Raw genomic sequence first — 72,089 nt, 5'->3', positions numbered from 1 at the left:
CTAGGATCTGATATAATTTCACTTCCAGATGGCTGTTTAAATCCTTCAGTCCTGATAATTTTTAGAGCTGAATGTGTCATTTGGGATTAAAATGTGAATGATTATTGTGAATGGTTTGGGAAAAGGAGAAGTAGAGGCATACATGTCTGGCATCCTAGATGATTTAAGTCTGGGGTTCAGAGAGATGGGATAGAAAACAAAAAAATACCCAGGAGATATGGTTAAAAACAATTTGACCAAATTCAAATTGGTCCTAAGTATACTTTGATTGAATTGATGACTTATTTGGACAAATAATATCCGACAATATCAGGCTTCATACTTACCTTTCAGAATTGATTTCCCCTTCCACCTAAAAATTTTATTTCAAAATGAGTTTCCAACTTGTAGTTATCTGAATGTATCTAAAAATAGTATATTATTAGGAAAAACCTAAATGAATAAAACTCTTAAATAAAGTGTTAGCTTTACAAAACAGTACATAAATATGACTGAATTATGGATTTTTTGGATGTGTGGATATGCCCCACCATCCAGCTACCCTAGATGGCTCCAGCACCAACAAAACCAGCTCTCAGGCTAGGTAGGTACAGAAGACCTTCTCGCCAGCTTGGAGCAAGCTCCGCCTCTGGAGAAATCGCGCGTTTTCATCCAGGCGGCAGGGCAGCAGTGGGAAGGCATTATCTGTGGTCCCAGCCTGGGGGCAATGAAGGGGTTCTCCAGGACGGCAATGCTTCAGACTCAGGCTCTCAGGAACGTGGGGTTCAGTGCGGGCCCCTCACTCTCAAGGACTTGATCTCAGGAGGGTCCAAGGAAAGGCCTTCGGGTCCCTCAGCCAGGAAGGTTTCCCGGGGAGACTTTAGGGCGTGAAATGAGCGGTTCTCTAGGAATTTACAGTCCTGTCCGGAGCGACTGGCGGTGCCAAGGGGTCCTGGAGGCTCTTGAAGGAGATGGTGGTGCTGGAAGGTGGTGGTCCGGGTGTTCGCACAGGTACGTGACCTGCCGGCGGCGTCTGTGTCGGGACTCAGATGCGGGAAACCTGCGGGGACCCTGGGTCAGACGGGGACCCGGCGGAGTTTTGTGGCCGAGATCCAGGCGCTCCCTGCTAAGGCCCGTGGCTGCCCTGGAGCCTAAACCTTAACAGTCCCCCGTGCCCACCACCAGAGCTCGCTCCTAGGACCCTGAGGCCCAGGCGGGCTGCTTCACCCAGCTCCTCCCACGGGGAACGCGCGGAGGGAGACCAGGCCCACACGGTGGGTGTTGCTTGATGAGTGCTGAAGGCAAAGGGGCGGCGGCGTGGCCCCAAACTGCTCCTCTTCACCCTGAGACTCTGAGTCTGCACCCTTCAGCTCCAGTGCTAGCATTCCCAGGGACCCAAGCCTGGGCTGCCCTCAGGGCTTAGATGAAAGAGCAGCTGGGCCAGGAAAGGTGGGAATGAGAATCCCTTTGGGTGGAAATTGTGGCACTCGAGTTTCTCCTGGTGTTTGTCAGTGCTGGGGAAAGACACTGGCTTTAGAAGTTGTTAATCAATGGGTCTGCTTTACAATAATATATTTCCATATTGCCAAATTCATTACGTACCAGTGTTCACAGTATACTTCAGGTGACAAATATTTTATACTTAATCAACCAATACACCATTTTATAAACTATTGTCTCATGGGCAGCAGGGCAAAGGAGGCTGGAGATTCAAAGATAAATAGTAGAGAATATTATATCTGGCCTGGAGGGGCTTACAGTTTACTGAAGGCCAAAGAGACCAAAACATTTCAGTTTAGTGAGTTAGCACTGACTTGGAGGCAGCTATGAGAGGCCCTAGAATGAAAAGAGGGATTCCTACCTGTAGCAAATGAAGCTTTCTCATTGAGAGAAGTGGGGGGAGAGAGGGTGTCAGGTAGTCACTTTTTTATGGGATGAGAAAGAGTCAAAACTGCAATTTGATTGGGATTTTTGTACCAAATTAAAATGGACCTTGGCTGTTGAATATTCTGTATTTTTCAAAGCAAAGTGTAAGTTTTACTGTTTATTCTAGTAATTATGTGGTTTAAGATAACTGTGACAATGTCAGTACTAAGAAAGCTCTGTGCTCTTGCATTAACCCATTAAAAAAATGGATCAAATAGCCAGGTATTCTTTTACGTTCAGCTGGCTTAGAAATCAAATGATAGACACAGCATAAAGATTGCACAGTATTCCAGGAGAATTGTTTTTATTTAAAGAAAATCAAATCAAATTCCTGCACTTAACATTATCACACTTTTAAAAATAATACAACCAGTAGTCTAATAATAAATGTAAATGAGGTTAAAGATAAGCAAGTCGGCACCAGGAAAGGGTCTCAGGTATTAGCATTCTCAGACATGGGCAAGTTTCTAAACTGTCCCTGATCCTTGGGGTCCACAGCAAAGGAAAGGCCTGAGAGGGGAAGAGAAGGAACATGAAAGCAAACTACAAATGAGGGTACCATTATTCACATTAACAAAGCTCACTACACCGAGTTCATAATCCAGAAACACCCCTACGTGTCCTAGAGGTCTTTCTACATACTGAGGTAAGAGTGGGGACGAGGTAAAGAGACAGTACTGATTGTTCTCTTTGACACAAAAAAGTAGAAAAATTCCCTCGGAACTAACCAGCATGTCATTGCTCATTGTCCAAGAATCATTACAAAGTCCAATAACCCAGTTCCAACAGTGCCCCACATCCACCTCCCAGTAGTATTTGCCAGATATAAAGGTCTGGGCTCCCCAGGCAAGAAAACTCTTAGATCTTGTTGAATTGTGGTCCACATCGAGATGATCACCGCTAAAGAGCACACGTCTCAGATCTTCAAACACGGGAACATGGCAAGTGACTCTTTCATGGTCCAACGAAATATACACTGCAGAAAGAAAAACAAAAAAAAACAGTTACCAAGTCCTGAAGGACAGGGACTTTACATAGTGTCTTACTTTTGGTGGCATATTTCATTTGGATGATTATGATTGATTACTGTGTAGATACCCCAGTAACACAGTGCTGTGGAATCGATTCCGACTCATAGCGACCCTATAGGACAGAGTAGAACTCCCCCACAGAGTTTCCAAGGAGCGCCTGGCATATTTGAACTGCTGACCCTTTGATTAGCAGCTGTAGCACTTAACCACTACACCACGAGGGTTTCCAGCTTATTAGAACGTATCATATTTGGCTTTTCCTCAGATTTTATTTAGCTTTTTCTAAAATGGAAATTTTGATTCTAAAAGTTTCCTGAAATGGAACCATAGATGCAGTAATGGAGAAAAAGGACCTGGAGGTGCTATTGCACCAAAGGGCTGTCTGTTACCTTGGAAACGAGTGAGCCTGTTTATCAATCCAGTGACGGGCCACGAACTGATCTCTGGGTTCACTGGCTGGGGCACGTGCAGCTGCACCAGCTCGCTCCTGCAAAGAAGAAGACTCAGTTACTGTTACTGGGCCCAGAGTTTTCATCCCAGTGATTATGTCAGTGTTCCACTAAAGATGCTCCCTCAGGATCCTCAAAATTATGTTCCATGAATGGGGGAGATGCTGCAAATGGCAATTTATTTTCTGAAAATAAGATCTAATCCCACTAAAATTGAATCTGCCATTCATTCCTGGTATACAATTACATCTCAGTCATGACTGTGTCTGGTTACTTCCTCCCAACTACAGGGGTTGGGTGTGAAAAATGACTTGATGACCAGGAGGACATACTGCACAAGAATGCTGTGGTTTTTAATCCACACCAGTCACCCCTGACATGTGTTTATACTTGTGAAAATCATAAGCAGCAATGGAGTTGTCATCATACAACTTCTACGTAGACACCTGCAATTAACACCACCACCCCGCTTCTTCTTAGGCTAGACAACCAAGCCTTCTCTACCTTTTGAGAAAGATAAGTAGACTCTGAGATTATATTATTATAATAAATAAATTATGCTCCCGCTCAGTATAATCACTGTCACAATTCTTACAACTAAAATATAGGTGCAAGCTTACCTTTTCATCAGGTCTGTGAAATGCTGCAAAAGAATAAAGAAAGTTTTAGTATTTATTTAACAAGATTCATAGTGTTCTCACATAAAACCCTAATCCAAAGGATAGGGTAACCCAAACATGATGGCAGTGTTTATCAAAGACATGGAAACAGAATAAGAAAATATATTGTATAGATTCCCAAATTTGTTTATATTGTCAAATCAAGATACAAATGTCAATATATTAAAATAAGGCTCTCCGTTGTAGTTTTTCAGTCATTGAATGCATATTAGGAGAATTTTTAGAAGAGCACTTTCTCTGGGGTGGTAATGCCTACTTTTTTTACAAAGCTTCACTGCTCCTGAGTGAGGCAAGATTGACCCTTGATCTGCAGTATTACCTGGATAGACAGTATCCTTATCGTGTCATCAGAGAGCACATTCCAAGCCAATGATGGAAGACAAAGAGAATGCAGACATCATTTCCAAGCAGCGCCTTGACTCCCCTTCCTTTGTCCTTACCTGGAGCAGTTCCATGTCTGGTTTATGGCACATTTCCTTCAGCTCCTCATACATTCCCCGTAGGAGTTTCCCCTTCAGGGCCATAGTGTTTTCACTTTCCTGGAGTTGTTGAAAAATCTCTGTGCTTTCCTTTTCTAGCCTCTCTAAATATTTTTGCTCTTCTTCATAGAGCAATAGATGCACCTTTCGATATTCAGCATGGATCATCTTCCTGTGTAGATTCACATAACCCTGAATTGGTAGTGAATACGTAGAATATTTACTAGATTGTCTTCGTCCATGTCTTCTAAGCTACTGGTTTGTCTTCTGCCGATTTGCTATGTTTATTAAACCAAAAATTTGGGGGTTTCTTTTGCTTTTTTTCTTTTCTTCCACTGAATTATTTTTTTTAATTTCAACAATAGTAATATCTCCAACCACTTCCCTCAAATGTCCACATTTTCTTTTAAAAAAGGAATTTTTGGTTTTATACTTAATTGTCTTATATAATATACTGCTGTTACCATGTGCCATTGAGTCTATTCTGACTCATTGAGACCCTATGAGGCAGAGTAGAACTGCCGATAGTACTTTCAAGGCTGTGATCTTTACAGAAGCAAATTGCCACATCTTTTTCCAGTGGAGCAGCTGGTGAGTGCAAATCTTCATCCTTTTGGTTAGCAGGTCAGAGTTTAACCATTGTGCCTCCAGGGCTCCTATACATGTAACATACTAAAACCTACTTACTACTAAGAGTTTCTAGTCTCCTTTATCCTCACATACTCTGTAGAGTAACTCTTCACTTTCAAGAGTAGCCAATATTACATCATAGGATAAGATGTGACCTTTCTAAAAATTTTACCACCAGGTCCACAAATTGCATACTAACCAGAACCTTGTCTATCTCTATGTGTTCAATTTGCTCTTTTTATCCAAGGTCACACATGCCACTTAGCCAACTTCCATAGGGTCCTTAGAGGCATTGTTCAACAGACAACCCCCTTTCAGTATTAATTCCCTCTGTCTTATGTTCAGTTTGTTTCCTTACTTTCCTCTCAACTTTTCAAATATGCTTTATTTACGCCGATTGTCTTGAAACAAATCAAAACATCTAATATTGACCACATGTGTATATTCAGTGTACTCATTTGTGAAACTCTGGATCTTTCATCAGTTCAATGAAATCTCTCTTCCATTCCCAACACTTTACTGAAACCAGATTTTCATCTCATCAAGATCCTCCTTTGTTGAATCCAAACATTTATTTCCATATTACTAAGGCTTTCCTTACAGTTTACCAACCCTTCCTTGTATAAAACCCATGTAACTAGTCTTCGAACAAATCCTTTGGTGGTTTTCCTCTATCAGTCCACTTTTACCAGTTCCCCTTTCCTAGCCGGACACATCAGCACAGGGAGTCCTCAAGTTATTTTTTTTCTTCCACCTGAAAACTTTTTTCTCTCTAAAAATTCTCATCGTGTGGTATCATCTACTCCAAAACCTAGAATATGCTGATGATAGTGAAATATCCCGGTCCAGACTCAATCATTCTCATCCAATTGCTTACTACATATTTCAACTTGGATAGCTCACAAAATCTTAAAAGCTAACACGTCTCAACCTAAATTTATTATCCCACCAAATCCAAGCCAGCTTCACCTCCTCCATTACTAACCTCAGGTTGCCTCAGTTTCAAAGCCAAATATGTCACTCATTCTTGATTTTACCCTTTTAACATTGTACCTCAAACAAATCACTATTTTCTGGTATTCTCTATCAAGAATCTCTCTTGAATCCTTTCACTTCCCATTGTTGGTGATCAATTTATTTCTGGTCTTTTCTATAAGGATTCTTGCAACTACTTCTACTTGCTTTCTTGGCTTACATTTTGAAATTTTCCAACCCTGTCTCTCTAAACTGCAGACTGAATGAACTTTACAAAAAATAATCATGATCATATTTGTTTATTTAAAATCCTTCAGAGGCTTTCATTTGTACTCGGAATATACTTGAACTTATTAGTATATGCTAGGTGAACATGCAGTATATGGCATGAACTTATCTTTGTCTCTTAATCTGGGACTCGATTGATCCTCTCTCTTTATACACTCCTGTCATATTAAACTTAAGGCTCCCCAATAATCAAGCAGTCTGTCTCCTTTTTTTCTGTCTCCTTGAGTCTGGTTCATTCCACGTGCAATTCCATTCACCTGGCATGCTTATGTTACTATATTTCTCATAAATAAGTCACACTCAAATTTCACATCAGAACTGAGGGCCTTTACAATAGAGAAGGAAAGGCAAGTTTGGGGTAGGAAAATACATTTAGTTTGAGACATGTTCAATTTCATTCTCTCAACCAGATAGGTACCTGCCTCTGTTTCTAACCTCTTAGAAGCCAACAGGTATTATGATTTTAGCTCAATTTCTTACTGTAAAATTACAATGTGTCCCAAGATGGTTCTGAGGGAAAGAGTCCCTTACTTACCTCCCAAGTTCTGATTTTGCTGGTTTCTCTGTTAAGATTTCTCTGATTTTCTTGTGTCTTTTCCCATACAGCCCTCATTTGTTTGAGGAGCTTTTGCTGCAAAAAAAAAACCCATGAAGGTGGGCATTAAAGAAGCTAATATTGAAGATGTTGGATCCACTGATGGAGAGGGGCAGAAATGTGAAGTAAATGAGCACTGAAGAGCTCAGAGGAGCTCCTGCATTTTCACTGTTTAATTGTCAAATCTTGGAAACTTTTTTCTAACAGTAGAATAAAGACCTTATTGTGTTAAGGGTCTTCTACCACTGAGATATCTGGCCCTCAAATTTTATGTCCCCTGACCAATTTTCCTAACTGAATCTTCTTTCAGATTTAGTTGTCTGATGCTAGTTCTTGCTTCCTTCTCTTGTACTTTTTAGCTATAAACCAGTGTTTCTAGATGGATTTCATTAGATTAGGCTGTTGGCAATCATGGTTATAGTTACTAATAACGATAAGTGGAATTTAAGGATTTGTTCACCTCAGTCTTACAATGGATTATCATAATTCCAACCACCACCAACATCATCATCATTATTAACACTAGTTGTAAGATGTTAAATGGTAAGAATATAAGCTATATAAGATTGGTGACAATTTTTCTTTCTTGATTTATCCCTAGTGACTAGCATATAAACCCAAACCAAACCCATTGCCACTGAGTCGATTCCAACTCATAGTGACCGTATAAGACAGAGTGGAACTGCCCCATAGTGTTTCTAAGGAGTGCTTGGTGAATTCCAACTGCCCACCTTTTGGTTAGCAGCCATAGCTCGTAACCACCATGTCACCAGGGTTGGTGACTAGCATATAAAACTCAGTAAATATGTATGTTACATGAATGACTAATAATTCTGTTCACTTTCTTCTTCCTAATCTCTCAGGTATGGGATGCCCCAGGTTCAACCTCCTTTGACATCCATTGCTTACCCGGTATTCCTCAGCAGTCCAATCAATGGAACAGTGTCTGTGAGCCTTGTGCTCCTTAGACTTACAGCAGAGCAAGCAGAGTATGTCTTTGACAACTTCACAGAAGAAGTTCTTTGTTTTCATGTGTATCCCACACATCTGCTGTGCAGAACTTGGTAGGTAGGAGAGTCTTGCTCTTCTGGCGAGGAACACTTGTGTCTTCAAAACTATGTTGGTTTTAAAGTTCATTTCATATGATGACTCCATGCACACGGGGCAGCAAGGAGGATTTGGGGCTTCCTCCCAGCGGATACAGAGACAGGGCCTGCAAAAGCTGTGCCCACAGCCTATGGTGACTGGATCTATGAAATACCTCATGCAGATGGAGCAGAAGAATTCATTCTGGAGGAAGTTTGAATACTTGTTTCTGAGGAGAGAAAAGAAAAGAAAAGACAGAAAATTATTTTCTAATGGTTTTTTAAAGAAATGCATTGTCAAAATTCTCAACAATACTCCTGAGCATGAGATTAGTTTTAATATATTATATAAGGCAGAAAACAGATGCTGGGGAACAGAGATTCTTCATGATCTTCAGCTAAAACTAATTTTTCAACCATGGTCTTTACCACCACGGTTCCAGATCCCTAGTAAAATTCCATTTTTGTTTATTTATGTCGTCTACTCTAAATGGACATGGGAATCGGTAATTCACTTCCAGTTCCCCCCAACAGAGAGTGGGTCCTATTTTATGTAACATAATCTTAACGGTCCTTCTGTCAGTGATTGGTTATAAGGGTCATTTGAGTCTGTTTTCTGCTGTACGATATGGAAGGATGACTCCTAGGAGAATTCTACAAGAGGTTTCCTTGCTTCTAAAAAGAAACTCTGTCCAGAGACAACTGCCTGTGGATGGTGTTTGTATATGATACCTGGAACTGACATTTTGTGACACAATGTTCACAAGCCTAGAGTCAAAAGCAAACACCCTGATGATAACAGAGAATTGAAAGAACCTGGGTCTTTGACAATGTCCTGGAGGCACTAAATAAACCATCTTAGGAGATGACAGTAAATGTAAGATGACTTATGGAAATAGAAAATTATTTTACAACCACCATAATAATCATTTATTGGGGCAAGAATCATCGGTTGCTGTGAAAATCATTGGGTGAAAAAGTATTACCTTCAACAACTCCTTGTTAATAAGTACCTTGCTTTTAAGCACCATCAAGTAATATATTGAATTCATTTTTTTAAATAAAGAAATTCGTGCTTTCCGTTAAAATAATTTATGATTAAAAGTTTTGGTTAATTGCTGGGCTATCGTCATCTGAGAAATTGAATGGGAAGAGCAGCATATTTCCAGGACTGAACACTTATTGTTTGGTCCTTGAAGTAAACAATTGCTTTACTGAATAATCATAAACCCAGATTTAATATACCACTTTAAAAAATGGGTAGCAATGTGGTAACCATAACTGTAGGTATATTTAGAAATTAACATTTGTGAGATAATTTATGAACTTATGCATTGAGAACCATAAAATCTTAAGTGATATCAGATATAAAGCCATTTACATAAAGCTAGGATGCCTGAAATGTGAAAGAAGGTTTGAGGGACATGGGAAAAGTTTAAACTAGCTCTCTGTGGAATAGATAAGGCACTGGCCAAGAAGTCGTTATTAATGTGCTATTATCTATATTGACAACATTGATGATGATAACTTTAAACAGATAGTAGAAGCCGATATTTATTGTTTACTACTTATAGGCATTTCTCTGATCCCTTTTATCTGGGTTACCTATTCTAATCCTCCCAATGATACTATTCATTCGTTTTCTATGCTTACCAACACTTTATAATGAGAAATCTTGACAGGGTGAATGAATTATTTGTCGAACATCATACATCAAATTAAATTACTGATTCAGTATTCAAATGTAGGTCTTATTGAAAGCAAAAAAAAAATTCAAATTGTAGTGTCCAATATTAACATTACATCAATCAACATTTACTGATATCTACATTTTATAGACAGTAATCTCTTGTGCAGATACAATGGTAAATAAGACAATATTCTGGTACTCAGTGGCTCACAGTTTTGTGGGTGATAAAAAATAAGTAAAAAAAAAGTAAAAAGGAATTGTTGGGTGAATTCAGAGAGCCCTCACATATCTATCACTTGTTTACATTCAACATTGTTAGTTTTCTGCAGTCCTCGATAGTTTCCAAACACTTTATAATCCATGTCTGAAAACTAAAATTCATATCTGAAAACTGAAGAGACATCATTTTAAACATTCTTGAAGTTTTCAAAGATTTCATTTTCCTTGAAACCACAAACAACACCCATGGAAGCAGCGGTCAAGAATTCAAACGATGTATTGCATTGGGCAAATCTGCTGCAAAGACCTCTTTAAAGTATAAAGAGCAAAGAAGATGTCATCTTGAGGACTAAGGTGCGCCTCACCCAAGCTACGGTATTTTCACTCACCTCATATGCGTGCTAAAACTGAACATTGAATAAGACAGACCAAAGAATTGATGCATTTGAATTGTGGTGTTGGCAAAGAATGTTGAATATACCATGGACTGCCAGAAGAACAAACAAATCTGTTTTGGGAGAAGTACAGTCAGAATTCTTCTTGGAAGGAAGGATGTAGAGACTTTGTCTGACATACTTTGGACATGTTATCAGTAGAGAATTGTTAATGGAGAAGGATGTCATGCTTGGTAAAGTAGAGGGTCATCAAAAAAGCAGAAGAGGAGGCGGGGCCAAGATGGCAGACTAGGTAGACGCTACCTCGGATCCCTCTTGCAACAAAGTCTCAGAAAAACAAGTGAATCAATCACATACATAACAATCTATGAAACCTGAACAACAAACACAGATTTAGAGACAGAGAATGAACAAATACGGGGAAGCAGCAACTGTTTTCGGAGCCTGGAGCCGGCGTCCCAGTCAGGTTACCTTGGCGTCGGGCTCAGGTCTGGGCCCAGGGGAGCTGAACTTAAAATCTTGTGACGGCGCAAACAAGGGGCGCAGCCCTACCCCCCTGAGCTGACCCCTGGAGGGGGCCCAGCTGGTCCGCGTGGGCGGCGTGGCAAAGCCGCTAGTGGGAGAAGTCCCCGGGAGGCAGTGACTGGTTTTGGAGCCGGGAGTGCAGCGTCCCAGCCGGGGAAACTTGGCGCCGGACCTTTGGCTGGGCGCTGTCACGGCGCAAGCACGGGGCGCAGCCCTACCCCCCTGAACTAACCCCGGGAGGGGGCCCAGCCGGTCTGCGGAGGCGGCGCGGCGAAGCGGCTGGTGGGACAGGAAGTCCCCGGGAGGCAGCGACTGATTTTGGAGCCGGGAGTGCAGTGTCCCAGCAGGGGAACCTTGATGCTGGGCTTTGGATTGGCAATGGAGGATCTGACCGCGGCTTCAGCGGGACAGACCCTCGGGGGCAATCTCCACAAAGCCCGCACACATAGGCGACACGCCCCTCAGGAATCTCTGATAAAATAGTCATTCCAAGCAAGATAAGCAACTTTGGCTATGTTCCGAGGTGCTACTCTCCTATTTCTCTGAACCCTCCCCCACCCTGCCCAGGAGGCTTCATTAACATTGGAATTTCCTGAGCCAGAGGGAGAACGGCTCCGGCTCCGCGGCAGCTTTGCTTTTCCCTTTTTTTTTTTTTTTTTTTGGTCTTTTCCTAACCCATTCTTCCGGCCTTAGAGAAGGAACCACAAAAAACCCAGGGACCAAACATCCATCCCTAATTGGACTACAAACACAGAACCAGCTCCAGCCAAGCATATATGATCCAAATCTTGGACTTTCATCCTTACAGGGAACAAGGTGGTGGTTATAATCCAAAGGCAGTTCTGAAAGGGATCTGACTGCATTTCATTTTTAGCGGATTTTCTGGAAAAACAAGTTTCCCAGGTCTGATATCTCTGCTTATTCAACAGAGCCCTAACTGACCGACAACAGGGAACTGAGGGCTGAAGCTCCCCCCCAGACCACCTAGCCTCTTGCCTTAGGGGTCTAAGGAGGGTGACACCTACCAATTAGTAGAGGTACTTGCATTGGGGCCCTAAGCCTTAGCTGCAGTGCCCTCCCACCAAGGTGCTATAGGAATAGAGACACACCTACCTCACTGACACTTGGGGGAAGCCTGTCAGCATCCTGCCCCCCTTGGAGGGTGAACTCCAGCTGCTAATAGAATCTGGTGCAAACAACTATCACCCCTACTTCTCGAGATGGATAGGTGTTAGGGTGCACCACACACTTGATGACCCCAAATCAGATTCTACTCAAGAATAGTGAATAGACTCAGGCATATATATCTGGCAACAGCCCAAACCAGCTGGCGAAAGGTCATAAGTAAGTCAAGGGCTACAACAAACAAGACAGCACAATCTAGTAGTCCATCCATGTATATTGAAAGAAAACAAAACAAAATAAGACTCAGTGAGCAATTATAGAATAAACCACTTCTATATCTTAGTGATGGCTTGGAGACAGCAGTCGATATCAAACCACATAAAGAAGCAGACCATGACAGCTTCTCCAACCCCCCAAACAAAAGAATCAAAATCTTTCCCAAATGAAGATACAATCCTGGAATTATCAGATACAGAATATAAAAAAGTAATTTACAGAATGCTTCAAGACATCAGGGATGACCTCAGAAACGAAATAAGGCAAACTGCAGAAAAAGCCAAGGAACACACTGATAAAACAGTTGAGGAACTCAAAAAGATTATTCAAGAACATAGTGGAAAAATTAATAAGTTGCAAGAATCCATAGAGAGACAGCATGTAGAAATCCAAAAGATTAACAATAAAATTACAGAATTAGACAACTCAATAGGAAGTCAGAGGAGCAGACTCAAGCAATTAGAATGCAGACTGGGACATCTGGAGGACCAGGGAATTAACACCAACATAGCTGGAAAAAAATCAGATAAAAGAATTAAAAAAAATGAAGAAACCCTAAGAATCATGTGGGACTCTATCAAGAAGGATAACTTGCGTGTGATTGGAGTCCCAGCACAGGGAGGGAGGCCAGAAAACACAGAGAAAATTGTTGAAGATCTGCTGACAGAAAACTTCCCTGACATCATGAAAGACAAAAGAACATCTATCCAAGATGCTCATTGAACCCCACTTAAGATTGATCCAAAAAGAAAAACACCAAGACATATTATCATCAAACTTGCCAAAACCAAAGATAAAGAGAAAATTTTAAAAGCAGCCAGGGATAAAAGAAAGGTCTCCTTCAAGGGAGAATCAATAAGAATAAGTTCAGACTTCTCAGTAGAAACCATGCAGGCAAGAAGGCGATGGGATGACATATACAGAGTACCGAAGGAGAAAAACTGCCAGCCAAGGATCATATATCCAGCAAAACTCTCTCTGAAATATGAAGGTGAAATTAAGAGATTTACAGATAAACACAAGCTTAGAGAATTTGCAAAAACCAAAGCAAAGCTACAAGAAATACTAAAGGAAATTGTTTGGTCAGAAAACCAATAACATCAGATACCAGCACAACACAAGGTCACAAAACAGAACATCCTGATATCAACTCAAATAGGGAAATCACAAAAACAATTTAAGATTAATTAAGAAAAAAATGCTCATAACAGGGAATCATTGAAGTCAATATGTAAAAGATGACAATAATCAAAAACAGGGACTAAATAAAGGTGGCATAGAACTGCCATATGGAGAGGGTTACAAGGCAATATACGACAATACAAGTTAGGTTTTTAGTGAGAAAAATAGGGGTAAATAGTAAGGTAACCACAAAGAGGTATAACAACTCCACAACTGAAGATAAAAGCCAAGAAAAACGTAATGACTCAACAAACATAAAGTCAAACACTACGAAAATGAGGATCTCACAATTTACTAAGAAAAACGTCTCAGCACAAAAAAGTAAGTGGAAAAATGAAATTGTCAACAACACACATAAAAAGGCATCAAAATGACAACACTAAACACTTATTTATCTATAATGACGCTGAATGTAAATGGACTAAATGCACCAATAAAGAGACAGAGAGTCTCAGATTGGATAAAGAAACACGACCCGTCTATATGCTGCCTACAAGAGACACACCTTAGACTTAGAGACACAAACAAACTAAAACTCAAAGGATGGAAAAAAATATATCAAGCAAACAATAAGCAAAAAAGAAGAGGAGTAGCAATATTAATTTCTGACAAAATAGACTTTAGACTTAAATCCACCACAAAGGATAAAGAAGGACACTATGTAATGATAAAAGGGACAATTGATCAGGAAGACATAACCATATTAAATATTTATGCACCCAATGACAGGACTGCAAGATACATAAATCAAATTTTAACAGAACTGAAAAGTGAGATAGACACCTCCACAATTATAGTAGGAGACTTCAACACACCACTTTCGGAGAAGGACAGGACATCCAGTAAGAAGCTCAATAGAGACATGGAAGACCTAATTACAACAATCAACCAACTTGACCTCATTGACTTATACAGAGCTCTCCACCCAACTGCTGCAAAGTATACTTTTTTTTCTAGCGCACATGGAACATTCTCTAGAATAGACCACATATTAGGTCATAAAACAAACCTTTGCAGAGTCCAAAACATCGAAATATTACAAAGCATCTTCTCAGACCACAAGGCAATAAAACTAGAAATCAATCACAGAAAAACTAGGGAAAAGAAATCAAATACTTGGAAATCAAACAATACCCTCCTGAAAAAAGACTGGGTTATAGAAGACATCAAGGAGAGAATAAGGATATTGCTAGAATGAAAATACTTTCTATCAAAAGCTCTGGGACACAGCAAAAGCAGTGCTCAGAGGCCAATTTATATCGATAAATGCACACATACAAAAAGAAGAAAGAGCCAAAGTCAGAGAACTGTCTCTACAACTTGAACAAATAGAAAGTGAGCAACAAAAGAATCCATCAGGCACCAGAAGAAAACAAATACTAAAAATTAGAGCTGAACTAAATGAATTAGAGAACAGAAAAACAATTGAAAGAATTAACAAAGCCAAAAGCTGGTTCTTTGAAAAAATTAACAAAATTGATAAACCATTGGCTAGACTGACTAAAGAAATACAGGAAAGGAAACAAATAACCCAAATAAGAAATGAGAAGGGCCACATCACAACAGACCCAACAGATATTAAAAGAATCATATCAGATTATTACGAAAAATTGTACTCTAACAAATTTGCAAACCTAGAAGAAATGGATGAATTCCTGGAAAAACACTACCTACCTAAACTAACACATTTAGAAGTAGAACAACTAAATAGACCCATAACAAAAAAAGAGATTGAAACGGTAATCAAAAAACTCCCAACAAAAAAAGCCCCAGCCCGGACGGCTTCACTGCAGAGTTCTACCAAACTTTCAGAGAAGAGTTAACACCACTACTACTAAAGGTATTTCAAAGCATAGAAAATGACGGAATACTACCAAACTCATTCTATGAAGCCACCATCTCCCTGATACCAAAACCAGGTAAAGACATTACAAAAAAAGAAAATTACAGACCTATATCCCTCATGAACATAGATGCAAAAATCCTGAACAAAATTCTAGCCAATAGAATTCAACAACATATCAAAAAAATAATTCACCCCGACGAAGTGGAATTTATACCAGGTATGGAAGGCTGGTTTAATATTAGAAAAACCATTAATGTAATCCACCACATAAATAAAACAAAAGACAAAAACCACATGATCTTATCAATTGATGCAGAAAAGGCATTTGACAAAGTCCAACACCCATTTATGATAAAAACTCTCACCAAAATAGGAACTGAAGGAAAATTCCTCAACATAATAAAGGGCATCTATGCAAAGCCAACAGCCAACATCACTCTAAATGGAGAGAACCTGAAAGCATTTCCCTTGAGAGCGGGAACCAGACAAGGATGCCCTTTATCACCGCTCTTATTCAACGTTGTGCTAGAAGTCCTAGCCAGAGCAATTAGGGTAGACAAAGAAATAAAGGGCATCGGGATTGGCAAGGAGGAAGTTAAATTATCTCTATTTGCAGATGACATGATCTTATACACAGAAAACCCTAAGGAATCCTCCAGAAAACTACTGAAACTAATAGAAGAGTTTGGCAGAGTCTCAGGTTACAATAGAAACATACAAAAATCACTTGGATTCCTCTACATCAACAAAAAGAACATCGAAGAGGAAATAACCAAATCAATACCATTCACAGTAGCCCCCAAGAAGATAAAATACTTAGGAATAAGTCTTACCAAGGATGGAAAAGACCTATACAAAGAAAACTACAAAGCTCTACTACAAGAAATTCAAAAGGACATACTTAAGTGGAAAAACATACCTTGCTCATGGATAGGAAGACTTAACATAGTAAAAATGTCTATTCTGCCAAAAGCCATCTATACATACAATGCACTTCCGATCCATATTCCAATGTCATTTTTTAAGGTGATAGAGAAACAAATCACCAACTTCATATGGAAGGGAAAGAAGCCTCGGATAAGCAAAGCATTACTGAAAAAGAAGGAAGTGGGAGGCCTCACTCTATCTGATTTCAGAACCTATTATACAGCCACAGTAGTCAAAACAGCCTGGTATTGGTACAACAACAGGCACATAGACCAGTGGAACAGAATTGAGAACCCAGATATAAATCCATCACATATGAGCAGCTGATATTTGGCAAAGGCCCAGTGTCAGTTAATTGAGGAAAAGATAGTCTTTTTAACAAATGATGCTGGCATAACTGGATATCCATTTGCAAAAAAATGAAACAGGACCCATACCTCACACCAAGCACAAAAACTAACTCCAAGTGGCTCAAAGACCGAAACACAAAGACTAAAACGTTAAAGATCATGGAATAAAAAATAGGGACAACCTTAGAAGCCCTAATACAAGGCATAAATAGAATACAAAACATTACCAAAAATGACAAAGAGAAACCAGATAACTGGGAACTCCTAAACATCAAACACCTATGCTCATCTAAAGACTTCACCAAAAGAGTAAAAAGACCACCTACAGACTGGGAAAGAATTTTCAACTATGACATCTCCGAACAGCGCCGGATCTCTAAAATCTTTATGATTCTGTCAAAACTCAACCACAAAAAGACAAACAACCCAATCAATAAGTGGGCAAAGGATATGAACACACACTTCACTAAGGAAGCTATTCAGGCAGCTAACAGATACATGAGAAAACGCTCTCGATCATTAGCCATTAGAGAAATGCAAATTAAAACCACCATGAGATTCCATCTCACTCCAACAAGGCTGGCATTAATCCAAAAATCACAAAATAATAAATGTTGGAGAGGCTGCGGAGAGATTGGAACTCTTATACACTGCTGGTGGGAATGTAAAATGGCACAACCACTTTGGAAATCTATCTGGTGTTATCTTAAACAGTTAGAAATAGAACTACCATACAACCCAGAAATCCCACTCCTCGGAATATACGCTAGAGAAATAAGAGCCTTCACACAAACAGATATACGCACACCCATGTTTATTGCAGCTCTGTTTACAATAGCAAAAAGCTGGAAGCAACCAAGGCGTCCATCAACGGATGAATGGGTAAATAAATTGTGGTATATTCACACAATGGAATACTACGCACGATAAAGAACAGTCATGAATCTGTGAAACATTTCATAACATGGAGGAACCTGGAAGGCAGTATTCTGAGCGAAATTAGTCAGAGGCCAAAGGACAAATATTGTATAAGACCACTATTATAAGATCTTGAGAAATATTACAAACGGAGAAGAACACATACTTTTGTGGTTACGAGAGGAGGAGGGAGGGAGGGTGGGAGAGGGTTTTTCACTGATTAATTAGTAGATAAGAACTGGTTTAGGTGAAGGGAAGGACAATACTCAATACATGGAAGAGCAGCTCAAATGGACTGGACCAAAAGCAAAGAAGTTTCCGGGATAAACTGAATGCTTCAAAGGTCAACGAAGCAATGGTGGGGGTTTGGGGACCATGGTTTAAGGGGACTTCTAAGTCAATTGGCAAAATAATTCTATTATGAAAACATTCTTCATCCCACTTTGAAATGTGGAGTCTGGGGTCTTAAATGCTAACAAGCGGCCATCTAAGATGCATCAATTAGTCTCAATCCACCTGGATCAAAGGAGAATGAAGGACACCAAGGTCACACGATAACTAAGAGCCCAAGAGACAGAAAGGGCCACATGAACCAGAGACCTACATCATCCTGAGACCAGAAGAACTAGTTGGTGCCCGGCCACAATCGATGACTGCCCTGACAGGGAGCACGACAGAGGACCCCTGAGGGAGCAGGAGATCAGTGGGATGCAGACCCCAAATTCTCATAAAAAGACCATACTTAATGGTCTGACTGAGACTAGAGGAATCCCAGCGGTCATGGTCCCCAAACCTTCTATTGGCACAGGACAGGAACCATCCCCGAAGACAACTCATCAGACATGAAAGGGACTGGACAGTGGGTAGGAGAGAGATGCTGATGAAGAGTGAGCTAATTGTATCAGGTGGACACTTGAGACTGTGTTGGCATCTCCTGTCTGGAGGGGGGATGGGAGGATAGAGAGTTGGAAGCGGGCAAAATTGTCACGAAAGGAGAGACTGCAAGGGCTGACTCATCAGGGGGAGAGCAAGTGGAAGTAGGGAGTAAGATGTATATAAACTTATATGTGACAGTCTGACTTGATTTGTAAACGTTCACTTGAAGCTCAATAAAAGTTAATTAAAAAAAAAAAAGTAGAAGAGCCTCAGTGAGGTGGACTGACACAGTGGCTGCAGCCATAGGCTCACACATAGCAAGGATTGTGAGAATGGTACAAGAGTGTGCAGTGTTTCATTCTGCTGTACACAGGGTTACTATGAGGCGGCCCCAACTCAAAGGCACCTCACAACAACAACAATCTTACAATGAGTATTTCTTAATTCAACACATCACATAGACCAACAATATATACAAACAAATACACAAAGGGCCCTGTTGGTGCTCAGCTGCTAACTGAAAGATTGGGCATTTGATCCCTCCCAGTGGCACCTTGGGAGAAAAGCCTGGTGATCTGCTCCCATAACAATTACAGAGAGGAAAATCCTACAGGGCAGTTCTACTCTTCCTCTAGGGTTGATATGAGTCAAAATTGACTCCACAGCACCAAACAACATCAACAACACAAGGATTTCACCAGCTAAATCATTGCAAGCTACCTGGAGATAATTATCTAGTCACACTCACAATATACACAGACAATCAAGTAATATATAAACTAATAGAGCAAAAATAATTTATCTTATTAATTCATAAAATATATAGGAAGAAGAGACTGCATGTCTTTGGGTAGTACAAATGGTTAACTTGCTCGACTGTTAAACCGCTAACTGAAAGGTTGAAAGTTCAAGTTCATCCAAGCATCCCTCAGAAGAAAGGCTTGGAAATCTGCTTCCCAAAAGTTTCAGCCATTGAAAACCCTATGGGGCACAATTCCACTCTGACACACATAAGATCACCATGGGTAGGAATTGACTTGATGGCAGTTGGTAAGTTTAAAGTAATGAAATCATTTCTAGCTACTAAATTCTTCGATTGGCAGACAGGCAGATGAATTAAAATTCCTATTTTTGAAGAGAAATAGGAGAAGTTGAATTTGTGGAAACTGTTTACTCACCTGTGTGCACTGGTAATGGATTTTCCCATTATCGTTCAATGAATTGTTGCTGTTAGGTGCCGTCAAGTTCAAAAGTCCAGCTAAATTCACTTCAGGGATTAGGTGATCATCTATGGTAGCAGTCCATTTCAGAAGTCTCCACGGCCGAGGCAACTCAAAACACAGTGGATCTGAAGAAGAATGAGTTTGCCTCCTTGGGTGATGTTTTACAGACCCTCTGAAGGCCACACCCATTTTCTCAAACTGATTGCGTTTATGAAGCTTTCAGAAAGGGATTGGTGTAGATGATTAGATTTAGTTTTGCATGATAGAGAAACACTCTGATGCCAATGATTGAATTAACTACTTTTCAATCTGCTTAAACAAAGTGCCACACTCAATGTCTAGTAGGAAGTCATGCCTTGAGTCAACCTATGAAAGTCATGAATTTGTTATTTTTTAAATAAATGAACCCCAAAACATGGACTTGAACTCTCTGAATCTACATCCATTCTTTTCTTGATATTTCTTCAGAAAATTTATACAAATTGGCAGTTGAATGCTTGCATGAGGGTGAACAATGCATCATCCTCCCATCATCATAGATATATTGTTGTGGTACCGGGAGTGGGGTGTTGCTCTAACAGATACCTAAAATGTGGAAGTGGTTTTGCAACTGAATGGTTAGAGGGCTCAGAAGAAAGTGAGGAAAACGGTTTACACTGGAGACAGGGCAGATGGTGAGAAGCAGCATCAAAGAACTGGCCAGCAGCAGAACCAGGAGACCAATGCCAGACAGTTCTGGAGCCAACCCACAGAATGAGAGAGCTGAGAGCCTTTGTAGAGCAGGCTTCCTGGCAAAGGGGGGTGCCTCTGGGCACTGATTGGTGGAGCTAGGCTTGCCAACCCACAGAGCATGAGAGTTGAGTGCCTTCTGGCTGAAGTTTACTGGCAGAGTGGGGTGCCTCCAGGCACTTATCAGTGCAGCTACAGTGTTTTTGTACACTTGCCCCAGTAGGGCAGATGTGAGAGTGAGGCCCGAGGTGGGAGAGGCCAAGGAACCACGCAAACAGGGCACCTGCAGGGGAATCGGAGCAAGATGTTGGACAATGTTGCTGAAGAGAAGGTTTTGAAGCCAGTGGCAGTCTCTACTGCCCCAATTTCTTTCCCCTTCAGTCACATCTCCACCCAGAGGTGGGTGGTGGACCTAAGAGACAGTGTGAGGGCCACCCTGGAGGAGAAATTTTTCTTCAAGACTGTGAAAAGGAGGAAGCTGAAGAGTATGAAGCCCTCAGAAGCCCCCAGGGAATTTATCATCATCTTGATCCAGAATGGACATTGCAGGCAGCAACTGACCCAGCCACCTGGAGCATCCAGAGATGCTGAGGCCTTGGTGGTTGGGGTGGTAATGTCCCAGGCCATGAAGAAGCTCATTGAGGAATCTGAGAAAAGTCTGGAGGAGACAGAGAATGAGGGTGTCAACTCCAGGCTCACTGTCTCCATGATCCAGAAAGAATGCATCCTCAAAGAGAAGGGGCAGATAGTGAGGAGGCAGATTACGAGACAGTGCCTGTGGAGGCCTACGGGCTAGCCATGCTGCGGGGCATGGACCGGAAACCTAGTGAGGCCATCGGCCATCCTTTTAAGCAAGTGGTGAAGCCTTGTGTCAACTCAGAGAGGCCCAAGGCACTAGGCTGGATGACTCAGATGGAGACTGACCTCTGTGACCCATTCCAATCTCCCAGTCTGTTCCCAGTTTTGTACACTATAAAAAACTTGTTTTCAGTAAGATTGGAATATTATTTTTGAATCTACCTCTTGCAAGTGCAGTATTGATATAGGAACAAGGACAAAGATAAATGGGCCAGAAACTATGCTAGAAACAAACCCAAATTCACGAAAATCATTTCAAATTAAAAAAAAATTAACTTTTCAGCAAATGAACTCCCACATACCAGGTTTATAAATTTTTTTTTTTTTTTTTAACTAAGGACTTTTATTTTTAACAGTTTAAAAAGGTAGAAAAGATGAGTCACTAGTTTATGATTCTAGCAAATGTCTTGCAAAATTTGGAAATGGTTTGCGTGAGGTTGGCTTTAGGAACAGTTGTATTTTAGTTATTGATTTTATTTTTTCATTTCAATGCAAGAATTTTATGTAAGGCCAGCTTTGACTACCACTACAGAATGGAGATTTCTTTTGCCCCGCAGACTCCAGATCAAGCCTCCAAGGGCTCAAGAACTAGAGCAGGGCCCGGATTCTCTGTCTGGCACTCCCCTTCCCAACTCAGGAGAAAGAGGAATGAAAGGCTGAGAAGCCCCAACTCAGGGGGACCTCCTGAACAGGGAAGAGAAAGAGTTGCGTTCAGGTAAATTGGATTTTATTTCTACTTGAGAAGGTGATAATGACAGGTTTATGTCTCCAATCCATTTAGTCCACTATCGATGGGGTGAATTGAGATACAACCTTGGACCCTTGAGAAACCCTCCTTCTTTTACTATTGAACCCAGATACCCTTTGTGGTTTCTGGAAAGCCAAGCTGTGGATCTGGAGAAGCAGCTCAGAGCTCTGCACAAGAGTGCTTAAAGCATCTCCTCGTGGACACAGAGATTCTGGGGCCCACAACAGCCTGAGCCAGATGAGAGATGGAGAGAGGGTCTGAGGAGCAGAATTTACTGTCAGGAAGAGAGAGGGAAGGAGGGAGCCCCAGTTTCCCCGATGCCCCTTTCATATGTTCAGGAAGCTCTGTGAGCACCCAGAAGACCACCAACCCTTTGCTTTAGTCCTCTGAAATCTTGGATTTTCCCTGAATTGAGCCTTCCGGGAATAGGACAAAAAGCGAGGTCCAGCTCTGGGGACAGAGGGCAGAAACTCAGCAGGGAGAGTGTATCTGCATTAAGGGGACCAGCTAGGCACATGTCTGGCTGCATAGGGGGTGGGGGTAGGAGGATGGGAAGTGACCTTTTGGGACCTGCAAGCCCCAGGGATCTCCTGATCCTCCAGCACCAGTGGATAGAACCAGACAGATGGGGGAGGGGTGATCTGAGGGAAGTCTGCGAGGAGGGAAATGCATGACTGAAAATCATAGGGAAAAGGGGGCTACTTCTCGAGACCGCTAGACAGAAGAAACTCTCTTTGCTCCAGAAACAAGCAATGGCTCCACCAGTAAGATGAGGTTCCCCTTGCTCTGAGGCACCAGCTCCCTGTACTCTCCTTTGAAATACCTTCCTGTTGCTGTTTTTAGGTGCCCTTGAGTAAGCTCCTACTCACAGGGACCCTATGCACAACAGAACAAAACCCTGCCCAATAATGTGCTGTCCTCATCATTTTTGCTATGTGTGAGCGCATTGTTGCCGCTGCTGTGTCAGCCCATTTTGTTGATGGCCCGCACCTTTAGGCTTTCTCAAATTCCTGTACAATGGAGAAAACTTGTTTATGGTTCTTTAATGATGGGGATTCATCTGATTTCTGATAACTTCATTAAGATATCATTTTTCTTATTTTAAACCTTATCAACGTTCACATTATTTATCGCACTTTCTTTTGTATTGAAGGGATTTTGCCAGGTTGGGAGGGGAGCAGCATAAGCCTCAGAGGCTGGAGACCAAGGAAGCTTGATCCTGCCCAGTCATCCCTCTCTGCAGCTCATAGTCAAGAAGAATCAGTGAGTCTCGATTTGTTTGTTGTTGTTTGCTGTGCCACGGATTGATTTTGTGTGCCCTTTCTTGTCCTGGCTTTGTAACTCCCGCTAAGTGATCCGGGGGGACTGTGCAAATGAGGATCTCAGAACTACCGTGAGAGGACAGCCAGGAGTGGGGCAAGCCCTTTGGACCAGGAACCCCTGTGCTGAGACCCTCCCAGATCCAGGAGACACAGAGAATGCTTTTGCAGTGAAACGGCAAGACAGTGAGAAGCAGCAGCAGAAAAATATCGGCAGTACAGGCAGCAGAACCAAGAGACTGGCAGGAGATCTGCAGGAGAAATTCATATACATATAATATGATATACATATACATATGATATATACTGGGAAATGCTAGTATATGTATAAAAAATATACTCTACATGTAGTATATATATACACACATATATATGTACCTATGCGTGTATATGTATCTATATATACTATATGTAGAGTATATACACTATAAGTATGCTGAAGGTGAGATTCAGTTGCACCTGGAGCAGCAGAAAGTACATGGGATTTCTGCCCAGAATAAATGCAGACATTGCCTGGAAAACTAGTGCCCCAAATTAGAGGGCACTGATTGTGTGGAGAAGCTTATGCAAAAGAAATAAGTAAGTGCTAATTTTTAATTTTTGAATTCAGAAATAAAAATATCTGTGAAAGCTATGAGTTAAATATACAGACATAAATACTGCAGCCCACATGACTCTGACAACTACTAGGATTGGAAATGACCAACTCCTTCCCTCAAGGAGTGGGTAAGAGAGATCCTAGGAGTTGGATAGTCTCCTTCATGGCACCTATCAAATATTTCTCAACCCAATTCCAGTGCAGGAATTCACAGAGCTCAACAGAGAAGGTAAAGGTCCACCTCGGACTATTTCAGCAGCTCCTCAGCCAGGTTCTTATACTGGTCCTTCAGGGTCTGTGGGATGTGCTGCCAGCGTCTACCAATCTCCACCCTGCGCTCTCTCGTGGGCACTTGCTGCAGCTCCCTACTGAACCACAAATCCTGGTAGAACTTGTGGTATCCATCCATGGGGGGTGCTTTTTGTGCTCTCTGTGGAATTTCAACTCCTTCTGAAGTGACCAGTCTCCAGAGAAGACCTCATTTTGTTCACATTTCTCTGAGAATATTTTTGGGTTTGAGTCTGGCAGTTCTTGGGGACATCGGATTTCTTGCAGTTCTGGATGAGATCAGGGCAGTCTTTCTGATATTGAGCCAGTTTTTTTTTCAAATTCCTTTCTCTCCTTCTGGAAATCTTGAATATATTTGAATTTCATCTTCTCTGGGAGCTTTTTAAATTCCTGGGATGGAATCTTGGCCAGCTCCTGGTTGCTCAGCTCAGGGTGCATTTGGGAGTACTGGGAATACTTCTCCTTGGGGGAAGTCCGGATGTTTCTTATATTTTTTTCATTTTGGAGAGGTTTTTAACATGTTCCTCAGCTTCCAGGACTAATTATTTCAAAGTACTAGACTTCCTTAAATTATAAGAAATCTCCAACCCTGTGTTTTTGTACATTTCTCCAGAAAAAACTCTGAAAGCTACCATTTTCCCAGTTCATATGTGACTGAGTTGTTTTGAACTTTTGCTTATCTTTAGGAGGGAGGTTATTCTCCACGCTTTCCGGTAACATTAGGGCATCTTCTTCAGACCGGTGATCTTGGCCTTTAGGCAATGACATTTTTAAGTCTTTGGGCCACTTTTATGATCCTAGATATCCAGAAACCTCAATAGGAGCTCAACCTTCTTCACTTTCAAGATTCAGCAAGTGAATTATTGAAGTCCTACAGTGTTTGTGATACTATTGTTCTGAAGAAAAAGAGAAAAAAAAAATTACTCTCTTCCTGGAATGAATGAGAAAAACTCACCCTACTTGAGATATATTCCTTGTGTGATTTAGTTTAACCTTACCGAAAAAACCGAGTGCCGTCGAGTCGATAATTTAACCTTAGCAATATAAATAAAAATTTGCCCAGTCTCTGAGTTTAAATTTACACTTAGTTTTCAGATGCTACATCTCCACTTATCCTCTTATCCCAGCCGACCTTCTATCCAGTCTCACCAGAACTACCTTAATTAGAAGCAAGAAAAAAAGATTGGCCACTTATTCAAGAGGCTTGGGATAAGGGGAATTTTCAGGGGAAGGAATAAAAACATTCAAATAAGAGAAATAGCTAAAAGGGAAGTGACTTTCAGTCCATAGTGCCCTGAGGGTGGCCAGCTTCTATTTGGAGCCAGGTAGCCCTCCCTCTCCTCCCAGAAAATGCATGCTGTTGTAAAGTTTTTTTATGAGTTGTATATTAAAACCTGAACCTGAATTAAATGACTGATTTATGGATTCTTTTGGACTTTGCGCTTGGGAATAAATGCTTTCTGATGAACCAAACTGATTCTTCCTTCAAATGGAAAGGATTCAATGAGAATTATGTAACATTTAAAATATTTCTCTGGTTAACTGTTACTCATCTTTAAGCCTCAGCCAAAGTTTTACATCCTTTAGAAAACCCCATCAAAATACCTGACAGTTACTGGAGAGTAAACAAATGTCAGATCTGATTCCTCCTATTTTTCCTCATCTCAGTGTATCCAACCAGTTACCAAAATAAAATTGAGAGAGTAGAATAACAATTAAGAGGTTGTAAAAATAGGTGTTCTCAGTCAGGAAAGTGGGAAATACCCTATAAAAAGAGAGTTTAAGAGATTTTAGTGAAGGAGGTCCACACAACGTTGTGTGAAAGGTGAAGGGAACCAACGATGGGATAAAACCCTCGAAGTCTTGCAAGAGGAGCACATTTCAATTTTATTTTTGGTTTACACAAGTATTACATGTAAATCACCAACATTTTGTAAAACACAGAAAAGCAAAAGAATAACATGAACTCACTTTAATCCCATATTTCCTAAAGAACCTGTGTGAATATTTTGGAATGATATTTTATTATTAAATACGTATCTCTTACTTCAGAACAGAAAGGATGGTACTAGGAAAGTTGGTTAAGAAATAAAAAGAAATCCTTTTGGGTGTTTTTAAAAACTGTGGGCCCCCGATGAGTGAGTAGTTGTGCTTTGGAATCTAAGATCACTTTTAAAAGCAGAAGCGTAAAGCCTTACTTGCTGTGTTGTTTAATATTTTCCCCATAGAATCCTTCAGGATTGCAGCTCGAGGCTTGAATTGTTTCTTCATTTTTTTCGGCTTGAGAAATGCTGAGTGTGTTCTTCCCTTTTGGTTTTCTATCTCCAGGTCTTTGCACATGTCATCGTATTTCTTTACTTTGTCTTCTTAAGCCTAACAATAACAACAAAGCCTTACTAGCATCATACTCGAAATATCTGTACATGTATCACGGATGTTTTCAAAAAATCAAACCCTGTTTGCCCTCAAGTTGATTCTGACTCATTGTGGCCCCATAGGACAGAGGAGAATTGCCCCATATTGTTTCCTAAGCTGTATTCTTTATGGGAAATGATCAGCACATCCTTCTCCTGTGTTGTGGCCAAGTGGCTGGTGGGTCCACACTGAAGGCCTTTTGGTTAGGAGCTTAGTACGTAACCACTGACCCACCAGGGCTCCTATGCAAGGTTTAGAGGCCAGGTGGTTCCTTGTCCTTCTAAAATCTCTGCATCCTGAGCGCTAAAATCTTTGGTGAGACGTACATTAGGAGAGGAAAGCATATGGTTTAATTATCAAATTTTAGCAAAATTGGAATATGAGTTATTTATTCTTCAAATATTCTTTCTTTGTCATTTTTTCCATCATTTTGGTTTTGTTATGATTACAGTTATAAACTAAACCATAAAAAGAGAGAAAAGTGATCTTTAAAGATGCTGGCCTGGGAATGGCAATATCATTGGCATAGAGCTGGCATGATTGGCCCTGTGAAAAAACACACCAGGGAGCAAATCCTGCCTGAACAGTGATTTAGGGAGGGAATTCTGGCGTCTGGGCCACCAGGAGGCCCTCTAGGATGCAAGAAGCCCTGTAGACCTCTCTATCTGTGTGGTTGGGCTTAGCTCCACAGAGGGGCAGAGAGAAGAGTTCTACTTCCTTTCTTCCAGAGCACGGGAACTCTTCCCTGGGCAGCCGTTGCTTGCTTCTGAAGCTAACAGGGGAGCATGTTCTGTCCAGCAGTCACAACAGAAAAGCCACCTCCGCCCCTTTGCAACAGCTATACCCCCCCACCCCTTGCAACATCTAATCTTTCACTTTGCAGGAATGTCTTACTCTGGACATCCTTGAGGCTTGCAGGTCCCAAAGGCTACTCCCAACTCTACCCTCCTCACCTGTTTGTTCCCCATGCACCCAGGCATAGGCTCAGCTGTGTGCCTTTCCCATAGGGACACTCTCCTTGCTAAATCCCTACTATCTGACTCCAGAGCCAGAGCTCACCTATTGTCCTATCCCTGGAAGACTGAAACCAGAGAAACTGAAAGAAATCAGAGGAGTCATGCAAAAGGATATTGGCCTCGTCGGTGCCTCCCCAGCTACTCACATGCTGCCTCCTCCTGGCAGTTCCTCCTACTTCTCAGAACCTCCCTCCATCTTTTACCTGGCTTAAACTCATGCCAGGCCCTAGTGTCTCTGCACACAAGGCATTGATCTAGAAACTCTTGGGAGGGCGTCTGAGCTGCTTCTCCAGAACCTATCTCAGGGAACTAGTATCAGTAGAGGAACCCTGGTGCCACAGTGGTTAAGCTCTTGGCTGCTAGGCAAAATGTTGACAGTTCGGCCTGCCAGCAGCTCTGAGGGAGAAACGACCTGGCAATCTGCTCCCCTAATGATTACAGCCTAGGAAACCTTAAGAGACAGTTCTACTCTGTCCTATAGCATGGGTATGAGTCAGAATCCACTTGATGGCACACAACAAAAACAGCATCAGAAGACCCAAATTCTGTGGAAAGATATTTATCTCAAAATTAGCCATGTTACATAAAATCCTCATTTGTTGGTTTCCTTAGGCAAATAATGATACCAAATTTTGTGACTCTACCACTTGCAATTTCCCAGATTTGATAATTACGGAGGGTAAACAGGGAAACATTATGGTCCTTCCACTCGCCCTAAAGTACATCAACCTTTGCCTCTATTCATTCGTTAAGGTATGAAATGTATAAAATTGACTTCTCTGATACTCCTATTCATGATTCTTTTGCAGGAGAAACTGTTCAAGCAAATGAGGTCTTTATGGCAAAAGAGCCAAGAAAATCAGAGAAATCTAAATAAGGAGAGAGAAATAGCCAGAGAGTGGAATGTAAGTATGAGACTGTTTTCTGCAGAACCAGCTGTGACACACTTGCTGGATTTTTGTCCCTTAAGAACTTGAGCTGAAATTGTGGTGTTCCTTGAGATGCTGTGAGTGGTTTATCAGTATGGAAGAGTACGGTAATCTGCCTTTCTAATGTGAGGTAGCATGAATCTTAGCTAAGAAAAATAAACCCTAGTATATCAGCCACTTCTCAAAAACAAAACAAAACAAAATTGAACATGATGAAAAACTAAAGAAAAGGGACAAAGAAAGTGGGTAGGAGAGAGAATGAATAGATAAATATTGGGAAAAATACGCAAAAGAATGAGAATTAATATCCTTAAAATGGCAGGGCAGAATGGAAGCCTGTGGTATTAGATAGGAGGAGAAAATCAAATTGAGAGACAAGAAAGGCAGAAACAAGGGTTAGAGGATAGATACCAGTTTGAAAGCCTGGTTAGGAATTGTAGGAAGATCTCATCTCGTAGCTTCTAATTCTGAAATATGTAACATTTGTGTAAAGAAAGGAACAACTTCCTCACATGCATTCCGTCTCCAGCTGGGCAATATGGAGAAATTTAGGAAGAGGTAACTTTTACTTCTTCCTTCCATTTCAAAATCCTAGATTTGAATTGCCCTTGTTCTGGGGCACATTACCCTTTGGAGATAAGTCCTGGGAAAGACCACTTTGCAGACAGCTGACCGTTGTATCACTACAGTCTGTACTCACGTCCTTCTCTTTATCCATTCACCCTCAGGCTTCTGAATTCATTGAGAATTGTTGATGAATTCAGATTCTATCCACATGTTGTGCTGCGATTATCCTTAGAGAGGAAAGGAAAACTCAATTTACCAAAAAACCATGGTGGTGGGTGGGTGGTACCTTCTGAACTTGCTCAAACCTAAAGACTAGTTTGGCAGAACCACCAGTTTGCAAATAATTCTAAACTTTTCTTTTTATTCTCTTCACAGGATTTGGGAGATATATTGACAGGGTAAATGTGGCCTTCACTACAAATCAGAGCTCCATGAGGGCTGTGAAAGAGACCATGGTGTTTCTAACAATGTGAGAACGTAATATATAGAAGGATTAGATATTTTCTGTGCAGGCACGTTGTGTATGTTTTACTGCTCCATCTGTCACAAATTAGCATTGTTTCTTCCCTGAGACTCAGGGAAGTATGTGTTGCAAGGCTCAGTTCATAAGTGGCTAGAAGACAACTACCTATGGTTTTAGGTTTCAAACACATAAAGTTATTGAAGTGAATGGACTAGTTTATGCCAGGTTGTGGGTGAGAGAGGCAAGTACCTCTGAGGGGCAGGAGAAGGAAGCAGGCAGAGAAGAAAGAAGGATTCTCTAAGAATGGTACAAGCCCATCACAGGATTGTGGAGACACAGCACGGTATAAGCAATGGGTTCTGCTGAAACATTTTCAGTTAATGCTGGCATCTTCTTTTACATACTGTGATGATGCATTTGGCACCTGAAAGATTAACCGATTCTCCCCCTTGCAGGGGTGGTGAGTCCATGCAGCTGCACATGCCCCAGCCTGAGAACCCAGCGCTCAGTGCCAGACCCATCACTGGCCTGATAGACGGGTTCAGCCAGTTCCGAGGTGAGTGTCAGCCCAGTAGTAGGATCTCATACAGTGTCCTTCAGTTTTGGTTTTCTATGGGCATTCTTTCCTTCTTTATTGATTCTTGATTTAGGAGAGAACAGCCTGTGAAAAGACATTTATAGTTGTATTTGCCACATGATAATATGGAAAATATCTAAATGAAAGTTAGGGAAAGGCTAAATGTGAGTCAGATCTGTAAGAAATTACTTAAAAGTGAGAGGAAACGATCTGAAAAAGGGCTCCTTGAGACCTAGAACCATTCTCAGATACAACGTCAATTACTTGGTGTGTCATACAGACCTGAATATTACTTTAGAAATGTCAAATTTCAGGTTAAATGCAGGTATTTGAAAAAAATTTTTCCATTAATGTTTCTTAGTAATTGAATTTGTAATAATGTATTTTAATTAATATGATCATGAAAATACACGAATAAACATAAAAAGCAGTAGGCAGAAAACCAGAATCTATGAACAACAATAAAGTTGGTGCTTGATGAGGCAGCATGCAGAGCTCCATGGTAGACCCAAACCAGGGGTTTAGCCTAGCAGGCAGAGAAAGACTAGGCCTGAGATGGAACCAGGGTTAAAAGCCAGAAAATGCTTAGTAGGAGACCCATTCTAAAAAGCATACTCAAATACTATTCTTAAGTTTAAATTTGTTGCTAAACAAACATTATAACATGCCTGGAAAGCAATCACCATTTATTTATGTCTGAGAAAAGGGATGGTGGAAGTAAATGATAGTCTATGGACTGCCATCAATGGACAGTTCTGGATTTTAATGTGTCATGAAAAGCAACCATCCAGAAGATGGCATGACCTCCCTCCCTTGTACATGCTCTGATGTTTTAGGACTTTTTTTTTTGTCTATTGACATTGTTAGGCGTTTTTGTCTTCTGCACATCCACTGATACTCCTCAGTCTGATATTTTCAGGCTAGAACTTCCATTATAGTCTTGGCCTATTTTTCCATTGACACTCTAGATACAGTGACCTTCTCATTGCATAGGAATTTAAAAACTGATCTTGACTGGGAGATGCTCTTCTTTCCACAGTGGAAATTTCTTTCAATTATGAAATAAGCAGTCCGAATATCATGCTGTTTGATGAAGTGAGAAGTTAGTGGCTTAGTCATGAGCTTCAAGAGGCACCTTTTCCTTCTGGAAGATCTAACTGCTCTGCTGCATGGGGATCCCAGGCTTTCACCTCTGGAAAACTCTACTGGGAGACAGATGTGGATGACTCTTAGGTCTGGGCTGTTGGAGTTTGTAATAAGGATTCTTGGATAAGGAAGAACTGCTCAGTGATCGAGTCTGAGGACATCGTTCTTTTATGTGTGAAGGAGGATAATCGTTATCATCTCTTCACCAAGTCCCTAATGCTCTCTCAGGATGTAGAGAAACCATGGGGCGGATTGGTGTGTTTGTTGATTTTGACAATGGAAGTATGAGTTTTGTTAATGTTGCCAAAAGTTCCCTCACAGACAGTTGTATTATCCCCCTCAATTACCCGCTCAGGCCTTTCTTTTACACTGACCTCATATGATCAGGGAGAAGTCAGGAACCTGGGAATGCCATATCTGAAGGAGCCTTTCTCCATCAAAGCTAATCAACACTTCATTGTCTCTTAGGTTGTTCTACTTAATGTAACATTTGGTTGTTATTAATTAGGAATGTAGCCTGAAATGCAAAACTGCGATGATTTAATATTTTTAAATGAAAACGTCTCTAGTGGCCCATTACCTGGAGTAAATATGGTTATTCACCTGTATTATGAGCTTGCTGGAATTACAAGAATATATGAGTGCAATTCCATCTTAAGGCTGCAATACAAAGTCGTCTTTTATTTTCTGGCACATTCCTTTTTTAAAATCTAGCATTAAAATAATTGTTATCAAGTTCTTGACTCTTCCAGTGAATATTTTAATTTCAGTCCCTGGGGGACTGCGCTGGGGGTAGAATTCTAGAAAGAGCCGGTAGGGGATTTCCTACAGCACAATACCACCCCCTTGAGGAACTCCGTGCAAGTAAGGCTCTTGGAATAAAGAATGAGATGATTGAGCAAGGGGGTATACACCACTTTAGACTGAATATTTCTGATGTGAGCAGTTTTGTCCCATCTTCCTGCCAGATTTGGCAGGAAGACATGTGTGAAACTATGGCCCCTTCCTTCTAGAGGGAACTGTCCTCTCTACCCCTGTGCTGAACTGGGGTGGGAGGGAAGGTAGGCACCTTTGGGGCGGGGGGCGGGGGAGCTACACTTCTAATGACTCTTTTCTACTCCCTGAAGGAAGGAGTTGGCCATTCCCAAACCTGAAATTTGGCAGATTCATGCTTCACCTGTGTTTCCATTTGTATATTTAAACTTTGAGCTGCCAGTGAGATTTTTCTTACTGAGTACAAAACCTAGAAATTATTATTTTTTTTTTAATTCACATGTATTATTTGAATGAACTGTTCTTACAGTCAGTCTCCGCTGACTTTAGGCACTGGCTTTCTAAGCAATGTCTTCACTTATTCTGGGCACAAGTCTCAGCTCTTTCCTACTGCTCCAGGTGCAAGTGGATCTCATCTTAGAATACAGTAAATTCATATATATCTATATCTACAGGGTCATTATGAGTCAGAATCGGCTTGATGGCAATGGATGGGTATATCTGAATCTGTTTGTTTGTTTGTGAATTCATGTACCAGTTCCATACTGCTCTAATTATTTTAGTTTACTGGTATGTTTGAAAATCTGTCCAAATCTAGTGCCCTCTCTTTTTTTTTTTTTTTAATTTTGGAAACTTCCTATCTGCCTATTTTTTATTCTTATAAATAGTAGTAATACTTAAGTAGTGGTATCCTTTTTATGGAAAACTAATTGGGTTTTGTGTATTTACATTGCTCCTATCTTTGTTGTTGGTGGTGCCATTTAGTCTATTCTGACTCATAGCGACTCTATATACAACAGAAGGAAACACTCCCAGTTCCTGAGCCATACTCACAATCATTGCGATGTTTGAGCCCATTGTTGTAGCCACTGTATTAATCCCTTTCAAGGAGGCTCTTCCTCTTTTTTGCTGACCTTCCACTTTACCAAGCATGATGTCCTTCTCCTAGGACTGGTCCTTCCTGATAACATGTCTGAACTATGTGACAGGAAGTCTAGCCATCTTTGCTTCTGATGAACATTCTGGCTCTACTTCTTCCAAGACAGATTTGTTCGTTCTTCTGGCAGTCTATGGTATATCGGATATTCTTCCTGAACACCATAATTCAAAAGCATCTGTTCTTCTTTGGTCTTCTTTATTCACTGTCCAGCTTTCACATGCATATGAGGCAACTGAAAACACCACGGCTTGGGTCAGGCTCACTTATTCCTTAAAGTGAAATCTTTGCTTTTTAAAACTTTAAAGAGATCTCCTACAGCAGATTTGTCCAATGCAATGTGTCGTCTGATTTCTTGACTGCTGCTTTTGTGGCTGTGGATTATAGATCCAAGCCAAATAAATGCTTGAGAAGTTCAATCTTTTCTCCATTTATCTTGATGTTGCTTATTGATCCAGTTGTGAGGATTTTTGCTTTATGTTGAGGCGTAATCCATACTGAAGGGTGTGGTCTTTTATCTTCTTCAATAAGTGCTTCAAATCCTCTTCATTTTCAACAAGCAAGGTTGTGTCATCTACATATGTCAGGTTGTTAATGAGGCTTCCACCAATCCTGATGCCCTGTTCTTCTTCATAATCCAGTTTTTCAGATTAATTGCTCAGCATACACATTGAATAAGTATGGTCAAAGGATACAGCCCTGATGCACACCTTCACTAACTCTAAACCGTGCAGTATCCCCTTGTTCTGTTGGAACACCTTCTTCTTGGTCTAAGTACAGATTCCCCAAGGGCATAATTAAGTCTTCAGGAATTCCTATTCTTGGCACTGTTATCCAGCTTGAACTTGAATTTGAGCAATTGATGTTCCATTCCTCAGTGGACCTCTGTCTTGTTTGGACTGATAATATTGAACTTTTCCATTGTCTCTTTCCACAAATATAGTTGATTTGATTCCTGTGAGGTCCACATGTTTACTCACCATTTCTGTTGTTGAAAAAGGTATTTACAATAAAGAAGTCATGGGGCTACCAAAGTTTTATCATGTGATCTCCGGCATCATGGCTATCACCAAGGACGTATTTTCCAACTACCAATCCTTCTTTGCTTCCATCTTTTGCATTTCAATCACCAGTAATTATCAATGCATCTTGATTGCATGTTTAATCAATTTCAGACTGCAGAAGTTGGTAAAAAATATTCAATTTATCTTTGGCCTTAGTGGTTGGCGTGTAAGTAGTCCTATTAACTAGACTTCCTTGTATGCTTATGGATATTATCACTGACAGAATTGTGCTTCAGGATAGATCTTGAAATATTCTTTTTGACAACAAATGTGACGCCATTCCTCTTCAATTTGTCATTTCTGGCGTAGTAGACCATGTGATTGCCTGATTCAAAATGGCCAATACCAGTCCATTTCAGCTCACTAATGCCGAGGATATCCAGCTTTATGAGTTCCATTTTAGTTTTGATGATTTCCAATTTTCCTAGATTCATATTTTGCACATTCTATGTTCTGATTATTATTGGATGTTTGCAGTTGTTTATTACCATTTTGAGTCCTGCCACATCAGTAAATAAAGGCCCTGAAGCTTGACTCCATCCGTGTCATTAAGGCAGATTCTATCTTGAGGACGCAGTTCTTCCCCAGTCGTATTTTGAGTGCATTCCAAACTGTGGTGCTCATTTTCCGGGACTATATCAGACCATGTTCTCCTGTTCTTCATAAGGTTTTCACTGGCCAGTTTTTTCAGAGGTAGACCCCCAGGTTCTTAGTCTGTCTCAGTCTAAAAGCTCTCCCGAAATGCGCTAACCACTAATGGCAAAGATGAGGAAATTGAATATTTTTACCAACTTCTGTGGTCTGAAATTGATCAAAATTATCAAGATGCATTGATAATTACTGCTGATTGAAAATGGAAAGTTGGAAGCAAAGAAGAAGGATCAGTAGTTGGAAAATATGGCCTTGGTAATAGAAACGATGCCAGAGATGACATGATAGAATTTTGAAAGACCACCGGCTTTTTTTGTTGTTGTTATTCTTTTTTTTTTTTTCAGTCGAACTTTAGATGAAGGTTTACAGAACAAACTAGTTTCTCATCAAACAGTACATACATTGTTGTATGACATTGGTTAACAACCCCATGACATGTCAACACTCTCCCTTCTCAACCCTGGGTTCCCTATTACCAGCTTTCCTGCTCCCTCCTACCTCCCAGTTCCTGCCTCAGGGTTGGTGCACCCCTTTAGCCTTGTTTTGTTCCATGGACCTGTTCAATCTTTGGCTAAAGGGTGAACCTCAGGAGTGGCCTCAATATTGAGCTGAAGGGGTGTCTGGGGGCCGTACTCTCAGGGTTTCTCCAGTCTCTGTCAGGCCAGCAAGTCTGGTCTTTCTTTTTCAATTGGAATTTTGTTCTACATTTTTCTCCAGCTCTGTCCGGGACCCTCTATTGTGATCCCTATCAGAGCAGCCAGTAGGCACCATCTAGTTGTACTAGACTCAGTCCGGTGGATGCCGTGGTAGATGTGGTCCATTAGTCCTTTGAAGTAATTTTTCCCTTGTATCTTTAGTTTTCTTCATTCTTCCTTGCTCCTGAAGGGATGAGACCGGTGGAGTATCCTAGATGGCCCCTCACAGGCTATTAAGACCCCAGATGCTACTCACCAAAGTAGAATGTAGAACATTTTCTTCATAAACTCTGTTATGCTAATTGAGCTAGATGTTCCCTGAGACTATGGTCCCCACAGCCCTCAGCACAGCAATTCGGTCACTCAGGGAGTTTGGATGTGTCTATGGAGCTACCATGGGCTTGCCTTGTACAGGTTGTGCTGGCTTCCCAAGTACTGTGTACTGTCTTGTTCACAAGTTCACCAAAGTTTCTGCTTGTCTATTGTCTATTGAGCATTTTTCCATCCCTACCCCTCCCCTCCCTTGTACCCACCAAAAATTATTGTTTTTATGTATAAACCTTTTCATGAGTTTTTACAGTAGGGGTCTCATACAATATTTGTCCTTTCATGATTGACTTATTTCACTCAGCATAATGTCCTCCAGGCGCATCCATGTTATGAGATGCTTCACGGATTCATCGTTGTTCTTTAGTGTTGCATAATACTCCACCGTGTGTATGTACCTCAGTTTGTTTATCCATTCATCTGTCAATGAACATCTAGGTTGTTTCCATCTGTTTGCTATTGTGAACAATGCTGCAATGAACATGGGTGTGCACATGTCTATTCGTGTGACAAATCTTAATCTCTCTAGGATATATTCCTAGGAGTAGGATTGCTGGGTCATATAGTATTTTTATTTCTAGCTTTCTAAGGAAGTGCCATATCATTTTCCAAAATGGTTGTATCATTTTGCATTCCCACCAGCAGTGCATGAGAGTTCCAATATCCCCGCAGCCTCTCCAACATTTGTTATTTTCTGTCTTATTCATTTGTGCCAGTAATGCTGGGGTGAGATGATATCTCATTGTGGTTTTGATTTGCATTTCTCTGATGGCTAGAGATCTTGAGCATATCCTCATGTGTCTGTTGACAGCTTAAATGTCTTTGCTGAAATGTCTGTTCATTTCCTTTGCCCATTTTTTGGTTGTTTTTTTTTTGTCTTTTTGTTGTAGAGGCATTGGATTTTCTTGTAGATCTTAGAGACTAGATCTTTGTCTGGTTTGTAATAGCCAATTTTTTTTTTTCCTCAGTCTGTAGGTTCTGTTTTTACTCTTTTGGTGAAGTCTTTTGATGAGCATGACTGTTTAATTTTTAGAAGATCCCAGTTATTGACTTATCCTCTGTAGCTTGTGTGTTGTTGGTTGTGATTTGTATCCTGGTAATGCCATGTATTAGGGCCTCTAGTCTTGATCCTGTTTTTTCTTCTATGAACTTCACAGTTTTTGGCTTTATATTTGGGTCTTTGATCCATCTTGAGTTAATTTTTGTATATGTTGTGGGGTATGAGTCCTGTTTCACTTTTTTTCAGATGGGACATCCAGTTTTGCCAGCACCATTTGTCTTTTCCCTATTTGGTGGACTTTGGGCCCTTGTCAAAGATCAGGTGACCATAGGTGGATGGATTTACATCCGGGTTCTCAGTTTTGTTCCATTGGTCAATGTACCTGTCATTGTCCCAGTACCAGGCTGTTTTGAGCAGGTTCTAAGGCCTGGTAGTGTGAGCCCTCCTACTTTATTCTTCTTCTTCAATAGTGCTTTATTTTTTTGTGGCCTCTTCCCTTTCCACATAAAATTAATGATAAATGTTTCCATCTCTTTAAAGAATGTTATTGGTATTTGGGTCGATATTGCATTGTATTTGAAAATCACTTTGGGTAGAATTGTCAGTTTCACGGTGTTGAGTCTACCTACCCCTGAGCATGTTTTTCCATTCATGTAGACCTCTTTTGGTTTCTTGTGGTAGTGTTTTGTAGTTTTCTTTGTATAGGTCTCTTACATCCCTGCTTAGGTTTATTCCCAAGTATTTTATTTTTTAGGGGCTATGATAATTGCTATTGCTTTCCTGATTTCCTTTTCATCATTCTCTTTATTGCTGTATAGGAATCCAACTGACTTTTGTGTGTTGATCTTCTATCCTGCTACTCTGCTGAATCTTTCTATTAGTTCCAGTGGTTTTCTCACGGAGTCTTTTGGATTTCCTTAGTGTCATATCATCTGCGAATAGGGACAGTTTAACTTCCTCATTACCCATTTGGATGCCCTTTTTTTTTTTTTATTTCTGTTTCTTGCCTTATTGCTCTAGTTAGAACTTCCAACACAATGTTAAATAGGAGTGGTGATAAAGGCCATCCTTGTCTTGTTCCCGTTCTCAGAGAGAATGTTTTCAACCTCTGTCCATTGAGAATGATGTTGGCTGTTGGGTTTGCATAAAAAAAAAAAAAAGATGCCCTTTATTATGTTGAGAAACTTCCCTTCTATGCCTATTTTATTGAGAGTTTTTTATCAGGAAGGGGTGTTGGACTTTGTCAAGTGCCTTTTCTGCGTCAGTTGAGATGATCATGTGATCCTTTTCTTTCCTTTTATTTACGTAGTGGATTACGTTGATTGACTTTCTAATGTTGAACCATTCTTGCATAACTGGTATGAATCCTACTTAGTCATTTTTTTTTTTTTTTTTTTTTGATATGATGCTGAATTCTATTGCCTAGAATTTTGGGGGGAATTTTTTGCATCTATATTCATGAGAGATATTGGTGTGTAATTTTCTTTTTTTGTGGTGTCTTTGCCTGGTTCTGGTATCAGAGTTATGCTGGCTTCATAGAATGAATTTGGAAGTATCACTTCCTTCTCTATGATCTGTAACAGTTTGAGTAAAACTGGTGTAAGCTCTTCTCTGAATGTTTGGTAGAATTCTCCAGTGAAGCCATCTGGGCCAGGACTTTTTTCGGTTAGGAGTTTTTTTAAATTACTTTTCCAATCTCTTCTCTAGTTATGGGTATGTTCAGATTTTCAACATTTTGTTTTAGTTTGGGTAGGTAGTATGTCTCTAGAAATTTGTCCATTTCCTCTAGGTTTTCAAATTTGTCACAGTATAGTTTTTCATAATACTCTGTTATGATCCATTTTATTTCAGTTGTGCCTGTTGTAATGCCCCCATTTCCTTTCTTAATTGGGTTATTTGCATTCTCTCCTGTTCTTTTTTTTTTTAGTTTGGCCAGTGTTCTGCCGATTTTGTTGATTCTTTCAAGGAACCAGGTTTTGTTTTGTTGATTCTATTATTTTTCTATTCTCTGTTTCATTTATTTCTGCTCTGATCTTTATTATTTCCCTTCTTCTGGTGGCTGTGTATTTCTTTTGCTGTTCTTTTTCTATTTGTTCAAGTTGTGTAACTAATGTTTTGATTTTGTCCTTTTCTTCTTTTCGATGTGTGCATCTACTGCTGTAAATTGACACCTAAGGACTGCCTTTACTGTGTCCCAAAAGTTTTGGTATGATGTGTTTTCATTCTCCTTTGATTCCAGTAACTTCTTGATTCCATCTTTGATTTCTTCTATTACCCAGTGGTTTTTCAGCAGGGTGTTATCCAGTTTACATATAATTGATTTTTTCCCCTTACTTCTCCTGTTGTTAATTTATATTTTGATGGCATTGTGGTCAGAGAAGATACTTTGTATTATCTCAATGCTTTGGATTTTGTTGAGGGTTGCTCTGTGGCCTAAGATGTGGCCTGTTCTGGAGCATGTTCTGTGTGTGTTGGAAAAGGATTTGTACTTTGCACCTGTTGGGTGGAGTGTTCTATATATGTCTCTGAGATCAAGTTGGCTGATTGTGCTCTTCAGCTCTTCTGAATTTTTGTTGATTTTCTTACTAGATGTTCTGTCCTTTACTGAGAGTGGTGTGTTGAAGTCACCTACTATTATTGTGGCACTGTCAATTTCTGTTTTTAGTGCTGCTAGAGTTTTTTTATGGATTTTGGACCCCTATCATTGGGTATGTAGATGTTCATTATGGTTAAGTATTCATGATGGATCATCCCTTTAATAATTATATTCTTTGTCTTTTATGGTGGATTTTGTTCTAAAGTTTATCTTATCTGAAATTAGTATTGCCACTCCTGCTCTTTTTTGGTAGTTATTTGCTTGATATATTTTTTTCTATCCTTTGATTTTTAATAAATTTACATCTTTGTTTCTAAGTTGTACCTCTTATAGAGAGCATACTGATGGATCCTGTTTTTTTTTTTTAATCCATCCATCACTTTTCTATTACAAATAACTTTTTACAACATAAACCATCACTATATGCATGGACCTTGCTGGATGGAATACATCGGAATCAAATCTACTACATTTGTGGAGAGACTATGGAGAAGCTCAATATCATCACTTAGAACAAGGCCAGTGGCAGACCACTGAACAGGCCATGAATTGTACATGTGCAAGCTCAAGGTGAAGCTGAAGGAAATTAAACAAGTCCATGAGAGGCAAAGTACGACGGTCAGAATCTCACCTGAATTTAGAGACCATCTCAAGAATACATTTGGTGCATTGAACACTAATGACTAAAACCAGAGAAGTTATGGGATGACATCAAGTACATTATACATGAAAAAAGCAAAAGGGCATTAAAAAGACAGAAATAAAATACGAGAAGAAGATTTCAAAGGATGTCTTGAGAAGACAAAGTAAAGAATTATAATGAAATATGCAAAGACCTGAAGTTAGAAAATCAAAAAGGAAGAACATGTTCAGCATTTCTCAAGCTGAAAGAACTGAAGATAGAATTCAAATCTCTAGGTGTGATACTGAAGGATTCTATGGGAGAAATATTGAACCACTCAGGTAGCATTACAAGAAAATGGGAGAAATACACAGAGTCATTGTACCTGAAAGAATTGGTCTACAGTCAACTATTTCAGGAGGTAGCCTATGATTGAGAGATGATAGTACTGAAGGAAGACGTCCAAGCTGCACTGAAGGAAATGGCAAAAAACAAGGCTCTAGGAGCTGACAAAATACCAGTTGAGATGTTTCAACAAATGCATGCAGTGCTGGAAGTGTTCACTCCTCTATCTTGTGAAATTTGGAATAGTTTCCTGGCCAACCAAATGAGAGAGATCCATATTTGCACCAATTCCAAAGAAAAGTGATCCAACACACAAGTAAAATTTTGCTGAAGATCCTTCAAAAGCCGTTCCAGCAATACATCAACCAGGAACTACCAGAAATTCAAGCTGGATTCAGAAAAGGACATGGAAAGAGGGGTATCATTGCTGATGTCATATGAACCTTGGCTGAAAGCAGAGAATACAAGAAAGATGTTTACTTTTGTTTTATTGACTATGCAAAGGCATTTGACTGTGTGGATCATAACAAATTATGGATAACACTGTGAAGAAGTGGAATTCCAGAACACTTAACCATGCTTGTGAGGAATCTGTACATAAACTAACAGACATTTGTTTGGACAGAACAGAACGAGGGATTACTGTGTGGTTTAGAGTCAGGAAAGGTGTGGGTCAGGGTCGTATCCTTGCAGCATATTTATTCAATTTGTGTGCTGAGCAAATAATCCCAGAACCTGGCATCAGGATTGGAGGAAGGCTCATTAACAACCTGCCATGTGTAGATGACACAACCTTGACTGCTGAAAGTGCAGACTGCTTGAAGCACTTACTGATCAAATACTATAGCCTTCTGTATGGACTGCATCTCAGATTAAGAAAACAAAAATCCTCACAACTGAACCATTAAGCAACAACATGATAGATAAATGGAGAAAGGATTGAAGTTGTCAAGGATTTCAATTTACTTGGGTTCACAATCAATACCCAAGGAATCAGCAGTCAAGAAATCAGATGACATATTGTGTTGGGCAAATCTGTGGCAAAAGCCCTCTTGAAAGTGATGAAAAACTAGGATGTCACCTTGAGGATTAAGGTACTCCTGACACAAGCCACAGTATTTTCAGTCGCCTCATATGCATGTGAAACCTGGACAACGAGTAAGGAATACCAAATAAGAATTGGTGACTTTGAATTATGTCGTTGGAGAAAAATATTGAACATATCATTGACTGCCAGAAGAAAGAACAAATCTGTCTTGAAAGAAGTACAAGAATGCTCCCTAGAAGCAAGGATGGTGAGGCTTTGTCTCAAGCAGTTTGGACAAGTTATCAGGAGGGATCAGCCTCTAGGGAGGGACATCGTGCTTGGTAAAGTGAAAGGTCAATGAAAAAAAGTATGACCCTCAAGGAGATGGATTGACACTGTGGCTGCAACAATGGGCTCAAGCACAGCAAAGACTGTGAGGTGGCACATGACTGGGCAGTGCTTCCTTCTGTTGTACACAGGGTTGCTATGAGTCAGAGTGGACTTCCTGGCACCTAACACCAACAAGGGTGAATTGTTGAGTATGATTTTACTAGATCATGATGACGGAGTAGAATATTTCAGACTGACATTTGCACTGCAGATAACCAAGTTGCTTTATGATGCAAACACTCTGTGTTCCTGCATTAAACTGTTAAGATGGAATCCCACAGTCATATAGTCTTGTAACTCTAGCCAACTCACAAAGTAGATGAATAAAAACAGTATGTCTTTCAGGAAAAGGACCATGAGACTTGATTTTAATTGAAAGACAATTAAGCCAACAAATTTTGCATTGCCACACCAGCTTTATTTTTACCAATGGTAAAACAAAGATACATTAAAATGGAACAACCTAAGGGAGAGTAAAGTATGACTGATCAGCTTCAGCTGAGATGGGCTCCTTCAGATATGGAGTTCCCAAGTTCCTCACTTCTCCATGATCGTGTGTGGGCTCCTTCAGATATAGAGTTCCCAAGTTCCTCACTTCTCCACGATCATGTGTGGCCAGTGCAAAAAAAAGGCCGGAGCGAGTAATTGAAGGAGTAAGTGGGGTATTCCCATATGAGGGAATTTTTGGCAACATGAACAAAACTCACACTTCCACTGTTAAAATCAACAAACACACCAACCTTCCCCAGAGGTTTCTCTATGTACTGAGAAAGCACTGGGGAGGTGGTGAAAAGATGATAACCATTATCCCCCTTCACACATAAAAGAAGAAATGTGTCCCCAGATTCAATCACTGAGCAGTTCTTCCTTAGCCAAGTATCCTTACAGACCCCTATAGCCCAGTCCCAAGAGCTGTCCACATGCATCTCCCAGTAGTGTTTTCCAGAGGTGAAGGCCTGGTCTCCCCATGTAGCAAAGTAGTTGGATCTTCCAGATTGAAAAAGCACCTCTTGAAGGTCACGTCTAAATATCAAACTTCTCACGTCATCAGACAGCATGATATCGTGACTGCTTGTTTCATAATTCAAGGAAATGTTCACTGCAGAAAGAAGAGAGTATTCCAGTCAAAATCAGTTTTTAAAGTCTTACGAATCTAGAGTGTCACTGGGAAACCGACCAAGACTTTAACGGCAGCTTGGTCGGAACATGTCATTAGATTCAGGGGCTACCAGTATATCTGCAGAAGTAACAAGTACCTAATCTCAATGGAAAAAAATCACAAAGATTTTTTACATTTCACTTCCCATTAGAAATAGAAGACTTTCCCATAAGGCCTAGTCATTGCTATGAAATTAACTTCAGTGCCCCTCTTCAGGGGAAAGAAGATCCTTAGAGATAAATAATTGGTGATCACTTTGCCAGGCATACTATGATGTTCCAGTCAATGAAACAAATTCCAATTAAGAATAAAAAGATCTAAATACATCTTCTTAGAAGAAGTTTTCTCCTAAGAATTTTCTGGATTTTACTCCTGGTTTCACCTCAGGCTTGGTCTTCATCTGCATGCCAGTCTAACCTCCCTGGTTTAGGTCTACTATGGAATTCTGTATACTGTCTCATCAACCCCCAACTTGTTTTACTGTTGTTCCTCACAAATTCTTATTTTATGCCTTTCATTATTTTATGTTTATGGACTAAATTTTCTAGCTATATCAATTACAATGCGCATTATTACAAATTCAATTACTAAGAAGCTTTACAGCAAAAATATTTAAAAAATTAAAATTTGCCAACTGTTACGGGTTGAATTGTGCCTCACCAAAATATGTGTCGTAAATCCTAACTTCTATGTCCGTGTTTATAATCCCACTTGGGAACGGATTATCTTTGTCGTGCTAATGAGGCAGAATTACTGTAGGATGTCTTGAGTCAATCTTTTTGAGATATAAAAGAGATTAAAAAGCAAGCCAGCAAGCAGAGGTGGGAGAGGAAAGACACCATGCCAAATGAAGATCACCAAGGAGCAAAGGAATAAGAACTTCCCCAGAGCAAACAGAGGGTAAGCCTTCCCTTAGATCCAGCACCCTGAATTCCAAGTTCTAGCCTCCTAAACTGTGACAAAATAAATTTGTGTATGTTGACGCCACTCATTTGTGGTATTTCTGTCATAGCAGCACTAGGTAACTAAAACATCAATCCTATCACCATAACTAACTGTACTTTAGTTAAAACTTGAATGCCCTAACTAAATATGGAGTTCTATATCACTAAATGAATGAATAACTGGTATTTTATCTCAGAATGGTTCCAGGAGCCCCCCTTTTTTTTTTCAGAGTTTAAATATACATTTAATTTTTTTTCTACTGAACACTTTTTTATTGTACTTTGCCTGAAGGTTTACAGAACAAGCTAGCTTCTCATTAAACCGTTAGTACACATATTGTTCTATGAAATTGGTTAACAACTCCACGACATGTCAACATTCTCCCTTCTTGACCTTGGGTTCCCCATTACCAGCCTTCCTGTCCCCTCCTGCCTTCTAGTCCTTGTCCCTGGGCTGCTATGCCCCTTTAGTGTCATTTTGTTTTATGAGCCTGTCTAACCTTTCGATGAAAGGTGAAACTTCAGGAATGACTTCATTACAGAGCTGAACGTGTATCCAGGGGCCATACTCTCAGGGTTTTTCTCCAGTCTCTCTCAGACCAGTAAGTTTGGTCTTTTATTGTGAGTTAGAACTTTGTTCTACATTTTTCTCCAGCTCTGTCCAAGACTCTCTATTGTGATCCCTGTCAGAGCAGTCAGTGGTGGTAGTCAGGTACTATCCAGTTGTACTGGACTCAGTCTGGTGGAGGCCATGTTAGTTGTGGTCCATTAGGCCTTTGGACTAATCTTTCCCTTGTGTCTTTAGTTTTCTTCATTCTGCCTTGCTCCCGAAGGGGAGGGACCAGTGGAGTATCTTAGATGGCCACTCACAGGCTATTAAGACCCCAGGTGCTACTCATTAAAGTCGAAAGCAGAGCATATTCTCTACGAACTGTGTTATGCCAGTTGAGCTAGATTTTTTCCTGAGACCATGGTCCCCACAGCACTAGGAGCCCTTTTTGATTGTTTCCTGTCTCTCATTGTCTAATTTATTAGAGGCATGAATCACATTTATCCTTTCACCAGCTTTCGTTTAGATTTTTTCATGTTATCCCAGGGCAACTATGACTATAAATGTCTCTTAGAAGGCTGTTCTCTCCTAAATCAAGGGTTAATAAAAAGGGCATAAAAAACGAAACCCATTACTGTCAAGTGGATTCCAACTCATAGTGACCCTACAGGACAGAATAGAACTGTCCCACACTGTTTCCAAGGAGCAGCTGGTGGATTCCAACTGCAGACCTTTTTGTTAGCAGCCAAGCTCTTAATTGCTCCGGCACCAGGGCTCCATATTATCCAAAGAAAACCATTATTGAAGGACAATGTATGGGGTCCCATCATTGGGCTACCACTCACCTTGGAATTGGTTGAACCTGTCTATCAGTCCAGTGATGGGCCTTGCACTGAGCGCTGGGTTCACAGGCTGGGGCATGTGCAGTTGCACGGACTCACTCCTACACGGGGAAAGATTCAGGTAATCTTTCAGGTGCCAAAGGGGTCATCACAGTATGTACAAAAGATGTCAGCGTTCAACAGAATAATATGTTTCATCAGAATTCCTTTCTGATATTGTAGTGTACCTCCATGTTCCTGGGATAAGACTGTGCAATTCTTAGGGATTCTTTCTTTTCTTCTGTCCCTGCCTCCACCCGCTTCTTATCATAGATGCCTGCCTCTCCTCTAACGCCTGGAAAAGCTAGTCCATGCACTTTTATATGTTAATGATTTTGAAAACTAAAATCATGCATACCTGTTTTCTAGTGACTTCTGTATTGAACCCTACAATGTATACCTCCATGAGCACAGAAAGACAAAACAAAACTAACTTCTGATAGAGTGGGATAGAAAATTATATTCAGTAAAACACACACAGATACATGTGCTCACATAAATACACGTGCACACGAAGATTTACTATCTCAATAACTTCATTTTGGTAGAAACACTTTGATCTCTTTACTAGCTGTCAAGGTGCTCTAGTTTGCATTGAAGGCCAAACTTACCTCTAGTTTGCATTGAAGGCCAAACTTACCTTGTCAATGTGTCTTCCAAATTATGTAAAGAGAAAAAAAAAAGAAAAACTCAGAATTCTTCAGAAATTCTTTTTTTTTTATGCCTAATCAGTCTTTGGATTTGGGAAATTTCAAAAAAATATCAAACCTTCCTTTCCTTCCCCCCCCCCACCCCGCCCCGGATTTTATAAATTTCTTTTCCTTTTCCTCTTTAAAGGAAAATCACAGTACCACGCATTGACAGAAAATAAATTCTCGATGGCTAAGGGCTCTGAGGGTGAACAAAGACAGAGCAGGACATGAGTACGGACCGCATTACTACAACCATCAGTTGTCTACAAGGTGGTCTTTTCACAGGGCTTGTTTCCAAAGGGTAATGTGCCTCAGAACAAGCACAACTCAAGCCTAGGACTTCCAAACAGAAGGAGGACATGAATGCTAGCTTTTCCTCTTCCTCACACTGCCCACTTGGAGACGAAAAGGTCTACAAATAAGTTGTTCCTTTCTGTTGGATAGAAAAGTGAATTAAATAAAGAGAATTGGGAAGGGAAACTACTCTCACAATTCCTCAAAGTTTTGTTGTTCCTGGTTAGGATAAGAGTTGAAGTTTATATCATATTCACTTGGACAATAATAGTCCAGACAGGAGCAGAAGATGCAGAAATAGGATTTTGGGTTGAAATATGTAATGGAAGTCAAAGATGTGAACTTGAACTAATATCCTCATTTCTTACCTGGAGCAGCTCCACGTCTGGTTTACGGCACAAATTCAGCAGCTCCTCAAACATTTCTCTTAGGTGGTTTTGTTTTTGAACCATTGTGGTTTGACTTTTCTTGAGTTGCTGTAAAATCCTTTTGCGTTCACTTTTCAGTCCCTCTAAATGTTGTTTTTCTTCCCTGTGGAGAACTGGATGCAACTTCCGATACTGATCTCTGATCATGTCTCTCCGTAGGCATATATAATCCTGCAGGGACCTGGATTTCCTAGATCACACACCCAGGCTGCCTTTATCCTTCACCACTTAAACCTCACTCATTTCTCTTTGATTCATGATCATGTAATCCACCAACCACGTACATACATGTTAAATTCATGCCTTTCCACTTACCAGAAACCATGCTCATCCCTCTTTCCTTACTTTATTTTTCATTCCTTGTTAACTACAGAAACCCATTCTTTCCTCTAAACACTGTAATTCACTTCTTAAGTTCCTAAAATTCTGTAGAATTTTTTTTCAGAGATAATTTTTAAAATACGTTGTTGTTGTTAGGTGCTACTGGGTCAGTTCCAACTCACAAGGACACTATGTACAACAGAATGAAAAACTGCCTGGTCCCAAGCCATCCTACCCTAATGATCTTTTTTATGTTTAAACTTATTGTTGCAGTCACTGTGTAAGTCCATCTCATTGAGGGTCTTCTTCTTTTTCCTGACCCTCTGCTTTACCAATATATATATATTCTCTAAAATATGAAAGATTACATGTAAAAAGATAAATTTATGCTTGATTATTTAATATTCTGATCTGTTACTAATTTAGCCTCTCATCTCAAATCTCCTCAATCCTAGCCTGATGATTCACTCTTAGCAGAAATGTTGCCTACTAGTCTGAGGATTAGAAATCATCAGACAAAACCTCCCTAAAATTCCTAATCCCATACCCTCAATCTGATTTCTCCCATCACTATCCCTTGTTGCCATGGATGGGATTCCTTCCTGGTAATGGGTACTTAAGACTTCAGGGTCTCATTTTGTCTTAACATTACAGGAACATTAACCCTTACTCCATTGCATGACCCCTGCCCATACCCACGTACTCATTCTCTCCTCACCAAGTCCTTTTCTTTCTCTTTTCCCCCAGTTTTACAACATGTTGAAATTTCTCCAGTTGATCCTATATCATTCTCTAGCTACTACATTATCGCTTTTCACTATCACAGGTACACTTCCTAAATTGCTATTTAAACCTTTTTCTCCCCATGGCCGTCTTTATACTAATCAGTATGACATCCCTGTAGTTCCCCATTACGTACTGTTTAATTTCTGGATTTCACCTTAGTCAGAAATCTCTGCTTGAAATGTCCATGGGTTTTTTACACTTGTCCTTTAAAACTCAAATTGATTGTGAACCTCTCTCCAAAACTTTTTCTCAACTCCTGACCAACGGTTTTTGAACTTCTCCAAATCCTTGCATGTGCCTCCATTTCAGCACTTTTTGCACTTTGTTCTGATGGCCTTTTTCTCCCTAGTCCCTGGTGTACTGAATTCTAGAAATCCTAAGTGTCCTACTCTCCTACATAAAAACAGCAGATCCTTTTTCCTACTGATGAGCTCACTCACAGAATCTCCTGGCAATGATGATTAAAGCTCAAGTTCTTAGTAGGTAAGGTCCCAGCATGTCTGTATCAAGCTGGTTATGAGGAAAACGTGGTCTCAGGCTTACCATCCACAAGTTGATTATTCTGCACTCCTCGTTTAGATTTCTCTGATTTTCTTGGATCTTTTCCCATAAAGACCTCATTTGTTTTAAAAGCTTCTCCTGTAAAAACAAAAATACTGAATTAAGCACCAACAGAACAAATATTATAGATTTCAGACCCTTACTGACAGCTAAAGACCAGGGATGTTAGATGAACATACTTTCGGGAAAGTGGAAGGGTCATGTTTCCCTGGCTACCCGATAGTCATCCCTTCTGGGAGTTTCAGGCTATAGAGCCACATAAAGTAATGAAACAATTTTCCTGAGAAAACTGTCAAATAAAGGCTTTATGTAATGTAATTAAATTTCCTATAAATATCTTTCTAATTATCTATACTATTATCCTACATGTTTGTCCAGTATTACTAAATATGCTTCCAGTAAAAAAAAAAATAAGCACTTGTTAAACATGTAATTTTTGTAGCCAGGAGCTATTTCTAAAAATGTGAGTGTTATGGTGTCCTGTGCTTCACTTTGCATAATCAAATTAATAATCATTAAGCGAATTGCCCTGTCACTCGAATACAGCCTCTGTGAAAGCAGATTTCCTTACCTATTTTATTCACAGCTTTACCCTTCCCACCTAGAACAGTAGCCAGCACATATAAGACTCCCAGTGATGACTGAATTAATCATAATCACGGTACTCATCTTCCTTATACTCTCTTAGCTCTATTATTCTCCAGCTTTCAAAGGCTTTCAGAAGCATCACTTACTCGGTACTTCTCAACAGCGTATTCAATGGAACAGTGTCTGTGAGCCTCGTGCTCCTGAGAGGAAGAACAGAGCAAACAGAGTAGGTTCTTGCTCTCTTCACAGAACATCTTCTTTGTCTCCTTGTGTGTCCCACACATCTGATCCTCAGAGCTCAGGAACTGGCAGAGACTGGCTTGTCTAGCAAGGGACACCAGATTCTTCACAAGAATATTGGATTTGATGTCTGTCTTCTTTGATGTTTCCCCACATAGAGGACAACGGGTAGTTTTGGCTTCTTCCCAGGAAATGTATAGACAGGGCCTACAGAAGCTGTGCCCACAGCCTATGGTGACAGGGTCTGTAAGGTAGTTCAAGCAGATGCAGCAGGTGAGTTCCTTTCGCAAGGCTTGGGAGATGTTGGAGTCCATTTTCCTGAGGGAAGAAAATCAGGAGAGTTTGTCATTTGCCCCAGAAAGACAAAAGACTAAGCAAACTTTTACTCCAGTTGTGATTCAATAATATACTTACGTCTAGGCCTGATATAGTTTCTTTTGCTAATGACAAAAACTGGAAACTGACACAAGGACAGCTCTAGAGCTCTGTTGAAAACTTGGTTGGCTTCCTGATTAACATGATCTACACCATCAACTCCATTTCTCCTCCATAAAGAACCTGTTTGTGTCCTTTCCTTCTTGGGCTTGTGCTTCAATAGTTTGACTCAATCTCTTGTATTCTGATTGGTGGAAAAGCCAATCATAATGTTCCTAGTGACTGATTGGTTTAGCAAAGCTCATGCGACTAAACTTTTTACCTTTACTATTTCATTTAATTGACAAAACCATCCTATAAGGATGACTAATCCAAAATCATACCGACAGTTAATGTTGGAGCCAAAACTCATACCTTTGACTAAAATTAAAATCTGCTAACCGTTACTCTCCAAGATACCATACAGACAGAATCAACCAGCCAGGTTCTTATCAACTATTTTAATTTAAGCGAACAGTTCTGGTATTTTTACTCACCAAGACTGTCTATGAAGTAGGGTTATATTTCTAATACAAAATCCTTAAAGAGAGAATAAAAGTTGAAAATAATAAAACACAGTAATGGGCAGAATGCACATTTGTCTCCTGCCCCTCACCTATAATACAGAAAGTGTCTTTCTTGAAACTCACTGTAAAAAATGCATTAGAAATATGTACATGAAAAACATAGTCACAAAATCAAAATTTCTTCTTTGAAACTCTGTTAATTCAAACAGAATGTAACAAAAATTCAATTTCGGAATACAAAAGTGTTAATAAGAATTTAACAAAGCTTTGTAAAATTGGGAAACTCTGCTGGTATGGTGGTTAATAGCTTTGGCTGCTAACCAAAAGGTCCACAGTTCAAGTCCACCAGACACTCCTTGGAAACTCTGTTGGGCAGTTCTCCCCTGTCCTGTAGGTTCGCTATGAGTCAAAATCAACTCAATGGCAACAGGCTTTTTGTTTTGTTTTCTTTGGTCATAAAATTGGATCAGATTTCAGTCGGAATCTTTATATATGAATATGTATGAAGAAGCCCTGGTGGTGCAAAGGGTTAAGCCATGTTGGTGGTTCCAATGCATCCAGTGGCTCCTTAGGAGAAAGACCCAATAATCTGCCAGGAAAATCCTATGGGGCAGTTCTGCTGAGTCATGTGGAGTTACTACAAGGGAGAATCTACTCATCAGCTCCTAACAACAAGCGTTTAAAAACATCCTTTTATCTACACTAGGCATCTAAAGAAATAAAAAATAAGAGACTAGCAATATCTTCCGTACCCTTTTAAACTATTAGCAAGCACCCCTTCACACTGTGAAAAGATGAAAGTATCATGCAATAGTGAAAATCAGCACAAAATAACAAACTGTGCTTTTTAAAATTGATTTAGCTAAAACATTGGGTTCTCATCTTTACACTCAATGAATGAATATAGACGGCAGTCACATTTCTGACATTCCTGCATGGTAACCAGTAACAATTTTCTGCCCAAACATTTCCTGGCTTCTTAAAAATTTATATCAGTAAACAGAATTTTCTAAAGAGACACCAGTATCAAAAAATTTTTTTTTTTTGTCCAAACCATTCATTGCATTACATACTTACAGTAGAATAGTCTTTTTACGCATTGACTTATGCACTACATTTAGACTACTACATTTATCAACTTCTTATAGAATTAAGTACTTCTATTCCTTTTTCTGAAACCCTGGTGGTGTAGTGGTTAAGAGTTTGGCTGGTAACCAAAAGGTAAGCAGTCCAAATCCACCAGGCGCTCCTTGGAAACCTTATAGGGCAGTTCTACTCTGTCCTATAGGGTTGCTATGAATCAGAATTGACTCATCGGCAGTGGGTTTGGTTTTTTATTCCTTTTTCAGGAACCACACAAAGTACAAAATTACAAGATACCTGGCTACTACTTTCTTAGTCCTTATAATCCATATAAACATTCAAGGCATACATAAAAATAAGACAAAATGCAATCACCCTATTAAATCTAATATATAATAATATTGACAAAACGGATTAATTCATATGTAGGTTAAGGAAAGGACTAATTTTTGCAAAGTAGACAAATGAAATCATTTCATAGAAAAACACCTCAATTTCCTGAGTGATAAACTAAAATTATTTTTGGTTTGTTTCGGTTTGGGAAAGTAGCGGGAACTCCACTTCTGTATATTGTACACTCACCTAAGTCACCTAAGGAATATGTGAAGGATTTCGCGAACGCTTGCTGTAGAAGTAGTGTTATGAAAGTCAGTTCTGGGTTCAACTCCTTCTGATGTGGTCACAGGAGCTTTCAGAAGACTCCGCAGGCAAGACAGATCCAAAAGCACTCTGTCTCTTCTGGAGAAGAGTGAGGGTGGTTTCTTGGGTGCCTTTTATTGAGCCCAGAAGACCACGCCCAGCTCTTCCCAGTGATTGTGTTCAGTGGGTCTTCTAATAGGTGTTACTGAGAATGATTAGATTTCTTCAAAACAAAAGAAATGATTGATTTAACACCTTAACACCCTCCATAAGTAAACAAACCTCCACAAACATCATCTCATCAAGAAATATGTATTAACTTTTGGCAAACACAGCACAGGCCTGCAAAGAGGGACAAGATGGCGGATGCTGACACTGAAGAAAATGTTCCCGGCGTGCAGCAGTGTCTACCACCCCAGTTTTTTTCCCCTTCATTTGCATGTCCACCCAGAGGCAGGTGGTGGACCTGTGAGACAGTGTGAGGGCTGCCCTGAAGGAGAAGGATTTCTTAAAAACTGTGGAAGGGAGAGAGCTGCAGGGTGTGAAGTCCTCAGAAACTCCCAAGGAGTTTGTCATCCCTTTGATCTGGAATGAATACTGCAGGCAGCTACTGACCCAGGCCCCTGGACATCCAGAGGTGCTGAGGCCTCGGTGGATGGGGTGCTGAAATACTAGGCTGTGAAGGAGCTCGTTGAGGAATTCAAGTAGTCTCTGGAACACAGAGACAATGAGGGTGTCGATTCCAGGATCGCTACCCCCTTGATCCAGAAAGAATGCATCCCCAAAGGTGAAGGGGCAGACACCGAACTCCAGGCTAAGTGCCAGGAGAGGCAGATTATGAGGCCATCCCTGTGGAGGCCTATGAGCTGTCCATACTGCAGGTCATGGGCTGGAAACCTGGCAAGAACATCAGCCGTACTTTCAATCAAGCGGTGAAGCCCCATGTCAATTCACAGAGGCCCAAGGTGTTAGGGGTAGGTGCCAGCCCGACCCATGCCAAGGCCCCCACCAGCCCCCCTGACTGCCAAAGCCAGATGAGGTACAAGAGAAGGAGAAGGAAGAACAACCTCACGACCTGGCGCCTTGAGGAACTGTACTGGTCCTGTTTGGCCTCCACTGAGGCTTCCATTGGAAGGTAAAATGCCTCAATCCTGACAATGTTTGGGCCATGGTTCTGGCAGCGGAGAGCCAAGTGGTGACCGTTTGTTAGTGCTGCCTGCGGCCTGTCTCCTTGCATAGGTTTGACAAGAACTTCTTGGATCTCAGCCAAGTGAGCAAAGCTTCCTCAGAACAACTGAAAGGAACTGCCTTGTTATGGAAGGCCTTCAGGGATAAAAACCTACATGTTCAGCAGGAGGACTCAGAAAGAAAGCAGAAACACCCTCTGGACTGACAAGAAGGAGAAACCAGCCCCCGGGAGCCATACTATTTTCACAGAGACCTGGGTGTGTGGGTTGCGGACAAGCTACACAAGGGCAGCAAATATTACAACATCAAGATGACAATTGAAGATGTCCTGAGCCCAGATACTTGTGTGTGTCAGACCCTGATTTCCAAGGTCAAGGGAAACTGTGTGATGGTGGTGCTGGGACCATAGGCTGGAAGGGTGGGACGTCTGCTCGGCCAGGACACACAGCAGAGCCGGGCTTTAGTAACAGCCGTGGACAGAGAAATCAGTTGGTGGAGCTTCACTCTGATGCTGTCTCCTGGTACATGGGCCCCAGTGATTCAGATGGAGACTGACCCATGTGACCCACTCCAGTCCCCTAGACTCTTCCCAGTTCTGTACAGTATAAAAAACTTGCTTTTAGTAAGATTGGAATATAATTTTTTGCATCCACACTTGCAAGTGCAGTACTGGTACAGGAACAAGGACAAAGATGAATCGACCGGAAGCGATGCTAGAGACAAACCCAATATTCACCAGAATTTAGTGTATAAAAAAAAATCATTTCAAATAAAAATGAAATATTTTTTCAGCTATGAAACCCCACATCCTAAATTTATATATAATTTTTCTTAACTTTTAATTTTAATTGTATAAAAAAGTAGGAAAAGGATGTCATCAGTTTATGATTTTAGCAAATGTTTTGGAAAATTTGGAAATGGTTTGCCTGAGGTTGCTTTAATTATAGTCTTCAGGTAGGAACAGTTTGTATTTTATTTACTGATTTATTTTTGTATTTTAATGCAAGAATTTAATGTAAGGCCAGCTTTGGCCTCCACTCCAGAATGGAGGTTTCCCCCACCCTGCACACTCCAGATCAAGCCTCTAAAGGCTCAAGAACAGCAGGAGGACCAGGATTCTCTGTCTGGCACTTCCCATCCCAACTCAGGGAAAACAGAAAAGAATGGCTAGGAAGCCCCAGCTCAGGGACCCATGAACAGGGATGAGAAAGAGGAATCGGGTTCAGGTAAATTGGATTTTATTTCTACTTGAGAAAGTATTAATGACAGGTTTATGTCCCCAATTCATTTAGCCCACTACTGATGGGATAAATTGAGATGCTACCTTGGACCCTTGAGAAACCCTCCTTCTATTATAATTGTCACCAGATATCCTTCCTGGGGTCTGGGAAAGCCAAGCTATTGATCTGGAGAAGCAGCTCAGATCTCTGCACAAGAGTGTTTAAAGCACCTCCTTGTGGGCACAGAGATCCTGGGGCCCACAACAGCGTGAGCCAGCTGAGACATGGAGAAAGGCTCTGAGGAGCAGGGGTCACTGTCAGGAAGAGAGAGGGAACGTGGGAGCCCCAGTTTCCAGGATGCCCCCATTGTGTGTGCAGGAAGCTCAGTGAGCACCCAAAAGGCCACCAAAGCTTTGCTTGAGCCTTCTGAAATCTTGGGTTTTCCCTGAATTGAGCCTTCCAGGGATAGGGCAAGAGGTGAGGTCCAAATCTGGGAAAAGAGACCAGAGGTTCAGCAGTGACAGTGTATCTGCATTAAGGGGACCAGCTAAGCACATGTCTGGCTGCCTAGGGGGTAGAGGGAGTAGAGAGGGGAGTGACATGTTGGGTCCTGTGTCTTAGTTGTCTAGTGCTGCTACAACAGAAATAAAAGTGGATGGCTCTTACAAACAAGTTTATTCTCTCACAGTCTGGGAGGCTAGAAGTCCAATTTCAGGGTGCCGGCTCAAGGGGCAGACTTTCTCCCTCTGTCTGCTGTGGAGGAAGGTCCTTGTCATCAATATTCCCCTGTTCTAGAAGCTTCTCTCACAGGAACCTGGGTCACAACTTTCTTGGTGGCATGTGGTCCCCCTGTCTCTCTGCTGGCTTATTTCCTTTGTGTCTCAAAAGTGATTGACTTAAGACAAAACCTATTCTTGTAGAGTGAGTCATTCCTCATTAACATAACTGCCTCTAATCCTGCCTGATTAAAATCATAGACGTAGGACGTACAACACATAGGAAAATCTCATCGGATGACAAAAGGATGGACAAGCACACAATACTGGGAACCATGGCTTAGGCATATTGCACACATTTTGGGGGGGACACAATTCAATCCATAACAACTAGCAACCCCAGTGATCTCCTGATTCTCCAGCACCAGTGGATGGAGTCAGCCAGATGGGGGAGGGTTGGTCTGAGGGAAGTCTGGATGGAGGGAAATGACAGAGTAAAAATTACATGGGGAGAGGGGAGGCTATTTTCTCAAGACCGCTGGTTGGAAGAAACTTGCCTTTTTGTTCCAGGAACAAGCAATTGCTCCAGCAGGAGAGGAGGTTGCCCTTGCTCTGAGGCCAAGGCAGTAGAACTCATCTCTCTGCCCTCCTCTGGTGGCTCCCAGCCCAACACCACAGGCAGAGAGAGGTCTGCTGGATTTCCTGCTTTATTGGAGTCCTGGTGACACAGTGGTTAAGAGTTACACTGAGCTATGGTTGCTAACTAAACGGCTGGCAGTTTGAATCCACCAGCTGCTCCTCGGAAACTGTGGAGCAGTTCTACTAAACTGACTCAATGGCAACGGGGTTTTTGGTTTTATAATCCTTCCTGGTATCCATACCCCAGAATTTCCTGCCTAAATCAAGGGCTATACTGGCTTTTCTCTCAGATCTGTTTTCCCCAGGTCAGACCATCCCAACAGCACTCCAGACCAAGGTCTAAATTCCAACTCAGCCTTCCATGTCATTACGAAGGTACATAATATTTCTCAGAATGGAAGGATGAGATATTTATTGACAGTTTGTTAACAAGAGTTAGACATTTTCAATAACTGGACAAACCTACAGAAATGATTATATAATAACAATAAATATTAATGTACAATTATATACATGCTACTCACCATTACATATAACAATAAATATGAATGTATAATTATATGCATTTATATTTATTGTTATTATATAATCATTTCTGTATATATACTAATTACAAAATTATTAATAAAATATATTTTATTCCAAAATATTGATATTCTCTAGGAATGATAAGATTAAATTGATTTCATTTTTTTCTGTATTTTATAAAATGTTGGTGAGTAGCATGTGATACTTATGCATACAGAATATAAAATGTAAATGCATTGGGTGTACCCTTTGTTTGACGGAAAAGGGAATGGCTGATCCTCATACTGGCCACCTTGCTGAGGCAAGGATACACAGCTCAGAGCTCAGAAAAGCCTAGGTGACCAGAACTGGTAGAGCTGAGTTGTGGAGAGAGGGATGTATGAAGACAAAGGGTCACAGAAATCTGTTGAATGCTTTGTCTGTTAACAGATTCTTTCTTTCTTATTTTTGTTTTTGAGCATCTTGAAACTTTTTCAGAAGGCCAGTAATCTTGGGTAAAACATGAGAGATTGAGATGGTGTTTTATGTCCGAAAGCAGGCTTGTTTTCCCTTACAGTAGGCCTTGTGTATGTGGAATGGGAGGGGTATGACTTAATCTAGCCAGCAATGAGTTTGTTTATGGATTTGTTGATCCTATAGTTACTTTCAAGGATCCCTGTTGGTGCAGTGGTTAAAGCACTCAGCTGATGACCAAAAGTTGGACAGTTCAAACCCTGGAGAAAGATGTGGCAGTCTGCTTCCATAACGATTTACAGCCTTGGAAACCCTATGGGCCAGTCCTATTATGTCCTATAGGGTCACTATGAGTTGGAATCTGTAGGCAATAGGTTTGGGATAGTCACTTCAGGTGCACCAAATGTTTTATATTCTCCTAGGGTTGGATGGTTCTCCAGCCAGGTTTTGCTCAATGACTGCTCCACACTTAAGTCTTCCTTCCATACTTTTTCTGGTCTCCCAACAGAAACTGCTTTTAAGTGTTGTTGTTGTTAGGTGCTTTTGAATTGTTGTGACTCATAGTGACTCCATTCACAACAGAATGAAACACTGCCCCGTCCTGTGCCATCCTCCCAATTGCTGCTGTTTGAGCCCATTGTTGCACAGCTCAAGCATACTACTGTTGATTGAAACTGGTTTCCAATTTGGGGCTATTCTGAGGAGTGATGAAAAGACAACATTTTGCATAACTTTGACTGAGTATGTGTAGGCATTTCCACCAGGAATACACAGGCCTACCTCAGAGATACTGAGGTTTCAGTTCCAGACCATTGCTATGAAGTGAATATCACAATAGAGGCACACGAATTTTTGTTTCCCAGTGCATATAAAAGTTGTGCCTACCCTATACTATAGTCTATTAAGTATGCAATAGCATTATGTCTAAAAAAAAAGTACATACCTTAACTAGAAAATAGTTTATTGCTAAAAAATGTTAACCATCATCTGAGCCTTCAGCGAGTCTTAATCTTCTTGCTGGTGGAGGGTCTTGCGTCTATGTTGATGGCTGCTGATTGATCCAAGTGGCGGCTGCTAAAGGTTTGGGTGTCTGTGGCAATTTCTTAAGGTAAAATTACAAGGAAGTTTGCTGCAGTGGTTGACTCTTCCTTTCACAAAAGATTTCTCAGCAGCATGAGATGCTGTTTAATAGCATTTTACCCACAGAAGAACTTCTTTCAAAATTGGAGCCAATCCTCTCGAACCTGTAGCTGCTTTATCAAATAAGTTTATGTAATATTCTAAATCCTTTCTTGCTCTTTCAACAGTGTTCACAGCATCTTCACCAGGAGCAGACTCCATCTCAAAAAGCCACTTTCTTTGCTCATCCATAAGAAACAACTCCTTGTCCGTCCAAACTTTGTCATGAGATTGCAGCAATCCAGGCACATCTTCAGGCCCCGCTTCTGATTCTAGTTGTCGTGCTATTTCCGCAACTGCAGTTACTTTTTCCACTAAAACTCTGGACCCCTCCAAGTCATCCATGAGAGCTGGAATCAACTTCTTCCAAATTCCTGTTAATGTTGATATTTTGACCTCCTCCCAGAAATCACAAATGTTCATAATGGCATCTAGAATGGTGAATCATTTTCAGAATGTTTTCAAATTACTTTGACCAGATTCATCAGAAGAATCACGGTCTATGGCAGCTACAACCTTCCAAAATGTGTTTCTTAATAAGACTTGAAAATTGAAATTATACCTTGATCCATGGACTGAAGAATGGATGTTGTATTAGCAGGCATGAAAACAATATTAATCTCCCTTTACATCTCTATCAGAGCTCTTGGGTGACCAGGTATGTCTCATTGTGATCCGCATCTTTCGTTGTTCCTGTTAGGTGCCGTAGAGTTGGTTCCAACTCATAGCGACAGGATATACAACTGAACAAAACAGTGTCTGTTCCTGCACCATCCTCACAATCATTGATATGTTTGCTCCCACTGTTGTAGCCGCTGTGCCAAGTGTCTCATTGAAGGTGCTTATCTTTAGACTTTTTCAAATTCTTATAAAATACAGAAAACTTGTTTATGGTTCTTTATGATTGGGATCCACCCAATTTCTGACAACTTTATTAAGACAGTATTTTTCTTATTTTAAACATTATCAATGTCCACATTATTTACCTTATTTTCTTTTATATTTATATTAAAGGGTTTTCACCAGATTAGGAGTTCTTTCTTCAAAAGACCCATTGCAGCAACTTAAGCCTCAGACTGTGGGGGCCAAGGAGGCTTGATCCTACCCTACCATACCTCTCTGAGACTCACTGTCAAGAATTAGTCAATCTCAATTTATTTGTTGTTGTTGTTTGCTGTGCAATGGATTGCTTTTGTATGGCCTTTGTTGCCATGGTCCTGTAACTGCCACCTAGGTAACTGGGTTGGACTGTGTAAATAAGGTAACTGCGTCCACCAAGGGGATTGGTCAATTTTGATATCCGGCTAGGCTTAAAGTGAGCCATCCCAGAGGTGGAAGATAGATCTCAAAACAACCACGAAAGAATAGCCAGGATTGAGCAAGTCCTTTGGAACTGGGATCCCTGTGCTGAGAACCTCCCAGACTCAGGAGACAGAGAGAGAGCTCTAACCCTGAAGGCGGCAAGATGGCAAGCAGCAGCAGGGAAATGTTAGCAGTAGAGGCAGCAGAACCAGGAGCCTGATAGGAGACTAGCAGGGGAAATTTATATATATATATATATAATGCTAAGGTTGAGATTCATTTCTACCTGTAGCAGCAGAAAACATGTGATTTCTGCCCAGGGTAAACACAGACGTTTCCTGGAAACTAGTGCTGAAAATTAAAGGGCACTGATTTTATGGAGACGCTCATTCAAATGAAACAGTGAAGTTCTTATTTTTAATGTTATTTTTTTAATTCAGAAATAAAAATACATTGACAGCTACCAGTTAAGTATATAGACATAATCACTACTGCCCACATTACTCTGCCAACTGTAGTATTGGAAATGCCCAACTCCTTCCTGCAGGCAGTGGATGAGAGAGATCCCAGGAGTTCGACAATTTTCTTAAAGGCACCTATCCTACCTCCCATCAAATATTTCTCAACCCAATTCCAGTGCAGGAATTCAGAGATCAACAGGGAAGGTAGAAGTCACAGATTTATGAGTGTCCTCTTACCAACTCTAGCAGGCAGAAGATGAGAACAAAGCTTCACATTTCAGAAATACTGTCTAATCTAGAGAATCCCCACTGCCTAGCCATCTCATTGTGTATTCCAAGAGCCCCAATTACATGGAATTTCTTGGGAGAGGGATGATATCGAGATGTATGGAGCCTAATACTGGCTAAGTCTTATAGTCATTTTCCCAAAAGGATACCCCTGCCCCCCAACTTCAAGTTCCGTTTCTGCCAACTTTTCCTACTTTGTACTGAGGTGGAAGAAGGGAAAGGAAAGAAGAAAAATAGGAGGAAAATATGAGAGATTCATTTTCATTAGGGTCTGGCTCAGTTGGAGTCTGAATCTTCTGAGGAAGATGAGCTGGAGTCGCTGTCTTCAGACCCCTCATCTCTATCCTCATCCTCACTGCTAGAGTCTGAGGAGTCACTGCCTTCCACCACTTGCCCATCTTCCTTCTTATTTTGTGCTGACCCCCATGGAGGATGATGACTGACTTGAATAGTTTCTGGTGAATCTGTGCCTGGAACCTGTAGCTCCCACTCCTCTCCAGGCCCTTCTTGCAAACACTTCACTGATGGGCACTGCAGAGACATCTCTCTGAGTTTGCTCATATTCTTGCCCATAGAATAGGTTGCATTTCTGCATGCTGCATATTCTTCAGGAGACAGGCTCCTGAGCCAGAGATCCAGGTCCACCTTGTACTGTTTCTGCAGCTCCTCAGCCAGGTTCTTATAATGGTCCTTCAGGCTCTGTGGGATGTGCTGCCAGCGTCTGCTAATCTCCACCCTGCGCTCTCTCATGGGCACATATTGCAGCTCCCTACTTAACCACATATCCTGGTGGAACTTGTGGTATCCATTCATGGGGGGCTTCTCGGGCTCTCCATGGAATTTCATCTGCTTGGAAAAGTCACCATTCTCCAGAGAAGACCCCATTTTGTTCCTATTTCCCAGAGAACTCTTTTGGGTTTCAGTTCGGTGCCTCCTGGGGACAACAAATCTCTTGCTGCTCTGGATGAGATCAGGGTGGTCTTTCTTGAATTGAGCTAGTTTTTCTTCAAATTCCTGTCTCTCCTTCTGGAAATCATGAATATATTTTAGTTTCATCTTCTCTGGGAGCTCTTTATATTTCTTGAATAGAACCTTGGTCAGCTCCTGGTTGCTCAGCTCAGGGTGCATTTGGGAGTACTGGGAACACTTCTCCCTGAAGAAGCGGAAATAAGTAGTCAAGGGCTTCTTGGGGAAGTCTGGATGTGTCTTGAATTTTTTGTTTTTGGAGAGTTTTTTAACACGTTCCTGAGCTTCCAGGACTAATTCTTTCAAAGTGAGAGATTTCCTCAAAGTATGAGAAATCTCTAACCATTTGTTTTTGCACATTTCTCCAGTAAAACCTCTAAAAGCTACCTTTTCCCAGGTCATACGTGACTGGGGGTTGTTTTGAACTTTCGCTTGTCATTGGGTGAGAGGTTATTCTCCATGCTTTCCAGTAACATCAGTATGTCCTCTTCAGACCAGTGGTCTTGAGCTTTAGGCAATGACATTTTTAGGTTTTTAAGCCACTTTTATGGCCCTAGCTGTCCAGAAACTTCAACAGGAGCTCAAAGTTTTTCACTCTCAAGATTCAGCAAATAAGGTCTTTCTTGAGATCCTGTAGTGTTTGTGACACGACGGATCTAAAGAGAAGGAGAAGAAAAATTACTCTCTTCCTGCAATGAATCAGAAAAACATACAATACTTGAGATATATTCCTTCCATGATTTAATAATATAAACAAAAACTCCATCAAATTCTGAGTTTAAATTACACTTACGTTTTCAGATGATACATTTGCACATATTCTCTTGCCCCAGCTTGTCTTCCACCCATTCTCACCAGACCTAGATTAAATAGAAGTAAAGGAGAATGATCGGCCACTAACTCAAGAGGCTTGGGATGAGGGAAAGTTCCAGGGAAAAGGGTTAAAATAAAAATGACTAAAACAGAAATGACTTTCACTCCATAGTGCCTGAGAGTGGCCACTTTCTCCATGGAGTCAGGTAGCCCTCCGTCTTCTCACAAAAAATGCATACTTGTGGAATTTTTTACAAGAGTTCCATATCAAAACTTGAACATGAATTAAATGACCAATCTGTGGGTTCTTTTGCACTCTTGCTTGAGAATGAATGCTTTCTGATGAACCATACTGATTTTTCTTTCAAACAGAAAGGATTCAATGACAATTATATAACATTAAAAATATTTGGTTGTTACTCATCTTGAAGCCTCAAAGTTTTACAACCTTTAGAAAATCCCTTCAAAATACCTGACACTTACTGGAAAGTAAACAAACATCAGATCTGATTTTTCCTCATTTCAATCCATCCAACCAATTACCACAATAAAATTGACATAGTAGAAAAACAATTAAAAGGTTGTAAAGGTTGATGTTCTCAGTCAGGAAAGTAGGAAACACACTGTAATACAGAGGGTTTCAGGGGATTTCATGAAGGGGCTCCTCACAATGTTGCATGAAAGGTGAAGGGAACCAATAAGGGGATGAAGCCCCCAAAATAGCAATAGTAGGAAGCTATGCCACCCTTAAACCTGAAGGTGGCAAAACAACTCCAGGTGAAATTGAGGGATTAGCCAGTGTGCTTTTAAATCCTGAGAAAAGGCTTTCAGGTCAGAGCTTGAGAATGAGTTTGTGAGAGTTTAGTGAAAGGCAGAGAACTACTCAGAATCACTGAGATTGAAGAGAAAGCACTTGACACGAACTTATTTGAGGAAAAATCAGATAAAAGAATTAAAAAAAAAAATGAAAGAACCCAAAGAATTATGTGGGACTCTATCAAGGGGAGGAGCCTACGAGTGACTGGAGTGCCAGAACAGGGAGGATAACAAAATACAGAGAGAATTGTTGAAGATTTGTTGGCAGAAAACTTCCCTGATATTGTAAAAGATGATAAGATCCAAGAAGGTCATGAAACCGCACACAGGGTAGATGCCAAAAGAAAGTCACCAAGCCATACTATAATCAAACTTGCCAAAACCAAAAATAAAGAGAATTTTAAGAGCAGCTAGGGAAAAGTGAAAAATGATCTATGAAGGAAAGTCAATAAGACTAAACTCTGACTACTCAGCAGAAACTATGCAGGCAATAAGGAAATGGGATGTCATATATAAAGCCTTGAAGGAAAAAAATTGCCTGCTGAAAATTATATTTTCAGCAAAATTGTCTCATATAAAATATGAGGGCAAAATTAGTGCATTTCCAGATAAATAGAAGTTTAGGCAATTTGTAAAACCAAATCAAAATTATAAGAAATATTAAAGGGGGTCCTAGTGTTAGAAAATCAATAACATCAGATAACAACTCAAGACTGGAACACAGGTCAGAACAACCAGATATCAACCCAGATAGGGAAGTCACAAAAAGAAATCAAAGCTAAACACTGAAAATAGAGAAACAGAGACGTTAAAATATAAATGATGACAACATTAAAACAAAAAAGAGGGACTAAATAATGGACTCATAGAACTTTCATATGGAGAAGAAGTCAAGGTGGTATCAAGAAATAAAAGATTGGTTTAAACTTAGAAAAATAGTGGTAAATATTAAGGTAACCACAAAGCAAACTAACTGTCCTACACATCAAGATAAAAAACAAGAAAAACATAAGGACTTAGCAAATACAAATCATCAACAACGAAAAAAGATGAAAGAAAATACATAAAGAAATATGACTCAGCACAGAAAATTAAGTGGGACAAAGAAACTGTCAACAACACATACAAAAAAAAAAAAATACATCAAAATGACAGCACTAAACTCATACCTATCCATAATTACGCTGAATGTTAATGAACTAAATGCAGCAATAAAGAGATACAGGGTGGCAGAAGGGATTAAAAAACAAGATCTGTCTATAGGCTGCCTACAAGAGTCACATGTTAGACTCAAAGACACAAACTAAAACTCAAAGGATGGAAAAAATATATCAAGCAAACAACAATCAAAAAAGAGTAGGAGTGGCAACATTAATCTCTGACAAAATAGACTTTAAAGCAAAATCCACCACAAAGGAAAAGGGAGGACACTATATAATGATAAAAGTATCAGTACACCAGGAGGACATAACCATAATAAATATTTATGCACCCAATGACAGGACTCCAAAATATGTAAAACAAACTCTAACAGGATTGAAAGGGAAATAGACAGCTCCACAATAGTAGTAGGAAACGTCAACACACCACTTTCTCTGAATGACAGAACATCCAGAAAGCTCAATAAAGGAACAGATCTAAATGCTACAATCAACTAACTTGATCTCATAGACGTACACAGAACACTCCACCCAACAGCAGCCAAGTATATTTTCTTTTCCAACACACATGGAACATTCTTCAGAATAGACCAAATATTAGGCCACAAAGCAAACCTTAAAAGAATCCAAAACATTGAACTATTACAACGCCTCTTTTCTGACCATAAAGCCATAGAAGTAGAAATCAATAATAGAAAAAGCAAGGGGAAAAAATCAAATACATGGAAACTGAACAACACCATGCTCAAAAACTACTCTGTTGTAGAAGAAATTAAGGATGGAATAAAAAATTCACAGAATCAAAAGAGAATGGATTAGCCCAAGACAGTAACCATTCCCAAAGCCAACTCCTCAGACAGGGATTGGACTGGACTATGGGATAGAAAATGATACTGGTGAAGAGTGAGCTTCTTTTATCAAGTAACACATAAGGCTATGTGGGTAGCTCCTGTCTGGAGGGGAGATGAGAGGGCAGAGGGGGTCAGAAGCTGGCCCAATTGACGGGAAAATAGAGAGTGAAGTGTGTTGTCTCACGAGGGGGAGAGTAACTAGAAGGATATAGCAAGGTGTATATAAATTTTTGTATGAGAACCTGACTTGATTTGTAAACTTTTACTTAAAGCACAATAAAAAATTAAAAAAAAAAAAAAAAAGAGAGAGACTGGAAACATATCCTACCAGAACTTTTGGGACACAGCAAAAACAGTGTTCAGAGGTCAATTTATAATAATAAACGCACACATCCAAAAAGAAGAAAGGGCCAAAATCAAAACAACAACCCTACAACTCGAAAAAACAGAAAGCAGGTAGCAAAAGAAGCCCAAGGGCACCAGAAGAAAGGAAATAATAAAAGTTCAAGCAGAAATAAATGAAAGAGAGTAGAAAAACAACTGAACGAATTAACAAGACCAAAAGCTGGTTCCCAGAAAAGATCAACAAAATCAATAAATCATTGGCCAAACTGACGAAAAAAAGTCAGAGAACTGAAACTTATAAACTGCAGGGAAAACAAAGATATTCTAAGAAAAAGAAATATAACCACAGTATAGCCCCTGTCTCATCTATAATTTTCAATTTACGTAGGGAAAATAATTGGTATAATAATAATTATGCACATTTGTCTTCTGTCACTCTCCTATAATATAGAAAATGTCCTTCTTGAAACTCATCATAAAAAATGCATTAGAAATATGTACATGCAAAACATATTCGCAATACCAAACTTTCCCTTTTGAAATTTTGTTAATTCAGACAGAATGCAACAAAAAATTCAATGTCTGAATAGAAAAGTGTTAATAAGAATTAAACTAAGCTTTGTAAAACTGAATCAGATTTCAATCAGAACTTTTATATATGAACATATATGAAGGAGCCCTGGTGGTGCAAAGGGTTAAGCACCCAGCTGTAACAGAAAGGTTGGTGGTTCCAATCCACCCAGACGCTCCTCAGGAGAAAGACCAGGAAATTTGCCAAGTAAACCCAATGGGACACTTCTGCACTGTTATGCTGAGTTACTATGAATCAGAATCAATTCAACAGCTCCCAACAACAAGCTTTTAAAATATGTTATTATCGACACTGGGCATTAAAACAAACCAAAAATAAGAGACTAAACTTTCCATGCCCTTCCTATTAGCAAGCACCCTTTCACACTGTGAAAGATGAAAGTATCATGTAACAGTGAAAATCAGCACCAAACAACAAACTGTGCTTTTTAAAATGAATTTTGATAAAAAATTGGGTCCTCACTTTTCCATTAAATGAATACAGACAGCCTTCTCATTTCTAATATCCCTGCATGGTCAGCAGTAAAATTTTGTGCCCGAGAATTTCCTGGCTTCTTAAAGTCAGTAAACAGAATTTTTTAAAAAGACATTTACCAGGATTAAAACCTTTTTTCTTCTCCAAAACCAATCATTGTATTACATATTTATAGTAGAATATTCCTCTTACATATACAAGCATGCACTACTTTTAGAGTCGTACATTTATGAACTTCGTATAAAGTAAGATAATTCTGTTCATTTTTTAGGAACCATAAAATTCTGTTCATTTTTTTAGGAACGATACCAAGTACAAAATTACAAGATATCTGGCAACTACTTTCTGAGTCCTTATAATCCATATGAACAATCCAAAAAAAAAAAAAAAGAATCCAAGGCATACATAAAAATAAGACAAAATTTAACCACCCTATTAATTCCAATATATAGCAATATTGACATAATAGATTAATTCATATACGACCGGAGTAGAGCTGCCCCAAAGAGTTTCCAAGGAGCGCCTGGTGGTTTGGAGCTGCCGACCTTTTCGTTAGCAGCCGCAGCTCTTAACCACTATGCCACCAGGGTTTCAAATTCCTACACAGGTTAAGAAAAGGACTAATTTTTATAAACAAATGATATCATTTCATAGAAAAATACCCCAATTCCTGATTGATAAACCAAAATTATTTTTAGTTTGTTTTGGTTTCAGAAAGTAGCAGGAAGTCTTCTTCTGTAAGTTGTGTACTCCCGTAACTCACCTAAGGAATATGCGAAGCGTTTCGCCAATGCTTGCTGTCGAAGTAGTGTTACCGGAGTCAGTTCGGGGATCCAGATCCTCCCGGTGTAGGAGCAGCCGTTTTCAGAAGACTCCGCAGGCAGGAGACTTCCACAGGCACTCTTGTCCCTTCTGGAGAAGAGTGAGCTTGTTTCTTGGATGCCTTTTATTGAACCCTGAAGACCACACCTGATTTTTCCCTTTGATTATATTTCATGTGGCTTCCAATTAGAGTTAATAGAATGATTAGGTTTCTTCAAAAGAAATGATTGATTTAACACCTTGGTAATCTCCATAAACTGACTCAACAAACATAATCTCATCAAGAAATAATCGTAACTCTAGACAAACGGGCGCTGAAGACCGGACCGCCCCAAGATCTCCCTCTCAGTCAAATCAATCAGTAAGCTTGCCCCACCGTGGGGTGTTCCTGGGGACCCCAGACCCGACTTACTTTACCCATAAAAACTCCTTGGGCTATTGTTCTGGGAGATATCTTGGCAACCGGGGTCCTGATGTGCTCCTTTACTTGACCAACTAAATAAAGCTGCTTCTTTTGCTTTCATCTGCTCTGTGTGCCTTCCTAGCCTGGCTGAGCAAACCTGGAAGTCTGGTTACACAGTGGTCTCGGCCTTAGGCAATGACATTTTTAGGTCTTTGGGCTACATTTATGGCCCTAGCTGTCCAGAAACCTCAACAGGGGCTCAAACTTCTTCCCTCTCAAGATTCAGGGAGTGAATTATTTCTTGAGGTCCTACAGTGTGTGTGATACTACGATTCTGAAGAGAAAGAAAAGAAAAATTACTCTCTTCCTGGAATGAATGAGAAAAACATCTTACTTGAGATATATTCATTGTGTGATTTAGTTTAACCTTAGCAGTATAAATAAAAACTTGCCCAACCTCTTAACTGAAATTTACATTTAGTTTTCAGATGCTACATCCGCACTTATCCTCTTGTCCCAGCCGGCCTTCTACCCAATCTCACCAGACCTACCTTAAAATCATTAACTAATGACATTTTCTTTCCTAAGTTTTTTTTTTTTAATTAACTTTTATTGAGCTTCAAGTGAACGTTTACAAATCAAGTCAGTCTGTCACATATAAGTTTATATACATCTTACTTCTTACTCCCACTTGCTCTCCCCCTAATGAGTCAGCCCTTCCCGTCTCTCCTTTCATGACAATTTTGCCCACTTCCAACTCTCTCTATCCTCCCATGCCCCCTCCAGACAGGAGATGCCAACACAGTCTCAAGTGTCCACCTGATATCATTAGCTCACTCTTCTTCAGCATCTCTCTCCCACCCACTGTCCAGTCCCTTTCATGTCTGATGAGTTGTCTTTGGGAATGGTTGCTGTCCTGTGCCAACAGAAGGTTTGGGGACCATGCCCGCCGGGATTCCTCTAGTCACAGTCAGACCATTAAATACGGTATTTTTATGAGAATTTGGGGTCTGCATCCCACTGATCTCCTGGTCCCTCAGGGGTTCTCTATTGTGCTCCCTGTCTTTTCTAAGTTTTTATAAGTTAAAAAATAAAAGTCTTGCTTCAATACTAATTTACAGTGAAAGTCAGCCTTGTAGGTTCATTTTCACAAGAACCATTTTGGTGAGTTGATGTTTGCAGAGATTAGTTTATGAAGATTAGCAAAGGCGTTACTTAACCCCATCTTCTCGTTGACATAGGCTAATCATTCCTATTTGAAGACCTGTGAAATGCAATCACTGGGAAGAAATGGGTGTGGTCCAATAAAAGGGACCCAGTGAACCAGGCTCACTCCTTCTTCTCCAGAAGAGGCTTCTGGAGAGACTGCCTTTGCAACTCTCCTGCCTGCGGAGTCTTCTGAAAGCTACTGTAACCACACCGTGGGGACTTGATCCCTGAACTAACTTTCATAACGCTACTTGTACAGCAAGCATTGGGGAAACCCTTCACATATTTCTTAGGTGAGTACACAATTTACAGAAGAGGAATTCCTGCTACTTTCCCCAAACCATAAACAAACAAAAATCATAATTTTATTTGATTCATTGGCAAACTGAGGTGGTTTCTTGGAAATTATATTGTTTGCCTACTTAGGAAACTGACGTCATCTTTTCTTTATATTTTCGGGGTTAATTTGATGATTAATGTTATTTTTATTAATTTAAGTGGTTCTCGGTTCTTATGTGTTATAAGGAATCAGAATGTAGCTGCCAGATATCTTGTAATTTTGTACTTGGTGTCCAACCCAGGTGTAGATGCTAAAAATGGGTTTGGTTATTTTTTTTATGTCATGCCTAAATGCATTACTCTACAAGTGGTATATAAATGTATACATAAGAGACAGAATGTTCTATAAAATATAAGTAATACATTGTATGATTTAGGGAAAATATTGTTTTTGACTGTGGTGAATGTTGTGTGTTCAGAAATAACAATATTTTGACTTAAATTTTAAAGAAGCCAGGAAATGATCGGGCCTCTAGAAAAGTAACACTGATGACCATGCCGAAATAACAGAAATGAGAGTGTCATCTGCACTCAGAGAGTACAGAAGTGAGAAGTATTTAGCAAAGTCAATTTTTTTAAATAGTTTTTATTGTGCTTTAAGTGAACTTTTACAAATCAAGTCAGCCTCTCACATGTAAACTTACATATACCTTACTACATATTCCTATTTACTCTCCCTCTAATGAGTCAGCCTGCTCCCTCCTTCCAGTCTCTCCTTTCATGACCATTTTGCCAGTTTCTAACCCCCTCTACTCTCCCATATCCCCTCCAGACCCTGTCTCAAGTGTCCACCTGAACCAAGTAGCTCACTCCTCATCAGCATCTCTCTCCAACCCATTGTCCAGTCCAATCCATGTCTGATGAGTTGGCTTTGGGAATGGTTCCTGTCCTGGGCGAACAGAAGGTTTGGGGACCCGGACCACTGGGATCCTTCTAGTCTCAGTCAGACCGTTAAGTCTGGTCTTTTTATGAGAATTTGGGGTCTGCATCCCATGGTTCTCCTGCTCCCTCAGGGGTTCTCTGTTGTGTTCCCTGTCAGGGCAGTCATCGGTTGTGGCCCAGCACCATCTAGTTCATCCGGTCTCAGGATGATGTAGCCTCTAGTTCATGTAGCCCTTTCTGTCTCTTGGGCTCATAATTACCTTGTGAGCTAGCAAAGTCAATTTTTATAAGCATTATTTGTTTTCCGGTGCTGATCATTCTTGCATGAGAATTATATTTTTTCACAGTGTGAAGAGGTACTTTATAATAGTGTGAATGAATTTGGAAGATATTGCTATTCTCCTCTTTTTATTTCTTGTTCGTTTGAATGTTGTGGTTAGATGCCTTGGAGTGGGTTCTGAGTCATAGTGACCCTACGTACAACAGAATGAAACGTTGCTTGGTGATGCACCATCCTCACAATTGCATTTTGAGCCCATTGTTGCAGCCACTGTGTCAATTCATCTCGTGAGGATCTTCCCCTTTTTAGCTGACCCTCTAATTGACTAAGCATGGTGTCCTTCTCTAGGGACTAGTCCCTCCGGATAACATGTACCAAGTACATGAGACAAAGTCTCGTCATCCTTGTATCTAAGGAGCATTCTGGCTGTACTTCTTCCAAGACATATTTGTTGTTCGGGCAATCCCTGGTATATTGAATATTCATTGCCAAAACCATCATTCAAAGGCATCAATTCTTTGTTCTTCCTTACTCATTGTCTAGCTTTCGCATGCATATGCTGCAACCGAAAAAAGCATGGCTTGGGCCAGGCTCACTTTAGTACTCAAAGTGACATCTTCGCTTTTAAACTTGTTTGAACACTGTGGTATAAATTATAAAGATAGGGCAAATTCAGCAGCAAGTATATGCACATAAGAAGATTCTGGATGAAGCCTGATCCAATTTTATTATTAAATTAATCCTTGTTAATCCTTATGTATCTAGAAGTTGTTTTAACCAAAAACCGAACACATTGCCATCAAGTCGATTCCTACTCATAGCAACCCTATAGGACAAGGACAGAGCAGAGTTGCCCCATAGGGCTTCCAAGACTGTCACATCTTGATCCTGTGGTAGTTTCAAACCACCAATCTTTTGATTAGCAACCAAGCACTTAAAACACTGTGCCATGAGGGCTCCTAGAAGCTCTTTAGAGTAGTGTATTTTGTTTAAGATAAAAGAAAATAGATAAAATAGAAAATTTGGTTGTGTGGGTATATCTTGTACATAAGTGTTTCTCATACATTTTTATCCATGGCTTTTCAGAGAGGCATTTTCTGGATCATGGGTGAGGGATAGAAGACAAGTACAGATTGATGGCATTCTGTACATTTCTGCATCTTAAATCAATGACTTGTTTTTCTTAATCTTTATTACCTCCCTTATAAAGATATTGTTATATTAACCTTTTATGAGGTGGCAGCATTCCACGGTCTGACCTTCTCATCTAACTACACGAGAGGGGAGAATCACCATCAGCCCAAAGGTGATCCCTGTGAGGTGGTGGTCAGAAAGACCTCCTCTTTTAAATCGTTTTGCCAGTTCTGACACCAGCCATCCCTCCCATGGGACTCTCTACTTTTCTGCTGTGTTCAGTAATTCATTGCAATCGCCACACAGAACTCATAGACCTTACTTACAATTATGGAGTTTATTAGGGATGTAATAGGTTATAATTCAGGATCAGGAACGACTCAGGATATAGTTCTTAAGTCACAAAAGCTTCTTGGCTGTCCTGCAGGCAGGCCTCTCTCTCTTGGCCCCTCCACCCAGCCTCTGCCCTGCTCAGGCAAGTGTCACAAAGTTCTTTAGCTCCTCAAGTAAGTGCCCAAAGGCACCCCACTCCACCAGAAGCCTCGGCCTGAAGGTACTCAGCTCTCTTGCTCCATCGGTTCACAAGCTTAGCTTCTTTGACAAGGGCCTGGTGGCAACCCAGTCTCTTGAGAAGCCTCCTGCCTCAAGGCTCTCATTTCTCTTGCACTGTGGGTGGCACACCCACTGTACCAAACCAACTGTAGCTGTGTTGCTTCACAGGCTGTGAATACCACTGCACCATCTTGTATCGGTCCCCTGGTTCTGCTGATTTTTTCTCTGTTACAGCTCTCTCTCTCTCTGTCTGTCTCCTGGTCTAGGAGGTTCACAGCACAAGGACCCTGGATCCATGGGATGTGCTCCACCTCCCAGCTCTTTTTTCTTGGTGGTAGTGAGGTCCCCGCCTTCTGCCTCTGGAATGGCTCATTTTAAGCCCAGTAGGAAGACAAAGGAAA

General features: G+C 40.4%; 1 protein-coding gene and 3 pseudogenes across 1 annotated transcript; 1 reads left to right on the top strand and 3 right to left on the bottom strand.

Moving 5' to 3' along the window:
* The first annotated feature begins 19,917 nt into the window (after positions 1-19,917).
* Positions 19,918-54,363, top strand: LOC135231746 (G-patch domain and KOW motifs-containing protein-like; annotated as a pseudogene).
* LOC135231769 (putative upstream-binding factor 1-like protein 6) lies at positions 22,543-24,998 on the bottom strand (annotated as a pseudogene).
* On the bottom strand, positions 39,935-49,727 carry LOC135231768 (E3 ubiquitin-protein ligase TRIM48-like). Its single transcript, XM_064288926.1, has 5 exons — positions 49,320-49,727; positions 48,568-48,663; positions 46,686-46,708; positions 45,468-45,565; positions 39,935-43,068 (listed from the first exon to the last, which is right to left on the bottom strand). Exons 1-5 carry the CDS (start codon positions 49,725-49,727, stop codon positions 42,575-42,577), a joined length of 1,119 nt encoding a protein of 372 aa, XP_064144996.1. The 3' UTR covers positions 39,935-42,574.
* A 5,297-nt stretch (positions 54,364-59,660) lies between the features above and the next one.
* LOC135232193 (upstream-binding factor 1-like protein 1) lies at positions 59,661-61,561 on the bottom strand (annotated as a pseudogene).
* Positions 61,562-72,089: the final 10,528 nt, after the last annotated feature.

This window comes from Loxodonta africana, chromosome 7 (genome assembly GCF_030014295.1).
Source record: "Loxodonta africana isolate mLoxAfr1 chromosome 7, mLoxAfr1.hap2, whole genome shotgun sequence".
Lineage (NCBI taxonomy): Eukaryota > Metazoa > Chordata > Mammalia > Proboscidea > Elephantidae > Loxodonta > Loxodonta africana.
This window is presented reverse-complemented; position numbering and strand designations above follow the sequence as displayed.

Coding starts and splice junctions, on each gene's coding strand:
- LOC135231768 (XM_064288926.1), bottom strand. CDS start 49,727: ATGGACTCCAACATCTCCCAAGCCTTGCGAAAGGAACTCACCTGCTGC. Junction 48,664..49,319: donor ACGCTGTTGAGAAGTACCGA/GTAAGTGATGCT, acceptor TTGTTTTTACAG/GAGAAGCTTTTAAAACAAAT. Junction 45,566..46,685: donor CAACAAAACTTTGAGGAATT/GTGAGAGTAGTT, acceptor TTCCCCGTGTAG/GAGTGAGTCCGTGCAACTGC.